This window comes from Chenopodium album, chromosome 17, assembly GCF_948465745.1.
Source record: "Chenopodium album chromosome 17, dcCheAlbu1.1, whole genome shotgun sequence".
Taxonomy (NCBI): Eukaryota; Viridiplantae; Streptophyta; class Magnoliopsida; order Caryophyllales; family Amaranthaceae; genus Chenopodium; species Chenopodium album.
Window position 1 is genome coordinate 30,518,238 of NC_137850.1, and position 72,089 is coordinate 30,590,326.

At 32.5% G+C, this 72,089-nt stretch overlaps 1 protein-coding gene and 1 long non-coding RNA gene across 2 annotated transcripts; one reads left to right on the forward strand and one right to left on the reverse strand.

Moving 5' to 3' along the window:
• Positions 1-21,407: 21,407 nt before the first annotated feature.
• Positions 21,408-24,007, forward strand: LOC145587770 (protein trichome birefringence-like 40). The gene is made up of 4 exons (XM_081644449.1): positions 21,408-21,784; positions 22,085-22,262; positions 22,426-22,610; positions 23,518-24,007. Exons 1-4 carry the CDS (start codon positions 21,408-21,410, stop codon positions 24,005-24,007), a joined length of 1,230 nt encoding a protein of 409 aa, XP_081500575.1.
• A 7,465-nt stretch (positions 24,008-31,472) lies between these two features.
• Positions 31,473-35,318, reverse strand: LOC145587771 (uncharacterized). Its single transcript, XR_014101428.1, has 2 exons — positions 35,192-35,318; positions 31,473-31,686 (listed from the first exon to the last, which is right to left on the reverse strand). It is a non-coding gene; the product is annotated as an uncharacterized LOC145587771 (long non-coding RNA).
• Positions 35,319-72,089: the final 36,771 nt, after the last annotated feature.

Sequence of the window (72,089 nt, forward strand, 5' to 3'; positions counted from 1 at the left end):
AAATTAAAGCGTTAACCATCGCGAGACGACATTTTCATCGCGTCGCGATGGAACTGTCACGCCGCGATGGACACTGTCGCACCGCGATGGAAGTAGTTTTACTCCGAATCAAATTCGATCTTCTTCTGGTCATTTCGGGATTATTTTGTCTACAAATAGGGTCGATATTCCCTGTTTTCAAATCATCAACAATCATCTATCTCTTCTCTCTCTTAAGCAGTAGCTTATTCTTTCTCCCACATGCTTTCTAGCCTAGCCTTTTACAAACACAATAACACATTCACAAGTTCTAGACATACCTAGCCAAGTTTGAAGTTGCCTTCGCCCTAGACGTGAAAGGTTGATAATTTATGAGGGTTTGGTCCCAAATCTTATTTCAATTCTTTGATTAGATTTGTTGTTTAATAATTTTATTGAAGTTACTAACGCGTGTATTGTTTTCCTAGAAAGAAATACGAGGCAACAAAGTGAGTAATTTTATTGCTATATTTTTATAGAAAGCATGTTTATATTATTTTAATTCCTAGTGTCATGTTAGGATGGTATTTATTTCTTTCTAGTATCATGTTTAGGTTGCTTCCTATTTCTTCTATCATGTTAGTATCATGTTAGGGTTAAAGTTTTGATCTTTAATGTTTAGCGACATGCTAGGATTTGTTATTAATCTTGTTAGTATCATGCCTAGGGTCTTGCTTATAATATTATGCTTTATTGAATATTATTATGATGATGATTGTTGTGTCTATAATTATTGTTATGTTGTTTGATATTATTGTTATTGCTTGATCACGCTCTCTCTTGCAGGATTAAAGAGAATTTATACTTTAAATCACGCTTAATAAGATAATTAATAAATTTATTTAGGCTAATATGATTTTAATCGCCAATAAAAGATTTTTTTTGTGCATTAATAAATCAACCAACATAGATTAAACAAGTTTAGGATTAATATGTTGATTGTATGTTAGTCAAAAAGCGCACATGAATATGAGAAGAATAAAGTAGAGGCCTATTTAGGGCACTCTCTTTTAGGTTGGATTTATACCTTCATCCTCGAATATCAAGTCATGGTTCAGGACCACTATGGAGTTAGCGATCTCATGGATCGTGAAGGGGTGTAACCTTCACCCAGTGAACGGTTTACAAGTTCCTAAAACTTGTTGGCGACTCTTTTGATCTAACTTCCTTCCCTTTGGACGCCACCATACTTAAGTGTATGATCATAGTGGGGGCTTGTAGACACCCAAATGTGTTTACCCAAAACCAAACCCAGTGATGAACACATTTCACGTCCTTTGATTATCGAACGAAGTGAAAGTGTGAAAAGTCTCGTGATAAGGATGTTTTTATTAAAATATTTCTCGCTCTGTTTTCAAAAATATTTCTTCTCTTACTCTATTTATGAAAAATAGTCAGTCCAATTTGGTTTGGTCCATGGTAAGGGTCCAATAATAGTGTAGTTGGATTGGGATCGAAAAGAGCTTTCCAATGATATATTATAAGCCCAATTCCGATGAATAATGAGGAAGTTATGGATTATATTAAATTGGGCTCGAAATGATTTTTATATGTGGCCCAATGATCTAGAGGAGGGCCTATTAATTATTATTCCTAAGGTTATTAGGATTGATTTAATCTTCTAGAATATCTAGAAGGATCTTTTTAATTCTAATGAGATTAGGATTGATAATTATATTTTAAAGAGTTTTATTTTGAATAAAATATGTGATTTGGCACAAATATGATTTTAATCTGCTTAACGCGGAATTAGCTGCTTAATCGTATTAAGAAGATGATTCCACGTACAAAGCGCGTTTTAACTTTGACTTAGCGCGAGACGACAAAGCTATCGCCTGGCGCTAACAGCTGTCGCCTGGCGCTGACAGCTGTCGCCTGGCGCTGCTCCTGTCATCTGGCGCTAACTCCTGTCGTTGGTGACATGAGGTATTTTATTTCGAATGGGACTTGATTTGATTCCGTGCTATTTTTCCTATAAATAGGGGTCGTATTTCCCTGTTTTGATGGATTCATCCATTATCAACAATTATTCATCAACAATCAATCATCTCTTTCTATTCTCTCTCTATTCTTTTTCTAAACCTTCCCCTCTCACAAAATTCCTCATACATTAGTTCAAGACACACCTAGCCAAGTTCGAAGTCGCCTTTGCCCTAGACGTGAAAGGTTATAATTTCTAAGGGTTTGGTCCCAAATCTCTATTTCAATTTAATTTAATTGTTTGATTTTATTATTTTCCTTGAAGTTGCTAACGTGTGTATTTTGTTATTAGAAAGAGATACGAGGTATCGAAGTAAGTGATTTAATTGTTTTATTGATCTTTTGATATAGAAATCATGCTTAGATTATTTTGTTTATTCCTAGTATCATGTTTAGGGTTAACTAAGATTTCTAATATCATGCATGTATGTTTATGATGCTTCCTATTTATTTCCTAATATCATGTTTGTATCATGTTAGGGCTAATTTATCTTTAATGTTTAGTGACATGTTAGGGTTTGTTATTAATCTTGTTAGTATCATGCCTAGGATCTTGCTAATGTTATTAAGCTTTGATTATGATGATGATTATTATTATTATGTTGCTTGATATTATATTTATTATTATTGTTATTGCTTGATCACGCCTTTTATGCATGTTTAAAGGGAATTGGTACTTGTAATCACGCTTAATAAAATAATTAATAATCTTGTTTAAGATAATATGATTATAATTCAAGTGATTGCCAATAATAGTTTTGTTTGTGCATTAATATTCAACCAACATAGATTAAACAGTTTTAGGGCTAACCTAATGATTGCATGTTAGTCAGAAAGCGCACATGAATACGAGAAGAATAAAGTAGAGGCCTAATTAGGGCAAGTTCAATCTCTTTTAGGTTGGATTTGTACCTTCATTCCCGAACTTCCAGTCATGGTTCCAGACCTATTGGAGTTAACGATCTCCTGGATCGTTAAGGGGTGTAACCTTCACCCTGTGAACGATTTACAAGTTCCTAAAACTTGTTGGCGACTCTTTTACTCTAGCTTTCTTCCCTTTGGACGCCACCATGCTTAAGTGTATGATCACAATGGGGCTCAAGTGTGGGAAGCTTGAAATATTTCTTACAGGGCTCAAGTGTGAGATGCTCGAAATATTCTCTACAAAGTCATAATGTGAGCTTCATCCCATTCATGCCCTCTTATTATTTTCATCCCAAGACCCATCAATGACCATGTTCTTCGGCTGCCCCCTAAAATTATTGTCCAAACAAGTAATTTCTTTTTTATGTGCTAGTTTTTTCCATTTAATGTTCGTAATAAACATCCGTTCTCTTTGTAGGAAAGTTCTTCTACCCAGTTTATATATATATATATATATATATATATATATATATATATATATATATATATATATATATATATATATATATATATACCCATGGGTTTAGCTTTATCCTATATGTTGAAAATTTGATTTGTTGATTCTTAAATATCTAATTTATACCTACAATCAATTGTATCAAACACTTTTTAAAAGTACAATAGAAAGACCTTCTTGTAGAAGGCTCGGCTCATAACCCAAAGTAGAAGACGTAGCATTAGTGAAATATGCTTGTTGAGGCCGAGAACTAAGAATGCCGGATTGTGAAGGATATTCGTGAGGCCTAGCTCCCTATTGGTTTGGGCGCGAACCTTGTGAGGGATATGGACAAGGTGGCGTAGCCTAAGGACCTTGGCCCCAATACTTCCAAGGTGGGAAATTCCACCCCGGCATAGGGCCATGGGCAGACTGCTGTTGCTTCCCAGTACGCTGCTGTTGCGGGGCCTGCTGCTAGGGCTGGCCGGACCGTTGCTGCTGCGGCGGCGGCTGGCTGTTCTGACCACCGTGGCCACCACCACGGTTTTTCCCTCCTTTTCCTTTGTTGTTCTTGTGACCACGAGACTGCTCCCCCCCCCCCTGATTTGCAAACCGATCAGCCAATTGAGGGTTATTCAAATAGGTGAGATGCGCCTCTTCATGAGAATTTGCAACCAATTTAGTGTTGCCTTGCTCCTCAAGCTCGAGCATAGAATGCAGAGTGTTAAAAGAGGGAAGAGGGTCAAGATGCCGAACAGAGGTACGAAAGGGCTTGTAATCCTCCGGTAGCCTTTTCAAGAGTTGAAGCGCCATTCTATTGTTAGAGACCTTGTCTCCCACTTTCCTCAAACTATCAGCTAGATTTTTAAGGAGAGTACAATAAGGTTTAACACCGTCAAACTGTTCAAGTTTGGTGTTGGTGAATTGCACATCAAGATTGAGTGCTCGGGCCAACTTGTTATTGAGAAAAAAATTCTTCAAACGTTTCCACGCATCAATAGCCGTGTCTAGGGGTGAACACGGTCTAGTTTGGTGTGGTTTGAGTCGAAACCAAACCAAGCCAACAAATACGGTTTGTTCAATTTTTCAAACCAAACAAAGCCATATTAGTATTGAAACCTGACCAAACCAAACCGTAATAATGCAGTTTGGTGCGGTTTGGTTTGCGGTTTATGATGAGACGCAATTTTTCCCAAACTCAACGTTGTTGCAGAGATTCTAAAATAAATAAAAAAAAATTAATAAAAATATTGAATCGATTAGAACATATATAGAACAATTCATTACTAATGTTAAATACAAAACAATTTAAATATTCATGTTAATATTAATTAAAAGTAGTAGAACAATGTAGAACTCTTCAGAGTAATATTAATTATAGAACAATTCATTAGTAATGTTTATTACTGAACAATTCATGGAGATGTAAATAATTAAACCAAAAAAAAAAAAAAACCGAAACCAAACCTGAAATCGTGAGAACAAGCAAAATAGAGGAAGTATGGGAGTGCCGATTAGTCTAGGGTTTTACTCGTATACGTGGTTGTATTTTGATTTTACAGTTTTTATTATTATTCATTTTTTTAATATATAGTAATTATTTTAATTCATTTCAAAATTATATAAAAATTAAAATGCGGTTTACGGTTTGGTTTGGTTTGGTTTATAATTTTTTAAAAACCAAACCAAACCGTAAACCGTATTTACAAAAAATTCGAAACCAAACCATATTTTTATAAATCATAAACCAAACCAAACCACTAAAATGCGGTGTGGTTCGGTTTGGGTACAGTTTAGACCAAACTATGTACAGCCCTAGCCTTTTCATCAGGATTGATAATGGAATTAAGAAGGTCAGTGGAAATAGTATTGTAAATCCATTGACGAACAATGTCATCAAGTCATTGCCATTAAGCTTGATCAGAAATTTCAGGAGCCTTTTTCTTCTCATTAACAACAGGAGGGATGATATGGTGAAGGACCAAGTTCGTGCGGCAATGGAGTTCGAATAAGGTCGACCAAATGTTGTATTGAGTGCCATCATAATCAAGAGTGATAGGAATGCAGGTCTTGATGTTAGTGACAAGGGTAGCAGGGTGAATTTTCTGATTTTCGTCCATGGAGGAAAAATCGAACAAGAAGAGAAGATGAGCGGAAGAGAAAAGAACTAGGGTTTTGGATCGTAAAACTTAAGCTTGTGATACCATGAGAGAATATGAGAATATTTGTCGTGCCCTTTTCATTAACGATTAACCCATCTATAAATATAACTAAAGTAACAACCACTGACATCATCCCCTATTTAAATTGTACAGATGTCAAGTTGTGGTAAAAAAATTTCCCGCCTAAATCAATTGCTGACATCATATTCTTATTTTTATTTTTACTTATTTTTTGAAACATTCTTATTTTTTACCTTAAATTATTAAATTATATATACGGAGTATATTTTTTTTGAAGACAATTATTATAATATGTTATTTCTATTTATTTTTTATTTTACATTATTATGGATTTATAAAAAACTATCTGGATTCCAAATATAATTACTCTCGGTTTAAGAGTACTCCGTATTGTATAATTTGGTTAAATTTTTACTATCTTTAAAATTATTTTAGATCTAAATACCATTTCAATTAATGGTTATGTTTCTATATTTTTTTTCTCATATGAGGAACATACATAAAATATATTTATTTCAAAGAAATTTATTATGTTGTGCATCGCACGGGGCTAATTTAGTTTATAACTATAGATCACCGTGCATTGCATGGATCTAACCTAGTATATATACATAAGAGTAACCTAGGTTAAACTAACTAGGAAACTATACAAAAGATTATTACCAAAGATAATTACAAAACAATAAATACATAAATAGATTATTTACATAATCTAATAGGCTATATCAAAGAATGATGTGGAAAAGTTATTCATTAATTGTGATTTTGCTTAACTAGAATTTGTTTGATTAAACTATTAATTTATTTCCTACTTCTAATTTCTCTTATAGATGTCTTAGAGGAACTCAAATGGTTTCATTATAAGGACTTGCTTTTAAAATAAATAAAATGTCTAACTACATGCTTACCATTGGAGAACAAAAAAATAAGCAACATGCAATCTATTATAGCCCAAACAACAAGATTGCTTGATTAGAAAAGAGACAGGTGAACTTTACTCATATCGTGAAACGTGTACGGGTGTGTTCTATTCACGTGATTTTTACTTATCTGAACTTATCATAACTTATCTGAACTTATTAACCCTTATTAGAACTTATTTTAGTTATAAATTAAACTTGACAGCCCTGATTAACCCTTATCACAACTTATCTGAACTTATTTTTTCTGAACTTATCTTATCTAAACTTATCTGAACTTATTAACCCTGAAATAAGTGGAAATAAACTGAACAGAATAGGACCTACAACTATTGGTTTTTTTTCATGTCTTATTTTTTGTAAGTTACAAGGCCTTCACCATTGGAACACTTTGAAGCCGAAATAGTGTTATAGCTTAGAAATTGATGTGGCAAAGCAAGCTACAAGGTCCTTGTAGCTTATTATTAGAGATGCTCTTACAAATTAATTTTTCTATTAATGAATTAATTTACTATAAAATAAAACAAAATAATAATATTAGTGTGTTGATTTTATGACATGCATGAAATATAATATAATCTTTGTTCTATTCATTATTTCTTCATAATTATCTTTGTTAAAATAAGACTAGATCAAACGTGAGAAGACTAGCTCTGTGTTTGGGTTGAAGGAAATGGAGGGAAGGGAAGGGAAATGAAGGGATGGATTATCTTTCATTTGGATAACTTATAAGAGAGGAAGGGAATTGGAGGGAGAGAAATGGAGAGATTAAATTGTAAGAAATTGATCTCTCCAACAATTGTGAGATTTTTTGGAAGGAAAACTCATCTTTCTTTCTCTCCCTTTCTCTTCCCTCCCCTTCACCTCCCTCCCTTTCTTTTCTTTCCCATTTCTTTATCCAAACAAACCATAGATCTTTTAACTTCCATATATATGTTTGTTATATACCTTTACACTATGTTTGGATAACAATATTGAAGGGAAAGGGAGGGAAGGGAAAAGGAGGGAAGAGAAAGGAATGTGGGGGGAGGGAGAAGGAGACTTTCCATTTTCCTTCCAAATTTCTCCAATAATGAAGGGATTTGATTTATTAAAAGTGAAGGAAAATGGATCCCTCCAATTCCCTCCCCTTCCCTTCTTACATTAGATATCCAAACAAGGAAGGATGTTTCCCTCCATTTCTCTTCTCTTCCTTTCTCTCCATTTCTCTCTATTCAAACATAGCGTTAATTTTTTTTTTTTAATTTTTTTTTGAAGGAATACGTATCTTTTATTATGTAAATGGAAAATTTAAACTATGAAATGAGATATTTGAAATGAATCTAACAAAGTATCACATGATAATATTTTTTCTTAACATACATTTGACATACAACAAAGATCAAATTTCATTCAAATTAGATGATTTAATCAATTAAACAAGACCTACATCTATAGAAAACATATCAGATCAGACAATAATACCAAAAATTCAGATTGAAGCACCTCATTTTAGGTGAAGTGAGCACCTTAATTTACACATTTCCACTCACCTTACTACGTAATACTATTTAATTGTATGTCATTTAAAGGAATTACATTCATTACTTTGAATTGTACTCAAAAATAAAATTTAAATTTTACTTAGGGGTTTTAATGCTATACATAAAAAAAAAAATACTTTGAGGGCACGCAAGTTGCATGTATTTTAATTTTGGAAAATTTGCATCAAAGGATCTTTTAAATGGACTTGTTTGCAAGGAAGGACCTTATAAATCGAAAGTGGCATAAAAGGACCTTTTAAATGTTTTATATTGTGGCGGGGGACCTTGACGTCGGAAAGTGGGAATTGTCCACAAAAGTCCGGCGTTGACCACCACGTGGGTGGCACGTGACTACCTAAAACTTCTTTTTTTTTTTTTTTTACCTTTTTTCCCACGTTTCCCTCCCTTTTCCCCCTAACCCTTTTATTTTCCCCTAAATTTTATTCTCTCTCCTCTTCTAAATCAAATTGAACCCAGAAATTAAATGCAATTGGAATCAATTACTCCACCCAACTTCCCCCCTGCTGCACATTGAATTCCACTCAGAGTATATGATGACGTTACTTGCTAAGATACACATATGCTTTTCTCTCTCCTCTGTCTTATTCTTTTCCTTTTTTGTGCATGCTCAAGCTTGTGAAGTTGCCCTGCCATGGTGAAAACAAAGAAAGGGAAAAAATGGAAAAGAATTATCAGGATTATCATGTGTCCATGAGGTTCTTTGAGCAACAGGAAGCCCGCAATTGCACTTTGCTATCTTTCTTCTATTTGAAAATATGCTGCAAGATGCAATTTCACCAGACGAAAATAATTACTTCCTTAATTTAGATACTTCACAAATAAACCCTAATTTTCAATACAACATTCGACAACAATGAATTTGGACAACATAAATGGAAAATTTGTCATTTACCTGGCTCGAAATGTGCTGAATTGATAAATTCGTGGCTCAATTATGTAGAAGAATCTCCAAGGGGTGGGAATTTGGGCTAAATTGCGAGAGAGATACAAGGAACAGAGGAGAGAGTAAAATTTGGGGGAAAATAAAATTTAGGGGAAAAAGGGAGGGAAATGTGGGAAAAAAGAAAAAAAAAAGTTTTAAGTTGTCACGTGCCACACACGTGGTGGTCAACGCTGGAATTTTGTGGTCAATTTTCACTTTCTGATGTCAAGGTCCCCCGCCGCAACCCAAAACGTTTAAAAGGTCCTTCTATACACTATTTTCGATTTATAAGATCCTTCTTTGCAAACAAGTCCATTTAAAAGATCCTTTGATGCAAATTACTTGCATGAACAGTTGTACTATAATAATTGAGATCCAAAATCCAAGATCAACAAGCCATTTTTGTTAATACAAGTAATAATTAATAAGTAAACGACATAACTGACGTACATCAAATCGAGTTTAAATAGTTGAAATTAATCTAATTACATGTGCGCAGTTATAGCTTGCTTGATCCTTTGGTGCCCTCCCCCGCCGGCTGCGGCCGATCCCTCATCCAAATCTACACCAACGCTCTTGAGATTATAACATTATTATAGAATTATTTTTTTCTTTTTTAGGATCCATTATAGTAAGCTAGTAGCACAAATACAAATAAAAAATAAAATTTCCAATCAAAAAAACGGTCAAAACTGATAAAATACAAATAAATAAATAAATTTCGAGAATTATTTGGAGACATGTACTCAGAACTCATGCCAATATGCCATTATAATATTTAATGTTCAAGCTTACTGGTTTAACATTTTAAGTAATAATTCTTCAAAAGGATAATTACCAAAAAGGCAAAGACATACTTATAAAAGAGTAACTCCAACATTTTCACTTGTAATACGTTACACATGGGGGTTTTTACTAAAATATATGGTTGTTTTCAAAAAATTATAGCAACTTTCTAATTCTACTGGTAATTCTCAATTTAACCAAAATACTTGAGTTTTGTTGAAGCCCTAAATGCGCATTTTTTAAAAAAGAAATAAAAAGTACTTGTACTTTTTTAAAACCAGTTTTCAATATTAACTTCATTGAGTTGTCAAATCATGCATTCAAATCGTAATATTAACCAGTTTTGTGTCCATTTGTAAAAAAAACAAGGTAACCTATATAACATTGATCGAGTAATCCCTGTAATACTAACTGAGTAACTCTTACCGTGTTATACTGAATGCGTAATCCAGATAACACTAATGAAATATTTTTTTTTGACGAGAGAAGAGAGCGGGACTGTGTGGCCTATCACATAAAAAAGTTGGTGAATTACTTTAGGGAAATTATTATTTTATTTTTTAATTTTTTTTTTCACCTTGATTTGTGTATTTTTCTTTTTATCTTTTTCCAATCTATCAGTCATTGCATGAGATAGAGAATATATATACTGAAACTAGTCTACGCAAGTTCGATAGTTGATTGAGAAGGTGGTAAATGCCTAAATGGTGAGGAATTTAAGACAATAATGGAAGAGAATGCATCAACCGACACAATTGATTAATTCTATGGATCATCTATCGTATGAAATTGAGTAGATCGTAATCTTTGGTCTTGGCATAATGAAATTAAACACTATCGTGCAGCAATATATGTCCTTCGTATATAGTAAACAAAGCCTGTACGTACTATGTAGCAGCTAGGAAAGTGGAAAAATTAGTAGATTAAGACGTCAAAATGGTGTTAATTAGTAATCTTATATGAATGTAACAGATCTTTGAAGAATAAAATTAATGGCAGCCCATTAGCTTGATTTAAATATTGGCTGTGTAGCCTGTGTTCCTTGTAATGTGAGGATCTAGCATCTAAGTATGTGTTACTTGTCATACAAGAAGTATGTCTAAGAGTCAACACCAGTTGTGGTTTTTATTATTTACTAGGTTAGATCCCGTGCCATGCACAGTGACTGTTATAGATTATTGACAGATTAATATTGTAATCATAAATTAGTCGAGGAATATAAAAGTATGTGATATGTTAAATTTTAATTGTAGCTTCTAATACACAATTAAAATAAAAGTAGGCAAAAGATCCGAGCAATATTTTTTTTTATTGTAAAACAGATCACAAAATATTCTTAAGAATATAATTTTTGGTTTATAGTTGTCCAATTTTTTGTTTTAGAAAGATTTGTGAAATCTTTTTATTTTAAATATACTACATTAATATGAAATGTGTACAAAAAATAATATTATATTTGAAATTGATTTATTTCCTTAATTAGTAGATTTTTTTATATAAAAAAATAATAACTAAGGACACACCAGGAGATGATACGTGTCACTGGTGGTGTGTCTTTTAGTATATATATAGTATTGATTTTAATATTTTTTTTTATTGTAAGAGTTACTCTATATTACGAAACAATTTATTTTTAGGTGTTTAGAGAGTCACAAATGCGGAGAGAATCAATCCCAAAATCTTCTAAAATCGGAAGGAAAGGTTTAACCACTTAAGATATCTCTCTCTCTCATTGCAGCTACGAAACAATTATAATGTCAATACGAGTTTGTTTAGGAGTGTTGAGCTTAATCAAGGAAAAGGAAGGTTTTTTTTTAAATTTTTTTTTTATTTTACAAGTGAATGGGCCAAGACTAGGCCGGGCGACTGGCAAATTCTTCTTGACCTTGCCCTAACTTAAATAAGCTAATCAGAAATCAAATTGTCAATTTTATGATATCTATACCTACTTACCTAGGCAACCTAGCTAGTATTTTGAAATACAAACTACAATTCACAATGTAATCATATATGGATTTCATATTAGTTCCTTCCCACTTAATTTCATTTATGATTATAGTCAATAGTGAATGACTCAATGCCTAATCATTCCTCTCGCTTTTAAATCTTCATTATTATAAAAATTAAAAGCTAACAATCACCTCCGAAGCATTTGATAGAAGAATTAAAAGTGGAAATATTAAGATAAAGTAAACATTAATTACACTGTTTGATGCGTGATTTTGACATATATTACTGTAGGGAACATTTCAATCATTATCCCAAACTTGAACCCCACTGTGATCATACACTTAAGCATGGTGACGTCCAAAGGGAAGGAAGCTAGAGCAAAAGAGTCGCCAACAAGTTTTAGGAACTTGTAAACCGTTCACAAGGTGAAGGTTACACCCCTTAACGATCCATGAGATCATCAACTCCAATAGGTCTGGAACCAAGACTGATGTTCGGGGATGAAGGTACAAATCCAACCTAAAAGAGATTGAACCTGCCCTAAATAGGCCTCTACTTTATTCTTCTCGTATTCATGTGCGCTTTCTGATTAACATGCAATCAATAAATTAACCCTAAACCTGTTTAATCTATGTTGGTTGAATATTAATGCACAAATAAAACTATTATTGGCGATCACTTGAATTATAATCATATTAACCCTAAACAAGATTATTAATTATCTTATTAAGCGTGATTACAAGTACAAATTCCCTTTAAACCTGCAAGAGAGGGCGTGATCAAGCAACAACAATAATCATCAAGCAACATAATAATAATAAAAGTAATAATCATCATAATAATCAAAATTATCATAATCATGTTAAAGCATAATAATAGCAAGATCCCAGGCATGATACTAACAAGATTAATAACAAACCCTAGCATGTCACTAAACAATAAAAATCAAAGCTTTAGCCCTAACATGATACTAACATGCTATTAGGAAAGAAAATAGGAAGCATCCTAGAAATCATAATTGATATAAGCAAATCACCCTAAATATCATATTAAGGAAAGCATCTTAACATGATACTAGGAACTAAAATAACAATCTTAACATGATTTCTATATCAAAATATCAATTAAACAATTTAAGCACTTACTTGGATGCCTCGTACCTCTTTCTAATAACAAAATACACACGTTAGTAACTTCAATGAAAATAATAAATCAAACAATTAAATTAAATAATTGAAAAAAAGAGATTTGGGACCAAACCCTCAGAAATTATCAAACCTTTCACGTCTAGGGCGAAGGCAACTTCGAACTTGGCTAGATGTGTCTAGTGCTAATGTATGAGGAATTGTGAGAGGGAAGGTTTAGAAAAAGAATAGAGAGAGAGAAAGCTTCTAGCTGTAGAGAGAGAAAGAGAGAGATGATTGTTGTTGAGAGTTGCTGATTTTTTTATCATTGAAAACGGAGGTCTAAGGAGCTATTTATAACGAAAATCAGCCGGAATATGATAAAAAAGAAATCGGAGTTCGAAAAGGAATAAAACACGACGCTGTAACCGCAATAGCCTCTATCGTCGCGCGACAAAGTGCAGCGCCGCGCGACAAGCCTGTCGTCTGGCGCTGCAAGACAGCTTTTGCGGATTTTTTTTTTATCATCTCTTTTGATCCAGAAGTCCAAATAAGGCATATAATATGTCGTTGAAAATCTCTTGAAGTCTACTTTGCAACCCAATTGAAATCAGATTAAAATCTTTTGTAGATAAAAAGATATGGCCGAAATAGTGGAAGGGTGTCAGTTTTTGGATAGAGTTTCGTATTCCATTCATATCTTTTTCGTTATAGCTCGGAATTAATATTATAATATATCATTGGAAAGATAATTTCAAGATCTATCCAACCATATAAGGTTTGGATAAATATTATGAGGCACAAATATAATATCTGACTGTCTTTGAACATCTTTAAATTCAAATAGAATTAGGACTTAAAAAAAGAAAGGTTTAAAAAAGGAAAGTTTTTATTCAATTGATTTTATCTTTTCAAAAAGGATAATTAAGATCTTTTAGAAACTCATAGAAGGTTTTAATTAAATCCTAATTAGTTTAGAAATGGGATTAAACCTTTGGATCCTCCACATGATCATTAGGTTGTAGGTAAAATCCGGTTTGGGCCCGATTTAGTATTTTGGCCATAACTTCCTCATTATTCATCGGAATTGAGCTTATAATATATCGTTGAAAAGGTCTTTTCAAGCCCCATCCAACTACACCATTATTGGACCCATATCATGGACCAAATTAAACTGGAATGCACATTTTCATAAAAGAGGGTGAGAAAAGAAATATATTCAAAAACAAAAAGGAGATATTTTAATAAAAACATCCTCAACACTAGACTTTTCACACTTTCACCTCGTTCAATAATCAAATGACGTGAAAGGTATTCATCACTGGGTTTGGTTTTGGGGAGACACATTTGGGTGTCTACAATTACAAAACCAATACTCACTATTCACTAGTAGAAAAAATGCTATTTGTAACTAACAAAAACGGGTTTTTTGTAACTAACATGGGGGTTACAACTGCCGGGGTTACAAATAGTCCAGTTATTTGTAACTGACATAGTTCGTTACAAATAGTTACCTATTTGTAACGGACATTTCAATTGTCCGTTACAAATAGGTGCCTATTTGTAACAGACAAATCGATATGTTGGTTACAAATATCTGCCTATTTGTAATGGACAAATTGATATGTCAGTTACAAATACTTATTTTTAAAATTAAAAAAAAAACCTAGCAAATAATGCTAGGTTGAAATGTTTCGCTAAACTTGAATCCGGGATGCACAATAAACCTGCGGCCTTGCATATAACCCAAACCCACCTCTACTGCCCAACCACTACCCACTATCCCACACAGCGAGACATTCTCACTACCACCATGATCCGCCATACCCTAACTCCTTTGCCCACTACAAGAAGATCGCGTTTTACCGATGGCCCCACTACCCACCCTAACCCGTACCCTGGCCTTCTCCCCCACCCACGACCGCCATAAACAACACCAATACACACCAAACACCACAAAAACAAATCATCACACAAATAAAAAAAAAACTAAATATTATAGCTACATATAATGAATTTAAAACACGATAATCTAAAAAATTAAATAACAGAAATTATATACACAAAACAGACCAAAAATTTGAAAGGAATAAATAATTATACAATCATGTAAAAACTATAAATTAAAATTACAATACATGAAAAAAATACAATTAGAAATTTACAGAAATCAAACCTAGATCTAATGTCTAATCTAAATTAAAATCAGATCTAAAATTTAAAAACCTTGGGTTAGAGGCTTGCTTTGACAGTGGATGTCGGTTATTAAGCGGTGTGTGCATTACAGTTGATGGTGGATATATTTTCGTTTGTTGATTGTGAAGCTCAATTGTTGAAAATGATGACGGCTCATGGGTGGCGATGTTGACGGTTCATGGGCGGCAGTGTGTGTTCGTGGATGCACGTTGAGTAAAGAATTGCTAAGAGATTAATGGAAAGAGGAGAAAGAAAGAAAGAAGGGTTGAGGACATAGAGGAGAGAGCAAGGAACGAAGGAATATGGAAGGAGGATAGAGAGAGGAGAGAGAAAGAAGAGAAGCGAGGAGGTGAGAGAACAAAGATGAGAGCGAAAGAAGTGGGCGGTTGTATGGTATTAGGGTTAGGGGCGTAATGGGCTTTGGGCGATTATCCTTCCTATTTGTAACCAACTATAAGTTGTCCGTTACAAATAGGATGTATTTGTAGCCAACATTATGTTGTCCGTTACAAATAAGATGTATTTGTAACCAACATTATGTTGTCCGTTACAAATACTATCCTATTTGTAACAGACATAGCTAATGTTGGTTACAAAGTATTTGTAACTAATAAAATAATGTTGGTTACAAATAAGACGTTACAAATAGCTTTTTTCTACTAGTGATTTTAGGTTAGGAAAACTTTGTCAATTACAACTGGTAGGATTACCTATTTTGCGGGTTACAACCATCAATTTTTATTTTTGCAAATTACAATCAAAAAAATCAATGAACATTTTAAATTACAACCAAAATCCAATTTTCAACCATTTTTATCGGAATATGACGTCATTATATCAATAAATAATCCCAAACTAATTGGCTCGGGGTAATCTTTTATATCAAAAAATGATTAATGACGTCACATTCCGGTGAAAGTGACCAAAAATCGGATTTTGGTTGTAATTTAAATGTTTGATGGCTTTTTTGGTTGTAATTTGCAAAAATAAAAAGTGATGGTTGTAACCCGTAAATGGATACTTTTGCCGGTTATAATTAGCAAATTTGTCTTTTAGGTCGTTATATATTAAATAGTTATCATAAATTCTTAAAAAATATGAATAGCATATAATACTATTAAAACACATTACGAAGTGTTAAGATATGGGGAAAATATTTTTCATTGTATTTCCCATTGCACAAAGTCTTATATGTGGCTAGTTACATAGTGTGATCACTTCACATAATCACATATAAAGCAATTAATTAAGTAATAGGGGGTTATGGCGATGAGCAAATGAGATTACCTTAACGTATGTAAGTTACTTAAATGAGAAAAAGGGATTACTTTCTTAAAAAAGTGGAATTATTTTTTCATTTTTTTAAACAAAAGAATAGAGTTACTCGAATAAACAAATGGGGTTACTTATTCTAAATTACTTGATTTCACTTGTATAATAAATTTAGTTAATTTTATGGACTACATGGGGTTACTCTTATGAAAAAATGAGGTTACTCATACATATAAATAAAAGATTACCCTTATGTGGCCACACCGTGTGGCTAGCCACATACAAGACTTACCCTTCTCATTGTTTCCATTTTATTTTCCTAATTATAATATTCGGCCAAATCACAATATATATTGACAATTGGAATATCTAACCCTAATATTCCTTATTATCTTAACTTCCTATAATATATCACATATATCTTTTCACAATAATGTCTCATATGATATTATTCTCATAATATCATATAACAATATACATTCCTATCTCAATACGAAGTGTATACGTTGCACAAACCAAGAAGTTATTCCCTTCGTCTCTTATTAATCTTTACGCTTTTGACCATTTTTTTCCCATGAAAAATTTCTAAATGTGAAGATTAAAAGAAACGAAGGGAGTATCAGATTATTAGTTTGTTAACCAACGCAATTCCTGATTTGAATTTAAATATTTTATAATCGATGGTATTATTGTGATGGATATTTTGTAATACTAGTTTTTGTAAACTAAATTGAATCCGTCCATTGGGGAATCGAATCCAAATAGATCTAGATCCGATTTTCATTCATGATTCGGATCCTAAAATATTCTTTGTTGATTTATTTTTCTAGGTTGTATTCCGTAAGATTTGTTTTTGTTTTATAGCTAATTTAATTGTAAATAGTACCTACAATAATAATATAATATAATAATGTATGCAACACATGCATTAATTTGAATAACAGTACTAATTAAAATTAGTCAATCTGAATTGATCAAATATTTAACGTGCACGACGCGTAGAGGATATTAAGAAGTAGTTTTCAACGTGAACATTGATCGGAATTTTTTGTGTCCTTTTATTAAATAATTTCATCAAAATTTAAAATTGTCAACATATAATTTATAAATGAAAACTAATCAAAATAATCAAAGGTGATGAAAGAAATGGGTCAAAAAAAAGGTGATGAATGAAATTCTATGTACACGATACAAGAAAAAACTATATTGTCTATAAATCGGTTATTGAATGGAATTATCAGGGTGAACAGCTGCTGGAAAATCAATAGCAAATGTTGTTGTATATTCTAAACCAAATGTTGTAGGAAAAATACATTTTAATAATTGTAACTAAAGTTTATTATCTAATAATCCCAATTATGCTGTCAGTTTGCCTCCGATAGACCTAATGACCGGTACCTTACTGAGAGAATAATTTTTTTTTTTTTTAGAAGCAAAGTGTTAGCATGTGATTGCTCCAACTCCACAATTTAAAAAAGAAAAAGAAAAATCAGAAAACCTATTCCCAGCCACTCCCTATCCCTTCCCTCAGCCACTCCCCCACCATGAAAATGGCCGATCAGTCACCTCCCCTAACCCTTGTAAAATGGCCGGCCGGTTTCCGTTCATTGACGCTCGTGTTCATTTTCCTCCGATCAGCAACAGTCTTCTGTATTAAAATCTACGGCTCAAAAATCCATCTCAATTCTCTGGTGTTCATCACTCTCCATCGCGTTCTCAACTCTTACCAGATTTTGCGCTCATTTTTGAGGTTCACCTCACCAAAAACCCCCTCAATCACGAAAGTATAATTTTTGACAATACGATGACGATGATTTCAAAACTGAGTGAAAGTTTCGGAGGAGAAGAGAGAATTTGGTGTGAGAGAAGCGGAGGTTTTCATGGTGGCTGGCTAGGGTGGTTTTGGGGAGTGGGAGGGGCAGGCTGACCGTTTTTGCAAGATAGAGGCGGCTGACTGTTTTTCTGTAGGCTGGGGGTTGGGATCTAGGTGTCACGGTGGGGGAAAGAGAGGTGGGTGGTGTTTTGGGTAAAAATACCCTTGCTACGTGGCCCGAGAAGAGCGGGACACGTGTCAGCTCAAGATAGGTCCAACGTAAGCCACTCACATAGCATCCTGACACGTGGCATCCCAAACCAGCAAAGGAACCCCGAGAAAGTCGCAAAACGGCGCAGTCCATCAGGTCATAATGACCTAAGAGGCGCATAATGACTCGGTTGATCATAAAGGCGTCACCGTATAATTTTCGGAATCCGATTCACATATAAAATGTTCATTTATATATATATAAATGTTTAATTTTGTATCATTAAATGTTCAATTTTGTAACATTAAATGTTTAATCTTATTAATACGACATTCTATATTCAAATTAGTATATTTTTTTTTCATTTTTATTTTTAGATTGTTTTTCTTATTAATTTGTCTTATTATTTAGTTAAATGAATAGGCTTTGTTTGAAAAAAAATATCTTTCAGTGTAGAATAAAACTAATTAATTTCAATCATAAAATCATTTTAAATCAATATATACTAGCTCATTGTTTTTTAAGCATAAAAAGGAACTCTTTTTACTTTTCAAATTTACACATGCTTAAGTTTAAAACAATAAAAAACAATGTGAAAATCTTAAACTTAAAAAATATACATATCATATTTATGTGCGTTACAAAATGATTATTGTCTTTCCATCTATACATTTGGTATAAATAAAAAGTATATAGAATCATCGTTTTTGTCGTACGGTTATATCCTTTTTACTCTTATGATGCTTGTGCGTTTTCCTTTAAATTATACATATCTTTTCCTCAATATATACATAATCGTCTTCAACTTTTTATTTTTTTTAATTTTTTTTTATTTCATTATCCTGTGTAATGAGATTAAAATATTGTAAAGATAAATGTTAGTAACAATCAAAATATACTCTAAATAAAATAGTATAATTAAATAAATATTTACAAAACCAAAGATGAACACATAGCCAGAAAATGAACATAGTTCAATATGATAATGAACAAGTATTACAATCTATATGAACATCTTTAAACATAAAAATGAACATCTACCAAAAGTCTAATGAACATCTTCAATACAAGAATGAACAATTATATAATAACAAACAAGTATTAAAAATCGAAACAAATATATCTCTTTTAATATGAGAATGAACAAGTATAAACTAAATGAATATGTTTAGATATAAAAATTAATATTGTATTAAATTGCAAATGAACATCTTTTAATATGAGAATGAACATGTAATGCAACAAAAATGAACATGTTTATGAACATATATTAATATGAAAATGATCATAAATGAACATGAATTCCATCTAAAATGATCTTTTTTACATCTAAAACGAACATTTACGGTAGATAGATTAAAATTTACTAGCCAAAATTCGTCATATAACAGTTTTTAGTGACAAAATAGGTAATAATAAATGATAATTGTTGGTTCAATTTCATAAATCAAATTGATAACTTGTCTTTATTTTTAGTTATTATGATTTGAACATTTTTTGGCAATTATAATTTGAATATTAATCCTTCTACCAATGAACATAAAATCCATCTAAAATGAACGTTTAGAATAGATAAAATGTACTAGCCTAAACTCACCGAATAACAATTTTAATTAAATTATGTTATAATTATGGGAAATTCTTATAACATTATTTAATAGTTATTTTAAGAATCACTTGCATTAAAACTATTAGAAATCACAAACTCTAGTTGAAATTTCTCATTAAATCTGTGAAGAATTCTAATGATAATCTATAAAAATGTGAATGAAATATACTAATATATAAATGAACATTTATCAAAATAAAAATGAACATTCATAAGAAAAAATTCACTACAAACTAAATTTACATTTATATGATCCTACAAAATAGCTCAAATTGTCCATTATATTAGGGCAATTGAACTGTATTTTTATTTTTTTTTTGTCCATTAATTTTACAAGTTAATAACACACACCACAAGTTCAATCAATTTAAAATAAATAATACCAAACATCATTCTATTATAAGCATAACAAATCATTATTATGATAAAAATTATAAGAATCATGAACTACTACTACTGAAATTTAATTTATGTAGAGAAAATAACTAAAAAAAAAAGCAAAAAGTTAGGGTTTGCAAATTTTGAGGCAGAAAATGTGGTAGTAGACTAGTAGGTACAATTTTGAGGAGAGAGAAAATGTGGTAGTTAACTAGTTACATGAAAAGGGAGGGAGAGGGGGGGGGGGGGTATAGGTAGTACTACCTATAGTGAGGTGTGGGTAATAACAATTAGTCTAAAACTAATTCATACGGGCTAGGTCCATATCTAACAGTGTCATACTAATGTGAAATAGTGTGTGCGCACGGCCCAATAGGGTGAGTGACTAACTCATTTCTTGAAAGTATCATTTTTATGGAAACATGCTTTTTTATAATACGGTGCATTAAGTTGTCAATTTAGTGATGTGCACATTGTATAATTTGTGGATCTAATACATCCAAAATCGATCGAGATATGTTGGCTTGTAATCTTGAAAAGTTAGATGATAATCGTAAATTTAACTGGATTGGATTGCATCTTATAATTAAACTAGGCTAAATTGAGACGTACTTCACTAAACTATAATCATTTGTCCAAATAAATTAATTACACTAATAATTTAATTAAATCAGAATTAGTTGACCCAAATATATGGCAATACTTTTGTCCTACACTCTTTAATTAGCCACATACTATTAATGTATTATAATTATTCCTAACTTAAGACACTTATGTAATAATACTATTCTATGTTAGTTTAATCAATAACAACTTGTGTATCTTAATTCTTGTTTTTCTGAGATTGGAGGGATAAATAGTTTGTCGACAGACTTTTTATATTTAACTAGGTAATTATAATAGAATAGCATGAAATAATTAAATTTTATTGTGTGTATTCTTTAATTGTGAAGATAAGTGATTAGACATAGTTTTAATGATTTTGAAATTGATATAATAATATATTTCGTACCCCGTAATTTCGTGGATAGCGACAAAGTTGACCTATTATGATTATTCTAACAATAAAATTACATATAAACATAGTATACTAAATCAATTTTAAGCATAAAGTAAATCGATCAATTTTTTTCTAAGTCATATGGAGATGAAGTCTTCCATCACCGATACATGGAGGCTCTTCGGGCTTGGAAGCTTAGTTGGATGGCTTATTCTTCTTCTTTTTATGCAACAAAACAATTATAGTATGAATCTTTTAGCTATTAGAAATATTATAGGGCCTTTTAATACAAGTATTAGTTCAGTAGACGTACCAAATTTTAGGGGAAAACAATTACACATTGAGAAGAAATGCAATATATTTGATGGGAGATGGGTGTATAAGCCCGAAGAAAGTACGACCTATGATCCGCTCAAATGTCCATTTGTTGAGGAGAAGATGAGTTGCAAGAAGAATGGAAGGCCAGATCTTGCTTACGAGCATTGGCAATGGGAGGCTAGAGATTGTTCGATACCATTGTAAGTATGTATAGATAATTAATCTTATTCTTATATATATTATTGCATGAGGAACTATATTAGCAACAAAGAATTGCTAGTAAGGGAACTGTTTTACCTAAAGTGATTTCGAGTTTGTTCGAGCCCTAGGAATGTATCATCATTTGTTGGGGTAATTTGACTTGACTTAAATTAAGATTAGTCGAAGTCTAATACGCTATTATCAATAAATGGGTGAAACACTGTATAATACAGAGATTGTATGTATTAACAAATAACAAGATAACATTAACATGATTATGTGCTCTTTGATTTCTTTAGGCTCAACGGAACGGATATGGTGGAAAGGCTGAGGAACAAGAGGGTGATCTTTGTAGGAGATTCACTAAATAGAAATATGTGGGAGTCTCTTGCTTGCACCCTCTACTCCTCAATTCCTTTGACTCGAGCTGTTGTGAAAGACAAAAGCAGCATTCCAGTGATCACCTTGACTGCAAAGGTACATATGCATCTATTTATTTTCAACAAGATTATCACATTACTAGTTCAAATTATACATGAGTATTTTCTAATAGAGGGAGAATAATACTAATAAGACATAAAACCATTAATTATTTATTATCACCACAAGATGATTAATCATATTACGGTATTCCATGCAGGATTACAACTTCACAGTGGAGTTTTATTGGAGCCCATTTCTAGTTGAGTTCAACCTAAACCATAAAAGCGGGAAAAAGGTTCTAGTCCTCGATAAACTTTCACCCAACTCAAAACATTGGCCAGGGGCTGATATCATGGTATTCAACTCAGGCCATTGGTGGGCTCAAACTGGAACTTACAAAAGGTATGTATTAATTTCTTGTTCGTTTTTACCACATCGTATTAATGACCCACTAGATACCTACATTACGTAAAAATGTAAGATATATTTAATATTAATACAGTAAATTTTTAAGCTTTTCAATTTAGTACCCTGTCTTACCAAAAAAAAAAAAGGAAAAAAAAAAAAAAACATATCTCTCGAACACATATTTTTCAAATAGTACTAGAGTTCAGACAGATGCCTTAGATGGTGGACATTGTTTATAATATTTCTTATGAGGTAAGAGATAGTTGAGACCATATACGAAGTATATATTTACATAGAGTGAAAAAAATTTAAAAAAAAAAAATCCATAAAGAAAAAGAATTTAAAATATTATTACTCCCTCCATTCCTAAATATTCACAACACTTGCTTTTTTCAAAGTCATTTCTAGATAATTGAAAGTTTGCAGAATTTATTATTTTAGTATATATATGGACTTACTAATATTTTATTAATTCTTTCATTCACTTTAATTAATTGAAATGTTATTTTATCCCTCTCCTACAAATAAAAATAAATAATTAAATTACCCTCATCATTAACCTCTTGTACATTAAAAAAAAAAAATCAATTTTCATGTACTATTGCTTGTCCACTCAAAAATACAAGTGTTGCAAGTATTTGAAAATTGAGGATGGATATATGTTAAGGTGAATCCTATTCAAGGAAGATTTGGGACAACTTGGTTGGACAAGCTAAGATTTAAAGAGAAATAACAAGATTTTTCTATTTAGAAAGGATGTAATTATATCTATATTGAGTATATTGCTTTAGAACAACTTAACATAAAAGTGTGGTATCTTATTTAGTGACAAACAAACAAGTAGATAACATTTAATTTTATGTACAAGAGAAGTAAACAAACAATGGGTACACCTTTTCAGGTATGATTTGCTTGAATACGATGGAAAATTAATCGAAGACATGGAACTAGAGTTAGCTTATGAAAGAGGCATGAGAACATGGCAAACATGGGTTGAAGAAAATGTGGATCCAAAGAAAACAACTGTGTTTTTCAGGAGTATTTCAACCGAACATAAATCGTCGAAATCAGATCAATGGTGTTACAAGAAAACTCAACCTATAAAGGATGAATCATATATATCATACTACCCTAATTCTTTGGTGGAAATTATAGAGAAGGTTATAAAAGAGAAGAGAAAAACACAAGTGAAATATTTGAACATTACAAAATTATCCGAGTATAGAATAGATGCACATCCATCAATGTATAGGTATAAAGATTGGAAGAATCTTACAAAAGTATATAAGTATGTTCTTCCAGCTCATGCTGATTGTAGTCATTGGTGCCTTCCTGGAGTTCCGGATACATGGAATAGGTTATTGTATGCTTCTCTTTTCTATGATCTATGATATAGTATTTTTATAGATATATGCTTAGCTATTAATCCTTGATCTTGGTTTTTCTGGTTAACATTTAATTATCTATTTATTTTGTCTTTTCTCCTTTGACTAGGTTATTTAATAAGATTATATCATGAAATAAATTTAACTAAATTGATAATCCAGGAGACATATTGGTTATTAATTTAATTGATGATTAGTTAGACCCAAAACTCATTGACCAATTTGACCCAATTAATGACTCGTGGTGACCCAGCCCACAACTTGATTTCATCCCAAACATTTTTGTCCAACTTGAAAATTATGTGAATCCAAATCGATGTCAACTTGACCTTTTTTCCCCCACCTATAACAAGTGAAATATTTTTACAAAATTAATCTCGGGTTTAATCTAACTACAATGGTAAACCATGAAAAAATTAGATTAATATTATTATTAGTACTAATGTGCTCATTTTATTCCATGACTAAATGAAATCCTGGCAATGCGGTTTTTATATAATACTACATGAAATTTGTGCCAGTGCAATGCACTGATTTTATAAAATATTTTGTATAATTTTTGTCATTTTTATTATACATTAATTTTTTAATTAAATTCTTATTGGAAAAAATTGTTTTTTGTTATGTAAGTTATTAAAAAAAAAATTTAACCTTTTCAAATTCATCAGATAAAACTGTTTTTATCAAAAGATATTTTCTTATTTTAAAATATTACCTATATCATAATTGAATTTTAATTCTCAAATCTAATTCCTTAATTGTGTGGCGATTATGGAATTTTTTAATTCTAAAATGAAATGTAAATCTCTTTTTTAATTAGTTGAAATACAGCTTAACTTTTCTTATGTGGCACTATAAATATTGTTGAAAAATGCCTCTTTTATATATATTCTAAGAAGCTCGTGGGATACAAGAATTTTTTTTATAGAGTATCATATCATATAACTAATATATAAAGCGAAAACTTTAAATTAGGCCACGAAACAGCGACACTTGACATTACAATTTTTAGCCAAGTGTCGCGCCACATAGGCAATAATTAATTATTCATATGACATGTAGGATTTTTGTGAATATATTTTTTTGTAGAATAAGATAAAAAAAAAGTTGGATAGATTAAATAGGATAAAAACGTTATTTTAGAGTTTTATTTTCAATAAAATTTGGATAGGTTTATTACGATAAAGAAGTTAGTTTAGAGTTTTGTATTCAATAAAAGTTTTGGTTTAGAATTTTATTTTCAATAAAATGTCAATATTTCTATACAAATGACAGATCTAGTGACGTACAAAAAGAAAAAATAAGAAAAAAAATCAAATAGACCTGTGATTATATATAACCATTCTCTGAAGTCTTCACATACAACTAGCCTTACCCAAGATATTTAGAGAAACTAAAAAGTGAACACAACTTTAGACGACCGTTCTTTTTGTAGTACATTATCAATACCAATAACATGCAAGTATGATTGTCAAGTGATTATTAATCTAGGATTAGAAAATTCAAATAACATATATATTTTAGATTAAAAGTTTTAAAAAAAAATTCAATAAAAAACTCGGACATCGCACGGGGCACAAAACTAGTAACTAATATATAAAACAAAACTTTAAGCCAGGCCACGAGACAACGACACTTGGCGTTCCAACTTTTTTTCAAGTGTCGCACCACGTTAGATAGATTTATATAGACTTCAATTCATAGGATAAAAGTTAGTTTAAAATTCTACTTTCAATAAAATTTTGATGGAATTTTAGGATTAAGCTGTTAGTTTTAAAGGATTTATGTATTTGTCATGTGCAATTACTAGATATTTAAATGGATCAAATTATGGAGATAATTAAGTTCGTTCATTTGGGTTGTTGTTATATCATAGCTAGAGGTATGTATTAATTTAATGATCTTTGGGCTAGTAAAATAGGCCAAAGCCCAATTGGACGGATCCTATAAGGTTACACAAAGGGCCTAGATCGAGCACGAGAGGACGAGGCCGACGATGGGCCTCATCCCCTAGTATGGCCGGTTATATGGAGGAATAATAAGGGTTTTGGGCTTCGTGACTTAGTCTTATTATAATAGAATTATAAATAGACTAAGTGCCTAGGGTTTTCAGTAATGCAATTCAGTGATCAGTTTGATCAAACCCTAACCCCTCATACTCCTCTATCTCACGGCTCTCTCTTCCTCCCTCGGCGTCGGTTGTGGTGGTTCGTGGTGGTCTGTTAGTCCATTAAAGGTGGTGATCGTGGTTTTCCCCTTCACTGGACTAATCTGGTATTGGTGGACGGCTCGTTCGAATCCCGTGGTTTAAATAGAGGAGCAACGCTTAGAGCTCTATTCTCTCCTTAATTTGCCAGTCGAATTACGTCGTGCAATTCACGCTTCAAAGTTATGATTATGTGTCTTGTGTGTTATGCTTGCGATCTTGGGATTAGGTGCTTTTATGAATATGATTCATGTTTTTCCGCATTATAGTACCTATAAACTCCTATAGTGGTATCAGTTAGCCTCTTGCATGAACACACTTGATGATAATAATACGATTATTTGAAGTCCATGTTCTTATTTATAATCAATTAAGAGAGAGAAATTAATTTAATTATGGTTCAATTATTACATTTAATATAATTAAACTTTTGGAATTGATTAAATGCGATTTAATTATGCTCAAATAGCCATAGAGAGGACCGAATTTTCGACCTAGAATTTTCGAAAATTTCGAACCCAAACCTTAATTTATTCGAAAAATTCAAACCATATAAGCCTTAAAAATCTGATTTTTGATGCTTGTTTTGGTTGATTTCGTTTTACATATGTTTCATAATTTTAATTGGATTGATTTATGCATAAAAGAGTTTTGTATATGATCATCGATTTAATTTTAAGAGTTAGAATTAAATTTGGATTAATTTTATGATGAACCCTAATGTTAAAATTGAATGGGATTTAATTTTAATTTTTTAGACTGATTTAATTTAACTTTGATAATTGTTATTTTAATTAAATTAAAAACCAAAACCGAAAAAAAAATATTTAAGATGGTCTGCAGCCACGGCTGGGTGGCGAAGCCATAGAGGCTGCCGACCAGGTGGTCAGTCCAGAGGGAGGGCAGGAGGTTCAGGGTGGCTGTGGGCAGCAGCGTGCAAGAGTTGCACGGCTGCTGCCAAGGTTCCCAGTGTTGTTGTTGCTACTGCTTCTACAGCAATGGCTACCTTAAGGTAGCCAACCACTGTGGCTAGCCCAGGCTGGCCACGCAAAGTAGCCTGCAGCCACGATAGTGCTACTGCCACACTGCTGCCCTTGCGGCAGTGGCTGCTGTCATGGCAGCCAGCCACTATGGCTAGCTTCGGCTAGCCAACCACGGTGGCTGGTGTGGTGGTGCACGGTTTTCAAATAAAAAATATATTTTTGTTTAAAATTATTTCAAGATAATTACAAATTATTTTGGGATAAAATTGTTTGATTTGAATTAAAATCTTTTATTTGGGATAAAATCAAATCTTTCAAAATTTGTTATATTTGATATATCCATATTTAATTTGTTAATTTTGGTGATTATCCATAATTAAAGTGTTTAATTTTGGATAAGGTTTGTTTGGATATTCTAAGCATATTCCAAAAGGATAATAATTGATTTAAATAATGTGATTATCTCATAATTAGATTAGGATATAAATGATTCTAAAATTATTTGATTGGCTAGTAATTAGGATAGAATCTCCTAAAGTTGATAGGATAATCATGGAAGATTAAATATGATTTATCTTTCTAGATTAAAATATGATTTGATTCTATCTCATGCCTAATTTAAAATATATGATATTTTATAATTGGTCATGAATAATATACGATATTATCTAATTATGATTTAAAATATGAGATATTTTAGGAAATGCGTTGCCTTAATTATGAACATTCGATGTTGTAGTTTAGACAAGCATGTTAAGTGATTTATTATATGGCACTTTTATAATATATGATATTTTGTTGCTATATATAGACTAGTATGGCTCATAGATTCTAAATACGATCTGTGCATCGTGATGTATTTTTGTAATCTAAATACGGTATGCGAATCGTTAAGTATTTTTGTAACTTTTATTTAAAGTAAATAGATTAGTTATTAAAATAGTCTAGTCCAAAGAAGCCCATGAAGTGAAGGCCCAAAGGAGCAAGGTGGATGGAGATCCATGATAATTCAAGTGGGAGCATTTCATTTCTAGTTTTCTTAGGACTAAGGGGCCATACTATGTCATGCTTTATTTATGCATTAGTAGATTATGCATGTTAGATTTTATTTATGTTGATTGATGATGCTCTAGAGTTCACTAAATAATCACAACATAATAAATCTAGGTCCCAGTAAGATTGAGATTGCTTTTCCAATTAAAAACCCAATAAATCTTTGATATTTATGATAGGTCATGCCAAAGCTGGGTGTCATTTTATATCTTAGGAGAGTTGGGGTAAATCAAGTTTTACAATTTTAATTGGTTGTGCTCAACAAGGTTACCTAAAGCATTTAGAACCTTGAAGCAAAGGGTAATAATTAAACAAGTGATGGTTAATTATTTAACCAAGAGTTACAAGAGTTGTAATCAGTAAAGAGTTTACTCACCTTGAAAATGTAATGGTTGATGGTAGGGCCAAAGTCCAGTCAATTATTGCAGGAGTAAAGGATCTTGGAATCACTTAAAATTCAATTGGGATCATTTAATATTGAATAAAGTGCTTTTAAAGTTACCAATTTAATTCGTTTATGGTATTTTAATTATTAAATTAAACATAATTATTAAACTTTGCCTTATTTTGACATAGATGGGTAGCCGTAACAATGAGAACAACATTTACAATCTACGACTATTCCTTGAGAAGGATAGGTTGACAGGAGAAAACTTTTCCACTTGGGAAAGGATGCTAAGGCTTGTTATGAAATCTGAAGGTTGAAAGGATGTCATTGACACCTCATTGACAGGGCCTTTGGCAAAAGATGCTACTGTAACACCCCGACCCCAAATAAATTAGGGAGGGGCCTATTGTCACGAAATGCGCATCGAGGGCCAACAACTATCCCCACAGACCAACACAAGTCCTTTCGGCGCATTTTGTCCTCACTCATGCGCACCCCGGGAAAACTTCCTAGGAGGTCACCCATCCCAAGACTACTCCCAGCCAAGCACGCTTAACTATGGAGTATTCTTAGAATATGAGATTCCTAAAAGGAAGATGCATCTTGTTGATATGAGTAGTATATCAAACTCCTTTAAAGCAATCATGAGGGGTATTACATACACCCCCACTTGAGAACGGCAACGCCCTCGTTGCGCCTGGAAAGCTAGGGAGTCCAGTATTACGCCTAATGGCAACTGGGTAGCCAAAGTGTTACATCCAGTCTGGCTATGGCCATATGGCCCCAAAATTCTCCCCCGCTAGACGACTGACATAGGATCAATTATCCACGGTCAGCACGCGGTCGCAAGGTTGCTCTGATACCATTTGTAACACCCCGACCCCAAACAAATTAGGGAGGGGCCTATTGTCACGAAATGCGCATCGAGGGCCAACAACTGTCCCCACAGACCAACACAAGTCCTTTCGGCGCATTTTGTCCTCACTCATGCGCACCCCGGGAAAACTTCCCAGGAGGCCACCCATCCCAAGACTACTCCTAGCCAAGCACATAAATATTATAGAAATTTGATTGGAAATAAGTTTAGGGTTGTTTCTAAAAAAACCACACAAAGGTGGGATTAGTGTTTTTCATTTTTCCAATTATGAAAAAATAAGAAACTTAGTGAAGGAATCACCCGAATAAACGTCATTCTAGGGAAAAAAGCAACTTTTGTTCTTTAGAATTCTATGAAAACCTGACATTATTATCATAAACATGAAAGTAACTTTCATGAATGAATCACCATAAAACCTTAAACAAGCTATTCTACATTTTACCCGTTTTTGTGATTTATGATAAAGTATAGTCATGTGCGTTTTATTTGAATCGTTTCGATATATATTTTATTAATATTTACTTTTTATTATTTTACAAAGTACTTGTATAAGATATAGATTTTTGAAGTTATCATTTTGAATTAAAACCTTCATTTTATGGAATAATCAACTTTCATTTTTTCAAATTTCAAAAAGACCAGTCTATAGGTTGCAAAGTTTAGATTTCAATTAAGGACCTCGACTTTAAGGGAAAAATGAAATTTCATGTTTTAGAATTATAAGATGACATGACTATATATCATGAAAATACAAAAAACTTTTGTGAAAGAACACCATAAAATATTTTACGAGTTTAGAATTATAGGGTCGCAAATTCTAGATTCGATTCAAGACCTCAATTTTAAGGGGAAAAATGACCTTTTTTTTTTTTTTTGGGTATTCTAAGAAGATGGGGCTTCATATCGTTTAACTATACTATCGTAAAATATCAATCTTTTACGAGCTTAAAAATATATGGATCACAAAGTTCAGATTTCGAATTAAGGCCTCAATTTTAAGGGGATGATGATCTTTTGTTGCTTTAAATATTGATAAAACGTGACTTTACATGGGATAATTCTACGGCTAAGATTAGAATAATTAAGTTTAGAGATTAGATGTGCAAAATATTAAAAAATAAATAAACAAACAAAATTTGAACTAAACATAGCCACAGCCCAAAGGCAAAGGACATTTTTCCAAAACAAAGAATATTAAATACTACAAACTTCATATTATTTGCAACTTTTGTCAAAAATGAACGTTACACCTTATACGACAACACAAATTCTCCAAAATGACGGTGTACGTTAATTTATTGTAAGACGAGTTAAAGTTATCTTAAAAGTATTTAAGGTTACCCTTTATACTATAAAAATTATTATTTTTCTAATAATAAATTTCATCTTACAAAAAACTTATAATGTGGTAGCTAATCATATTAATGTATCTATAGGAAATTACACATTAACAATAAATTAAAAATTACCCTTTAAGGAGTTACAGTTACGATAATAATAGTTAAAGTTACTCTTTAAATTAACTGCTTTACAATAAAATTAATGTACACCCACGTGACTAATTGATGTAACCAATATTTTCTTTCTTTATTAGGTTGTCATTTCCCTCCCTCTCTCTCTCCCCATTACATGCATCACTAATTGAGCGTGAGGGATAGCTCAAGTAGTTAGAGCTTCTCTCCCGATTCAAGAAAGTCTCGGGATCGACTCTCATCACCCGTCTTTATGGCTCTCTAAAGACCGAAAAAAACATGCATCCCTATTTTTCTCTCTACTTTACACTTACAACATATTATACTTAGGATTCCGTGCACCCTCCAAAATTGCAAACAATATGAAACGGAGTTAGTACGTACACATTTAATGACATCCGAAAACAGGACATTACATTTTTATTATAAGATTGTATCGTAACCTTGTCAACAAGACCAATGTAAATTTTTCAGGCAAATAAATGCAAGAAATACATGACAAAATAACTTTGTACAATCTATTCACATGCAGAAAATAACTTTATATAAAAGAATATTGTTATTGTTTTTAAATTATTTATCAATTCTAAGGTGATCACATAGATAGCCCAGTTCAGGCCGAGAATCCATCCAACTTGAGAATGTAGTCTCAGCTCCATCAACACAATAAAGGTACGACCTCAATGTTATCAGAAAAAAATACCTCCTGCAAATTGAATTAGGAAAATTGAAGTTAAAGAGAAAGATCTTGTACTGTAGCAGCAGCAACAACAACAAAACAATACAGTCTTAGTCCCAAAATGATTTGAGATTGGCTAAAATGAATCGTCATAAGAAACCGTCTGAAAAAATAAAAGATAGCAAATAGTTGATTGAATAAAATAAAAGTGGAAAACAGTGTAGAGTGAAAAACAGTTTCAGTTTTACAAGAGTTTAAAAAGAGTGGTAAGGAGAAAAAAATAAATAAACAAATAAATAAACATAAAAAAATTGAGAAACCATTAACAAAGGAAATAAATAAAGCTTGAAAAACACAAATTATTTAAGTAAATTAATATAAAATAAACAAAAAGTAAACCAAAAAAAAATGGAAAAATATGTAGGAAAAAAATAAAAGCGTCCTTGACATGATCACTGAAAGAAATAATAGGAATATATATATATATATATATATATATATATATATATATATAAAAGCATAATAGAAACGGATCAAAGGAAACAATAGAAGAAATTATAAAAGCATGATCCAATGGAGGAACCCAAATTTACAAAGATAAATAGCAGAAAAACAATTAAACTTATACCAAGGGAAACGAGTCACATTATAGCAGACATGGCTGGTATACGGAACATGAAGAGCATTATATCTCGGATTCTTGATACAACCTATATGCTAATATTGGAGCAAGTACAACTGTACAAGACAACTAAATGTCCATATTTGTGCCCCATCTTACTGCAAATTTCTCCCTTTCGTGAGCCACATACGTCTCAAATTTTTATCATTATAAATTCATCAATGACGCAATCCCAACTACCACCATCTCATTAAATAAACCTTTAATCATCTTTGCTTTCTAGGACAAATGGACAACATCCCAAACTATGCTTAACCTCCTTCAAATAGCCCTAGCTTTTAACTAATAGGAATAATCCCAAGTGCCCCAAATTCAGGGGTGCCTTCCTCTAATAAGATCAAAATACGTGGCATCATGTAATCGGCCTTGGCTCCCTTTTATATTTTTTTCATAATTAATTCCTCTATTACCTCCTTTTTCTTCATAGACCACAAGCTCACAGCATTAACACCATCCTCTACCTCATCCCACTCTCTTCTCCCCCTTACCCCTCCGTAAGCATATACACTACCCTAAACAAATTCCCATCTTCAGCCACTTGCACATAAATACGCCTCCTACACTTTATGCTTTTTTTAAAAATAACAAGTCTTGATTTTGAGAGGCATATGAGATAGTATTATGAAGTGGAATCAATTTTTGATGCAACGGTGGATTAATATTGATCCAATGCACATCATGGTATCCCTTCATATAAAACTTAAAAAACCACACACAAGATTTTAGAGACTTTGGTTGCTAGTTGATGTCTTAGATAGCCGAATTTGATGTTTCCACTGCTATTGCCTATAATGCCAATATTGGCTTATAATTGACATCTATTTATTTTTATCAAAGTTTTTTTTTTTTTTTTTTTTTTTTTTTTTTTTTTTTTTTTTTTTTAAGCAAGGTGGTGAGTGAGTCGCTTCTGCTTGTAAGACTAGATATGTATCACCATTGAAAAAAATCCTCTGCTCTGGGCAGATTATTGAGGGTTTTTTTTTTTTTTTTTTTTTTTGGTGTCTGGTGTTGACGGTAATGGTTATGGGAACTCCAAGAAGACTGCAGGTAGAAAGAAAGGGGTGCAGGAAAGTCGGGCAAAGGGATTGGGGTTTCACCGTCAATTGGTGGTCATAATAGTGGTGAGGAAGGAAGAGGGGGCCTGAAGACAGGCCAGGCGAGGGGTGATTCACCAGAGTGAGAAGGGAAAGAAATATGGAGTACTTTTGAAATTTTTAAGAAAAGAGGAGAGGACTAATGAGGATGTGCCACATGGCACTTTAAGTTGCTTAACAAAATGTAGGCAATGAGAGCATTTTGGAAAAACATTCAAAAAGTTGAGCTTGAGACAAATGATCCGAATATTCGATAGAAAGATGGGTATAGTTTGGATAATAATGTTAGACTATTTGTATAGCTAGTGTGTGGTTCCGGACGTTGTCTTGGGTGTCACTTGTTTTTTATTACCTCAAATGATCTTGTGAAAAATAAATAAATTATATAACCTCTAAGAATAGATAATGTTATGTGAATGAGATTTAAAACATTAATAGGAGTTAGTTGAGATGGTAAATGTATTACCTTTATGTGTTAGAGGTTACAGACTTACAGGTTCGAATATTGTCACATGACGCATATATATACTTTGAAAAGTGCCATGTGGGACCTTTTCTTTGAAAGGAACGCCTTCTAAGATATAGTATAGATTTAGACCAAAAAAGAGGATATAGATAGCACAAGGAAATATCAAAATTATAGAAGAAAAATGGGAGCAAGATTATGGAAGAGTGCTTAGTTTGTTCTTAAAGCAAAACTGTTTAAATTGCAATTTTCTTAACACTTTCTGAAAAGAAAAATCAGTTGTGCATGAGCACAAAGTAGATATTGGATGAAAAAACAAAGTCATTAATTGTATATCTGTAAGATGAACAACTAGTTAAGGGGGCAATCTTTCAAATGGGGAGAAGAAACTGGCAGAATCTGTAATTTATATTGCTGATGGATGAAAAAACAAAGTCATTAAATAAACAATAGAGATTGTATATCTGTAAGATGAACAACTAGTTAAGGGAGCAATCTTTCAAATGGGGAGAACAAACTGGCAGAATCTGTAATTTATATTGCTGATTCAAAAGGACAGATTGTCCGCTTTGTACTCGATTTCCAGCAGTTAATATACAAAGTATTATATTTCTAATAAAAAAAATCGTGCGAAGTTAATACCAACAATGTCTAGTCAGAGAATGGTGTTTATCGTTGAAGTAGAGCTAAACTAGATAATGTATTAATTTGTTTCTCAATGGATCAATAAATAACACACTAAAACCCAATTTTTGATACTGACTCTGTTAAAATTATTGACACAGTAGATCGGGCACAATTGCCAGCACAAAAGTTTGACCATCAATATCTCTAAATATACAAAGGAATAAGTAAAAGAGAAATCGATAGCTTAAAATATACATTGACTAACTTAACAACATTTATATGATAATTTTTGTTTTATCATATATTACTATATTAGTAACAAAATATGCTTAAAGTAAGAATGCCAATAGTGCAAAGAGTCAAATTGTGTTAATTATTCAGAAACAGACGTAGCATATTATTAGGTTACTACTTTACTCCTATAGTTTTACCTCATATTATTAGTTCACTCCTATAGTTTTACCTTCACATTGCTCTTCTTCCACCAAGAGTATAACATTAGTATAACACCTAGCAGGTTAAGGGACAAGGCTTATTGATTCAATTTCACTTGCAGTCTTGTAGACAACCTAATAAAGGTATTTTTTTTTTTTTAAACACGAGCGCGCGCGCGCGCACACACATACACACAAAACTGAAGTGTAATAAAGCGATTTGACAAACCTTAACGCCTTTACACCCATGTCAATTAGGTAAGCCTGATGCTCCTCATTGCCATCACAGACTTGCTTCAGTTCCTTAGTGTAGTAAACAATATCATCACGTATATGTCCTGCCCCGGCACATCTTTAAAGATAGAGCAAACAAAAATTTTAACATGACAAATCAAGTAAAAACAATGGCATTTCAATAAATTAATGGCTTAATAAGTTTCTTACAGTGCACATGATAACCAGAATTCCAAGGGCATGGAGGGGAGAGGGAGATTGGAGCAAAAAAGTAATAAAGCCGAGACAACAAATATATCTTTGAAAAATGGCTAACCCATAAGTTGGGTATCAAACACCTCAAATGGCAATAATGCAATCGGTCTACCCTCAACAACTAAACAAATAAATTATTAAGTAAAATTCAATTTTAATCAGTAAAAATCAATACTTCCTCTGTTCCACAAATAATGCAACAAGGATGAAATTACGCATCCCAAACCACATTTTATATGCTAAATATCTATAATTATATAAGAGTAAAGATTATAAAAAGTTGATATTGTGAAAGTATTTTACGAGACAACTATAACAAGACCTCACATGACTATATTTTACTTTATGTATAAGTCATAACACGTGGTCAAACAAGTATGAGGAATAGAGTAAAAGTCCGGTTGTTGCAATAATACTAGAACGGAGGAAGTAAATAAGCGAGAGTTTATTTTATTAAGTAATTCGATTAAGTTAAATCAGCAAAAATAATTTAAATCAATAAAAGTAAATTAATTTTTTATCAGTAAATGTAGATTTAGGCAAAGAGAGCAAGACCTTAGTATGAAATGTCATCGAACATTGTAATTATCATATTGTCCTCTAAAAAAGCCCAAACTTATTTCCAATCAAATTTCCAAGGCCACCCATTCTTAGCATATGAGCTTCCTAAAAGGAAGATGCATCTTGTTGATATGAGTAGTATATCAAACTCCTTTAAAGCAATCATGAGGGGTATTACAGCTACTGTGGCAGAGGTCCGTAAGCACAAGGAAGCACTAGACAAGAAGGTTGTGCCTATCACTTGCTTGATGATTGCTACTATGGAGCCTAGTCTTCAAAAGCATTTTGAGGACCAGGATGCATATACTATCATGCAAGAACTCAAAGATTTGTTTAAGAAACAAGCTAGAGTTAAGAGGTACGAGCTCCACAGAGAAATTTTGGATTGTAAGATGGAGAAAGGTACCACAGTTCCTGATCATGTTTTCAAAATGATCGGCCTTATTCAAAATATGGAAAAGTTGGGGCACCTATACAATGATGAGATGACAACAAACATCATTCTCTACTCACTTCCAGAAACTTTCAACCAATTTATCATGAACTTTAACATGTCTAATGCTACAAAGACTATGAATGAGTTGCATGCTATGTTGGTTAGTGCTGAGAAGCAAATCCCTAAGGAACCTAAGAAAGAGGTTCTTATGGTTCAGAAGGGAAAGGGTTTCAAGAAGAAGGGGCAAAAGGCTAAGGGCAAGGGCAAGAAAGTTGCCAAGGGTCTTGAAAAGCCTAAGGCGACTCCAAAGGCCAAGGTTGCAGATGAAAGTGAATGTTTTTATTGCAAGAAGAAGGGGCATTGGAAGCGCAATTGCCACAAATTAAATATCTTGAGTTCCTCAAGAAAAATAGAGCATCCACCTCATGTATTATGTTATAAATATTTTAACTTTCACTTAGGTATGTGATACTAAGTTGCAGTGCTTAACATTACTAATGTTGTGCAGAAGATGCAAAGAAGTGAGGCTAGCATGGAAGTGAAGCTTGAAGGTGCACTAGAAGTGTTCGAGTGGCCAGAGAAAGCTTCATAGTTTTAATTTTTGATTAGTTTTGATGATTTTAGACTATTTTCGGTTTTGATAAAACAATATTTCGGTTTTCTTGTTGAGATACTAATTGTTTTTACTTGGCTTGGACAAGTGTTGATCCACGACCAAGGTAATAAATTGTTTTCATTTTGCTAGATATATACGAGTAAGGTTAGGTAATATAAACCATTTGCACGTCCAAACATTACAATTGGATGGACTCTTACTCTTATTTGATTATGAATCATTTGAGAATTAAAAGTCAAGCTTGATAAAGGTAAGATGACCAAGTCACCTTTTAGTTGAAAGGGTGAAGGAGCTAATGACCTTATGGAACTCTTACATATGATGTGTGTGGACCAATAAGTTCAAAAATTAGCAAGAGATTTAATTATTTCATTGCTTTTACTAATTATTTAAGTAAATATATCAATAATTACTTAATGAAGTAAAGCTTGGTATCATTGAAAAGTTCAAAGTTCCAAAATAAAATGTAAAATCAGTTTGAGATGAATAATTAACACCACAATAAGATTTTTGTGATAAATATTAAACTCAAAGTTAATGATCATCTAAAGGGAATTGTTCAATTAATTCACAATCCAGAAACACTACAATTAAAATGTATGTCGAAAGCAGGAATCAAACTTTGCTCGCCATGGTTCGATCCAAGATTAACTTGAATGATTTACAAATATCGTTTTGAGGATATGCATTAGAACAACAATTGCGAATATACTAAACAGAAACTCCATCAAAGCAGTTCACAAGACGTTATAAGAGTTATGAATTGGAAATGTTCCAAAAGTTGTCTTTTTTTAAAAAAAAAAAAAAAGGATTAAGGGTTATGGAATCATTGTAAAATGTTTACCTAGATGACATAATAAACCTTAAATCAAGTAAATAGTTCTTCATGGGTTTTCCCATGGAAACTAAGAGGTATTATTCCTACAATCGCGTAGATAACAAAGTGTTTGTTGCTCGCGACAGTGTCTTTATAGAAAGAAGTCTCTTCCTACAAAGCCAAGTAGGAGTAAAGTTAGATCTCGAAGAGATTCGAGACAGAGCAACAAATGGATGTGAATAATACCACATCAGAGACGAGGGCGTATGAAATAAGCTAATTTGATAAATCATATGTCGAAACAAGCTAATTCAACTAGCAAGACTTCTATCATCCCACTTGAATGAAAGGCTTCAAAGAGTGAAAGAGAATAATTCTGTTGTTTCTTATACCTATCATAGGTTACTTAGGATCAAAACAAACAGTTTGTTGAAATTCTGAGAAAAGGTGGATTCTAAAATTTTCCTATTGGAATGGTTAGAACCCATACCCTACAAGCAAGCTTTGGGTAAGTACCAACTTAGGAAATGCCTTAAAGCCATGAAATCCAGAATGGACTTCATGTCTTTAAAGATGTGTTAGTCCATGATAGTCTTACAAATGGGGTCAAACCTATTAGATGCGTAAGCCTATTCGGGTTCTTCTAGTGATTGCTGATTTTGATTACGAATTTTTTAGCATTAGATATCAAAATCACCTTCATGAAATGTTCTTGATGGAGGATATGTATATGATACAACCTAAGGGTTTTGAAATCCAGAAATCCTAGAAAGTTTTGCAAACTTCAGAAATTCATTTATGGATTGAAGTAACCATCAGGGAGTTGGAACATTCGTTTTGATTAGGCAATCAAACAGTTTGATTTCCTTGCAGATCGAAAAACGATTCTTGTAGAGACAAGAAGTTTAGTGGGAGCAATTGGTCTTCTTAGTCTTGTATATAGATGACATACAGTTCATATGAAATGACATATCAATGCTTGAATCAATCAAGTAATGGTTAAGGAGTTGTTTCTATATGAAATACTTAGGAGATGTTGAGCACATATTGGGAATCAAGATCCACAAAATAAATCTTAAAGAAAGATTGGACTTAATCAAGAAACTTATGTTGATAGGATTCTTGACAAGTTCAAGATGCAAGACTCTAAAAGAGGATATCTTCCCATGTCTCAGGGTATTAAGCTCAATAAAACTCAGTGCCTTCAAAAGCTAGTAGAGTTGAGTTGTATGGATAGTGTGCCTTATGCTTCTACAAAAGGGTCTACAATATGTGCCATGATATGTAGAAAGCAAGATGTTACATATGAATTGTGCATGTTTAGCAGGTTACAAGTAAATTCAGAATAAGCATACTGAAAGCTACTAAGAACAAATCCTTGCGTACTTGAGAAGCACTAAAGGAATGTTTCTAGTTTATGGTGGAAAAAGTGAAAAAGTTGTCAAAAGGTTATATGGATGCAAGTTTTCCAAACAGGCAAGACGACTTTAGATGTTGATTTGGATACATTTTGTGTCTGAATGGAGAAGTACAGCGAGCTTGAAGAGTTCAAAGCAGAATGATGTCGCATACTCAATGTTAGAATATGTGTATTTAGCTATAGTAAGAGTAGTTAAAGAGGAAGTTTGGATCAAATTGTATTTTGATTAAAAGGATGTCTTTGCCAAAGCACAAAGCCAGGGTCACATCACAAATCCAAGCAATTAGATATGAGATATCACCTCGTTTATGAGATTAGTGACCAGCGAGATGTCATGATCTGCAAAGTTTTATTATGAGTGAGAATGTCACTTATTAAACCCCTTCCACAAACTAAGGTATGAGAGTCATATTAAAGTCTTGGATTGTAGAAAATTATGTAATTTAAGTTGTGTGTGTTTTGAGAAATCATATTACATAAGGAATGCATATATTTGCAGAATTATGTTTATAAACATAATTTTATTTTTGTTATTTAATTATGGTTTTGGAAATTAAATAAAATGTCATAAATAATTATGAATTGATGGGCTCATTAGGTTGATGACCTGGTGAATGAAACCCCACAGGTGAACAAAATTCATATATTATTTAAGTTCCTAGTTCGAAATCATTTAAGTGGACATAATGATTTCAATGAACGGATTAGCATGTAAGATTGATTGGATAGTGTAGTTTCATGGGCTATAGGGGCATAGTGATGCTCGGTCAATCACTTAGATATGCATGAATGATGCATGATCGAACTACGACCTACTTTGAAGTTCAAGTATAGAGCTTCCAGATATATTAGTGGATTCCTTTGACATGATGATTCTATTCAATGATTGATTTAACTGTGGTACATTCAAATGTCTACCCGTAACTGGAGATTATAAAGGATGTTTCCTATTTACTTCAAAAGTTGAGTGGGAGCTTTGTTTCTATAAGATTGGATTGAGTCTACCTATTAAATTAGGAAATGTGTCATGGTCGCTTGAAGAGGGAGAATTTAGAAAATACGTGGCCACGTTCAAATGCGTTACTCAGTAATCATTTGGTTTTGTAATTCAAACTCAGATTTCAAGAAACGATTTGTAAATTAACATGATCTCGACATGGGATACAATCATATTATCAAATCGACACACATTGACTTAAGGAATTTGAATATTTCACACTTGTCTCAGACAAGTGGGAGATTGAAGGATTTATGTCTTCGTCATGTGCAATTACTAGATATATAAATGGATCAAATTATGGAGATAATTAAGTTCGTTCATTTGGGTATTCGTTATATCATAGCTAGATGTACTAACGATCTTTGGGCTAGTAAAATAGGCTAAAGCCCAATTGAACAGATCCTATAAGGTCACACAAAGGGGTTAGATCGAGCACGAGAGGACGAGACCCATGATGGGCCTCATCCGCTAGTATGGTCGGCCATATGGAGGAATAAGGAGGGTTTTGGGCTTCGTGACTTAGTCTAATTATAATAGGATTATAAATAGACTAAGTGCCTAGGGTTTACAGTAATGGAATTCAGTGATCAGTTTGATCAAACCCTAATTAGAAAACACGAAACCTAATCCCCTCATACTCCTCTATCTCACAGCTCTCTCCTCCTCCCTCGGCGCCGGTTGTGGTGGTGTTTCATAGTGGTCGGTTAGTCTATTAAAGGTGGTTATCGTGGTTTTCCCCTTCACTCGACCAATCTATTATTGGTGGACGGCTCGTTCGAATGCCGTGGACTAAGTAGAGGAGCAACGCCCGGGGCTCTATTGTCTCTTTGATTTGCAAGTCGAATTGCTTCGTGGAATTCACGCTTCAAAGGTATGATTATGTGTCCTGTGTGTTATGCATGTGGTCTTGGGATTAGGTGCTTTATGAATATGATTCATGTTTTTCCACATTATAGTACCTATAAACTCCTACAAGTTTAGAGTTTTATTTTCGATAAAGTACCAATATTTCATATGTACAAAATGAATTTTCCACATTATAGTACCTATAAACTCCTACAAGTTTAGAGTTTTATTTTCGATAAAGTACCAATATTTCATATGCACAAATTGAATTATAATTTTATTCAAAAAATAATTATATTATAACTCTAAATAATTATCATATAAATTGATTTTTTGTATTATAATATTTTTTGGAGCGAAAGAAGTAGTTCAAAACGTACCACATCCATTTATTATCTATTTTAATCAATTAAAATGTAATATAATTTTATTACTGCCTTAAAAAAATATAATTTTATTACTGTGTGTAGACTTGTCAATCGGGTCGGGTCAGGAGTCATTTCGAACAAGGTCATTTCAAGTTACGAGTCAAGAAATGTTCAACCTTAGTCAAAACTTTTGGGTTTGGGTCGACCCAATAGGCTTAGAACAATTTTTTATTTAATTTATTAACATTTCATGCTTATTTTGCTCTTTTTTGAAATACATTTAATCAAACATTTTCACCAATATTATTATCAGTCATTACATGCCTACTACATAGTTTTAATAATCGCAAAAACACATCAATTCCTAACTAATTTTGCATCAGTGATACATTTTAAAATTTGACATATAGATTAAAAATTTATCTTAAAATTTAAGAAACAGCCCGGAAATCACATGGGGCACAAAACTAGTATTGTATATTCTTGTCATCTCTGATTTATAAAGCTTAGTGCTTTAATTTTTCAATAAATTCCTATCAGAAAAAAACAAATTTCAGGTAGGTTATTATAAAATAGATTTTTTCCCCATTCTTCAGAGATTTAGATAAAGTTCATTATATCAAAATATTATTTTTTAAAAAAATAGATTTTAGTATTAAATTAGTGTTTTTTTTATATAAATTTAATTTAAAACTACTCGTTAATTTTGCTTATGTGATCTATATATCAATCACTATATACTAAAAGACACACCAGTAATGACACATGTCATCTTTTGGTGTGTCCTTAATATTTTTTCCAAAAATTTAGGAAAAGAATCATAAAATAACCTATTTACCAACTTAGATTTCTCACCATATTTTTATATTAATTCCGTTATAAGCAATTACTTTTTAATGTATAATGATTGTTAATAGCAAAAAATCATGAATGTGTATCTCCTTTTTTTAACACATGAATATATATCTTTCAAAATAATATAATTAGGGAATGAAAAATTATCAAATACTTATAAAATATAAAACAATATTCCATCATGGATCAAAATAGAAGAAAGCTTGAACAAAAGATACAATATGTAGTGTTAATTTAAGTTGTTTGATTTGAGATAAAATAAGAAATAGATTTTGGACCAAATTATATATTATATTTAAATATAATTTTAAATTAATACTCCATAATAAAGAGTGAAAATCCGTGCATAACACGGGATCTAACCTAGTATTATACTAAAGTAATCCCCAGAAATATTCTCAGATTGCACATGTCAATACCACATAAAAATTTTTCCCGCCAAAAACATTGTTTTTTTTTTGTCATTAAAAAATAAATAATTTCAAGTTAGTTATAAAGCTTGAAATTTAAAAGTAATCAATAACTAAACATTAATTTTATCTGAGTAAAAGATAAGCTAGAAAATTTCAATTTGAACATACATTATCCTATGTTCAATTTGACCGAATAAAAAAAAAACTAAGTAAATCAACATACAAAATGTATTTACCATATTATACATAAAAATAATCCAACTATGTATTTTGATAAATCCGAGCATGGGTCGGGAATTAACTAGTATTTGAATATTTTAATTCCAAAATAAAAATCGAATTTCTTCTTTCATGGTTTGAAATAATATTATTTTCTTATGTGGCTCGCTAAATGCACGGTAATTCATAATATTAAATTGTGTATATCTTATTTATAGAAGAATAAACATTATTTGTTATAGAAATAATATCGTTTGTAAATTTATTTACAATCTATTTCCATAATATAACGAGAAATACAAAGTAAGTGATCAAGAAAATGTTTTTATATATATATATTTTTTTAATTCTTTATTTATCATAAAACTATGAGATATATTTTAAAGAATATTTCAAACTTTAAATCATACCAAAACTCTTAGCAAAAAATACTATTTAAATTTTTAACTTCACCTTTTGTACCGGATTATTAATTTATGCCGGATTATTAGTATCAATTAATTACATATTTGATTTTGTAATGCACGTAATTATACTCTTTTTTATATGGTTTATAATAATTCTTATATATATTTTATGTAAATTGTTATTTCTTAAATATTTTCATGTAAACATTTGTCAAATAAATATGAAATGAGTAAATTACATTTTTCATTACACGTATCTATAAGGATGTTGGGTCAATTTAAATTTGGCCTTAAACACTAGGTAAAATATGTTTTTTTTTAATAAAAACCTTATAGCGATACAATATTCAAAATTTATTACATTTTTTCAAAGTTTTTAATTCAGAAAATCGAACAATTACTGCAAAATAAACAAATAATACATTTAAATTAGGTTTAAATCATATTTTAATTTTCATATACACTAGTAATACTTATATAAAAAGTTAAAATTCATTGTTAAAATTTAAATTGAACTCAAAACAATAATTTATTGTATACAACATCATTGCATGTTCTGATGATATTCAGACTAATAGGAAGAATTAGAGCAAAAAGATTGATTCTTTGATTGCTTGAAAATGAGCAAAAGATTCGACAACCCTTTTCATAGATTTTCATTAATAATGTTTTGTTAATAAATAATTTGATAATAATGGATGTAAAAACCAAAAATAGCAGAGCTTATAAAAAATTCAATCCAAATTACCTATCTACAAATTAATTGATACAAGCAAAATTAAGAAAAATAATGAATAAAAGAGCATACCTTACCGAACTTTCCACCACGGCCATAGGGACGGGAGCCAGAGGGACGAGAACCAAAGATTACTTGTGCAAGTTCAATGAAGTTTTAGATAAATTGAATTCAACCCATTACAAATATAAATCAATACTCATGTTAATAAATAGTATTGATCTATTCATTTGATAATGCTAATGATCAAGATGTTCCTAATACTAATTTTAATATATTGCTAATATTTCTATCTTTCACTTTCCTTGAGAGGAGGAAATTTGGAGTGTGACTTCAATGATGGGCTCCTAACGAGTAACACCCCTTTATTAATCTGATCTCATTTCTTTCATTTAAAACATTTTCAGAGACAGGAATTATTTCCTAGTGACATAAATAATACTTTGATTGTCATTATTCCTAAGAAAAGTTAATGTTCGCGCATCTCTCAATTTCGACGTATTAGTCTTTGTAATACGGTCAATAAAATTTTGTATAAATTGATTCCGAATAGACTTAGGGCTATTCTTCCCTTAAAAATCTCCTCTAATTGTCATCATTGCAAATGAAATTCTACACATAAATTTAGGAAAGGTAAGATGGAGTGGTTTATGCTTAAACTGGACATAGAAAAAGTGTATGATAAGTTAGAGTGGAGTTTCATTCATGTCTCCTTGCGTCAATTTTGCCTTGATTCTCCCTTTATAACCCTTATATTGAATTGCGTGCATTCATGCAGTCTCATCTTCTGTCCTAGCTAGCTAGTTAATGTCATTTTGACTAATAGTTTTACCACCTCGAGAGGTATTAGACAAAGGGACCCTTTGTCTCTGTACCTATTTATCATTGCTATGGAAGTTCTTTCTACTTTGATTCATAAATCTGCTGATAAAAATTTGTAGACTTCTTTTTGTATGACTAGAAGCACCAGTAGTCATATTTCTCATCTTTTGTTTGCAAATGATATCCTACTATTTCGTGAAACATCCATTGAGAATACACTTGCCATGAAAGAAGTTTTTGACCATTTTTCTAGCTTGTTTGGTCATTCCATTAGCAATGGCAAGAGTAAGGTGCTTTTCTCAAAAAACATATCTTTGGAGGATAGAAAAATATTTTGTGATGCCTGTTTATGCCAAATTTTGCCTAAGGGCAACCTAAGATTGAGACGTTCGATGGCTTGAGATTTAACTATGGAAAACAAATAAACTTAAAGTAAAAACGATAAGTAAAAGATGTTTTGATGACGCGGAAAACCCAAATGCGGGAAAAACTGTGGGTAAACCACCGTTTCAGTATGAATATCTTTGAATACACTGAGTACAAGAACTATTAGATGAGAGTAGAGAGTGTAGGAATGATGTATCTACTGATTACAAGTGTGATGCTATTTATAATGTAAGCTAAGATGTCTAACCCTAGCTAATAATGCCGTTAGAGGCAGCTAACAACCTCCCTAAAATATAGGACGGCCGTTGCTAGACTAAGTCTTGAGCTTATTTCCTCGTTGAAGACTTTGCTGGATAGAATTTGAATTAAATAGGTTAATTACGTTGCTGAGGAATAGCGGCAATACTATCGTGGGCCTTGGTCAATCCGCTTCTTTCACTGATGAATCAGTTGTAAGCTCGTTCGTCGTCCTTTATAGTCATGCGTCAGGTCGTGCGTCAGGACGTGTTAGAAAATTGACCATAACAATGCCTCAAAAATCAGAGAAAATGAAGATCTCAGCCCTTACCTTGGCTTACCTACCACCAAAGCTAAGGTCAACTTCATCTCTCAAAAGATTCTGGCCAAGTTAACTTCCTAGAAATCTGTGTATTTATCAAAAGCAGAAAAGCTCTACTTGATCAATTCAATCATAAACTCTCTCCCTAACTATTATATGCAGTGTATGCTAAACAAATCAGCAATTTTGTTTGTGGGGAAAAGGTGATGATTCTGCTAAGGGTATGCACTTAGTGGGTTGAGATAAGATTGCTAGGCCTAAGGAGGAGGGGGGCTGGGAATTCGATGTGATAGCTTGTTAATTAGGGCTCACTTAATTAAAGTTCGGTATAAATCGCTTAACTATGAAAACAACCTTCTTGTTAGAATGCTTAAAGACAAATACACTAAGCAACAATCATTTTAATTTTTTAAATTCTTCTGTAGTGGTTCTCACCTTTAGAAGGGTTTTTTTTTTTTTAATTTTTTTTTTATAAATAGTGTGATAAACTAGGTTAGCCTATTTGATTGGGGATACCTAAAGCATCCTTTTGGATGATAAGGGAGAGGGAAGGCGCAAAATTAATAAAGGACCAAATTAAATTTTCATGGTGATGCCCCTTCTTTGCCATGTAGTACGCAGCCATATTCGTCTCCTTGCAATAATGGTGAATGGAGTGAGAATCAAGTGTGTTCAAAGTTACCTCCATGTCATAAATGATGTTGTAGATCTCCCATGGAATTTGCCATGTCCTCTTGATGGCGTTTATGACTGCCAGATTATCGCCTTCTATAATTAGATTACGAATGTCTAGGAGTTTAGCTCCCTCTAAGCCTTCTCTTAGGTCCATTGCTTCTTCTTGGAGAATTGAAGTGTCGGGGTGGAGAGCCTTTACCCCTGCAAGAATATTATGATCTCTGATTACAAAGTCAAAAGTAGAGCTATTTTCTCCTATTTTTGAACCATCAAAATTTAACTTGTGGGAATTTCTTGGAGGAGGGAACCAAGCTCTTTGAGTTGTATATTGGCAATTTTTATTTGGTCGGGACTTAGAAGATCTATGGGGGTCATCTTCATCGCATATTTTAATATTTTGACTATTGAACCAATCATTAGTGAAGTTCTTGATTAGAATGCAGGATTGTACTACATTGAATGACTCATTTCTAAAAATTATTGAGTTCCTAATGTACCAAATAAACCACCATGCTATAAAGATATTTTGTGTCGTCTCTAAAGGGTTTGCTGCTCTAATATTTTGAATAGAATTGATAAATGATGTCCCCATAAATTTAGACGGGTTAGTCCATTTGCCTATCTTGGTAAGGTATCTGAAGATGTCTTCTGAAAATGGGCATTTAATGAAAAGATGGACTATATTTTCTATGTGATGATTACATAATTGACAATGAAGAGGAAGTGTGACATTGCTTCTAATAATCTTTCATTCTCTTGTAGGAAGTCCATCATTACAAATTTTCCAAATGAAGTTTTTAATCTTTGGAGGGAGATTAGTTTTCCATATCCATTCGAATGAAACTTTTACATTTAATGATGGGTTATAATTAAGGCTAAATAAGCTGTAGATTTGGTCGAAAAATTTTCACTAGAAGTGTATCCCCAGAATACTTTATCTTCTAGATTGTTAGAAGGGACATAGGTGTTACAAATGACTTTGACAGTATTTTGGGGGAGGATTTGGTTTAATTTAGTAGTATTCCATTGCTTGTGTATGGGGAAAGCGTAGAACATTTTATGTGATAATATCCTTTGGGAGTGGTTAGGGCATATAAATCATATGTATCTGTTAGGAAAGTAGGTCATATGTCAATTAGGAGTCTTATTAAGGGATCGCTCAACGTAGGGAGGAAGAAACCATGCTTGATTTGTAGTAGAAAGTAAATGATTAAGAATACATTTTTTTTTTCATATATTATTAGTTCTTTATTATTTATCTTAAACCATTTGATGGATATTAAAGAATGGTTGAAACTTTAAATCATACCAAAAATCATAGGAAAAAAAAACTACAACATATTTTCTATTACATCTACGTATACAATTAAATGATATAATTTTACAATCAAGCCAATTATTTATAATCATCTCAATTATTCAATTTAAAGTGACACGTGATCATGTGTAAATATTTGATAACTTGACTAAATAAGAAAAATAAAGTAACACATGGCAATAAGATACTCCTTACCTTTGAGTTTTAATAATAATAACTAGCCTTCTAGTCCGCGCGATGCACGGGTTATTCATATAAAATTGTATTGATAGATAAGTGAGGGTATAATATGTAATCGGAAACATGATTAAAGAAATTAAAATTTTGGAACTTTAATCGAAAAAAAGGCTTAAATAGAAGGTGGAAGGGCTAAAATTAAAGAGAGAATAGGAAAAGGTTGAATTAAAGGGGAGAGATGAAGATGAAGAGATGAAGTGTGTATGAAAGATGAATTATAAGTTTAATGAAAGAATTAAAAAAAAATGGTGTAATAAAAAATTAATAGTGTAAGATGACATGTGGCACTCTGGTCAGAGAGTGTAATAGAATGGATGGGGACATGTGTCTTTCTTAGTTTTTGGTTATAGTTTTTAAATACTAAGTATAGATAGATTAGTGTTTAGCCCGGGCGATGCTCCGGATTAATACTTTAAATATTATTGTATTATAGTTTTCATGTACTACCTCCGTTTCATATTATTTGCAATGATTTGACATAGAGTAGAGAGGAAAATGCCTAATCGTTGCAAATAATATGAAACGGAGGTAGTATTATATTTTATGTAGATGAATTTGATTTTGATTTTAATTTTATTTTCTGATGTACATAATAACCTTAAGTACATATTTTTAGTTTAGATTTAGGCCCCGTTCTTCACCTTATTTTTGCTGAACTGAAATTATTTTTACTGAAACAAAATTATATTTGCTTAACTTAAATTATTTTTATTGAACTTAAATTAATTTTACTGAACTGAAATTACTTTTTCTGAACTGAAATTATTTTTACTGATTTTCTATTATAATTCTTTTTTTAGGAAAACTGAATTTTATAGAACCGAACTTATTTTTACTGAACTGAAATTAATTTTATTGAACTGAAATTATTTTTACTTAATATTATTTTTTTTAAGGTGAAGAGAACAGGGCCTTCATCTAAGAAAATATTTAGTGTTCTAGTTAATATATAGTACGGAGTACTCCGTAATACTTAACAAATATATAGCAACTGTAAAATTACAAATAAATACACTCTCATGGTCTTTATTAATTATATTTAAGAAGAATAAATAAATAATAGTATGAGATAGCAAAGATGGTATGACTTCTTTTTTATTTCCAATTGACCCAAGTTCAACTCTTGCCATAAACATTTTTTAATTGACGTGTACCATTTATATTTATAACCGGGTGACGTGGCATATTATTGGTTTTTAATTGGATGATGTGGCATCTTGTTGGTGTAATAGAGGGTGACACGTGACATGTATTCTTAATTAGAAACGCCTTTTAATATATATAGTATAGATATTGATTAATATACCAATACTTTAAATTCTAAGTTTCACCCCTGCAGGATTATTAGACCATCTCCAATGGTGAGACTCAAGTTTTAGTATTGAAATACAAAATGAGTTGTTTTTTTTACCTCTAATGGTGATACCATACCGACTTCTCAATTTAGCAACTCATGTGAATTCTAATTTCCCAATGGTGAGACTCTCTAAAATTATACAAATGCCACTTTTAATTTATGGCTCACCAAATTCATTTCTTTTTTGACACAAAATATTATAAGATTAAATTTTTTTTTTTAAAAAGATAAAACTTAAATAAATTACAAAATATATTAGAATATTGACAAGGGATGTACACTTTTTGTCAAATGAGACTAAAAGTTGAGTATCTAAACTTAGCAACTTTCTTTTGGAGTTGCTAAGTTTAGATACCAACTTATTGGTAACACTACAAAAAATACTCTCTCTCCTAAAAATATTCACTTGAGTCTCATCATCAGAGTGGGTCTTAGTATTAATTAATTTTGTAATCCACGTAACTTTACTCTGTTTTATATAGTTTGTTAGTTCTTATATGATTTTATATTTTTCATGTAATAATTTGTCAAATATAATATATGAAATGAGCATATTACACTTCTCCTTACCTGTATCAATAAGGATGTTGGGGCCATGTGAATTCGGCCTAAAACACTTGACAGTTTATTTTTTTATTTTTTTTTGATGAAAATCTTCAACTAAAACCTTACTGCGATATAGTAAACTTGCCGTGGAAATTGTAACCATTGCGAGTATAATTTATGTTCTTCCTTTACGCTTTATCTAAAATTTGGAGGATTTTTCAAATTGATAAAATATTCTAAATTAAGCATTAATTATATTGATTAATTCTACATTTTTTATGTTAAGGGTACACATCATATTAGTAGTAGGTGCAGTTTCTAGATAACAGCATTAGCACAAATGTACAATCAAGTCTTAAAGGATTACATAGCAGATTATCTAAACATATCATAGTAGAGCTCGACCAATCTGAAAAGGCAGCCCCCCTGTTATTAGCATAGCTCGACCAAGCCATAACCTCTGTTGAACTAATAAATATGTTCAATTTAGGATTATAAATCATAATTTAGAGAACGATAACTTTAAGAAAACCACCAAATTAAATGAACCCTAATTCTTCATTACAATAATTAAACATATTTTTTAAACAATAATATCAATTTTGGTATTAATTAAAATCATACTCACGATTCCTGATCTTATTGTATGCTGGAGTAAACATAATGTGAAAAGACGTCAGACTTGTGTAGCTTTGTTCTGGCACATTTGGCATAGAAGGAATGAAAAGGTTTTTAATAACAAGATCATACCTCGCGATATTCTTCTTACGAGAGTATATAGGCTGGTGGAGGACTATGATAAGTATGCAGCTCGAATCTATGGGACCAAGCCGAGAGTTCAGCGACAATCTTTAAAGAAGTGGAAGGCACCTACAGGTAATTTGATTAAAATCAACTGTGATGCAGCCATTCTTGAAGGAAAGGGGATGTTGTGTTCGCAGGATGTAGACGAGTTCGTGGCAATTGGACCTCTAAGATTGCAGAATGTATGGCCATCCGCAGATCCGCTTCGGTATTATGCTTGGGAAAAGATACGGGCTAAGGAATGTGGTGACTGAGTCGGATTGCAGGATGTTTCTACTATGGTCATCCTTAAAATGACCTTCATTATACTTAAATGTGATTGGCCAATTTTTCCTATTTTTTTTAAATGTTGGTCAAACTTCTTTTTTATCTTTTCTATTTTCCGAAAATTACTTTTTCATTTTCTGAAATTCTTTTTTTATTTTCGAAATTATTTTTATTAAAATCGGTTTTTAATAAAATCCAAAAAATAAGATTAAATTTAAAAAATGAAAATGAAAAATCGTTCTTCAATGTTCTTGGTTGTTCTTCAAGCTTCTTCAATGTTCTTCATCTATGGATGAATTTTACCACCAATTAATGACTTGTATCCATTAAAGTTACTTATGCATCAATAGACATTAAAAATTTGGCCAGATCTAAAGAGCATATTCGAAATTTAAGATATTTGAATTCCTAATTCTAGCGAATTTGGGTTGGTTTTTTTAATCCTTGAATAATTGTTTTTTACTGTACAATATCCATCAATGAATGCGAAATTGGCAATTTTATGTTATCGAAATTAAAAATTCTAAGTTTTTCAAGATTTGGGTTCGTCAAGCAATTTTGAGAAGAAATCGTTACATATTTCCATCGAAACCCTGTTTGATTTAAAAACACGTTGATGGAATTTTAATTCTTGTTTTTGAATAAGGAGTTAACCTAAATACCGATAGGACATTACATGTTTAAAACATCTTTATCAATATTTATAACCTACGATCATGCGTTATTTTGGACATTACCAATTATTAGAATAGAATGTATTTTGATTGCAATTTATTTTACGCTGAACCTGGACAAAGATTTAAATGAATCTTACATAATTATTTGAAAAAAAAATTGTGGACTCAATATCTTTTAACTTTAGAAATTTTATTTAAATTTTAGGAATTTTTTAAATCACCTATTATAATTAGAATCTTTTCCTAATTTATTATCTTTTAAATTTTGAAAAAATTATTTTTAAATTTTAATAATCTTTTGAAACATCAGCTTATATATACTTATTTAAACCGAAGCTATTTCACAATTTGCACAATTAATTTTGGAACTCAAAATCTCAAATCATGGTTAAAAACGCAATTATACATACTGTTAAAATATATTGTAATTATATTGTCTTTATTGTATATATCCTTAGTTTGTTAAGTGTATATTCGGAACCTATCTTTAGCTAGTTAGTTACCATAATTATAGCCTAGTTATTCTATTGTAGTAGTTGTATATATACTCTGTTATGTTCAATGAAAAAGGCACGGATTAATCTTCTTCACGTACTATGCATAAGGGTAATAAGACTAATAACTAATAAGACTAATAACCAAAACAAGTTTATGTCAACACCCTTCTTCTTACTTGTTTAATTACATTTATTCTCCCCACATTTAAAATTTCGACCAAACCAAAAGTCCACAAAAATTTATCAATACAGTTAATCAGTTATAGTGCATAAATTAAGTAAATACTATCCAAAATTTATTCCGTTGTATGATGATAGCGATTTATAATCCGGTGACAACTTTTGTAAATGTGTAAACATAATCATATCAGCTATTCAAAAATAATTTATAAGTTAATAACGACATGTCTTAAATTTAAGATCAATTGACAAAAAATATTGCCTGTATGATAATAATTAGCTGTTGATTGCTTATTTTTAGGAAAAAATAGTTACAAATTCTTAAATGGACCTGGTTCACACAAATTTATTGTGGACTACCAACATTAGAGACAATATGATTGTTTTATTAATAAATAAAAGGTCACTATATTAAAATAAAGATTATTATATTGAAATAAAAGTTAGTGTGATATTAAAAGTTATAAGAGGTTAATTTTTTTAATGAAAATTTTAATATAATGGTCAATATGAATAATAAAGACCACTATGTTAAAATTAGGTCACTACTCAACATAATATCGTATTTTATGTTCAAATAACATTAAAGGTCACACAAGTTTTAAAAAAAGAATACTATATTAAAAATAAGGTTACTAACTTAAAATTAAGGATCCCTATGTTGAATATAATGTTAGTTACGTGTGTATAAACCTTAGATCCACAATAATATTATTGTACACCAGGTCCACACAAGATTTTCCGAAAGATAGTATATATTATGTATAGTCACACCTTTTTTGTAAACAAAATACTTCATAAGTTCATATATATCTGTAAAAAAAAAAAAAAAAAAAAAAAAAAGCATTAAAAAATAGTTGCGCCTAAAAAAGGTAATAATTGAAAATCAATAAACGATTTGATAAGATTTGTAACGATCATAAAGTAATCTCATATAATTAGGTTACTTACAAAAAATCTATTACAATATTCCATTATTAATTCTAACGTTTTTTTTGGATATAAATCTTCTTAATTGGTTGCATTGGTTTAGGCATAAAAAATTATATTTGTATTTGGGTAAATTCCTTATACAGGCAATATCCTATTCGTAATTGGGTAAATTCTTTATACACAAACAAGATTTAAAATTACATATTCGCTTTTTCGGATCAAACAGGTTTTCGAAGAAAATTTGTAACGGTTTCTTCTTAAATTTGTATGACGATTCCAGATAAGCGAAAAAACCAATTTTATTTTATTTTATTTTATTTTTTTAATTTTTGATTACATAAAATCGCAGATTTTGCATCTGTTGATTGATATTGTAAATTAAAATCTTACACAATGATATGATTAAAAACCAACTCATATTCGATAGAAGTTCAAAATTCGGATATCTTAAAATTTCGCACACAATGTTTAGATCGAGCCATATTTTAATCTTTGTCGATACGTGAGTGAATTTAAGAGAGAAAGATGATGAAATGGTGGTTAATTTCATCCATGGATGAAGAAACTTGAAGAACATTGAAGAGGTTGAAGAACACTGAAGAACGATTCTTGATTTTTATTATTTTAATTTAATCTTATTTTTGGATTATATTAGTAACTAATCTTAATAAAATAATTTTGAAAATACAGAAAGATTTTCTAATAATCAAAAATTAATTTCCGAATAAAAGAGTTTTTTTTAAAAAAAAAAATTCCGAATAAAAGAAAAAGAACTAAAAATAGAAAAAAAAAAAAGGGTTTGACCAAGATTTTTTTAAAAAGTTAAAATCGGCCAATCACATTGAAGTATAGTGATGGTCATAATAAGGAGAACCATTGTAGAATTTTTACGGATTGCAAGGTAGTCATGGATCGCCTTGAAAGAGCTACAACTTTCTTCACAGATTTAGATAGCATTTTGGACGATGTTTTAGATTTGAGCTCTCATTTCGAATTTATTTCCTGGTCTCATGTAAAACGGGAGGGTAATTTGGTAGCACACCATCTTGCTAGGATTATTCCGTTTGGGGTAGAACAAATTTGGGAGTACCATTGTCCTAGTGACATATCTCTGTATGTACTTTCCAACTTTTTGGCTTCTAATTAATGAATCTCTGCTTCTTCTCATAAAAAAAAAATAAATAAAAAACATGAAATGAATGCAAGTTAGTCCCAATTTTGTAAAATAATCACTAAATAACAAAGCCCCAATTTCATTAAAAAACCCTAAATGAAGAACACTATCATATAATTAGCTCCAATTTAATAAACTAATTTTGTGTTTTATTTGTATAATTTGGATTTGCGATTATAAAAAAAAATCGAAAAAATAGGGTAAATAATCGAAAAATTCGAAAAAATTCCATTGACGGTTTTGGGTAACCTAAATGGTTGTATGATTGATCTTCTTGTTGTGTTGCGTCCTGGGGGCTCTGACGAGGTCGAAGTGAGTCGTGGGACTGGCTCACTTGTGGAAGTGACCGCCTCATCTTCTTCTCTAATGGCCAATCTAATAAAAGGAAATGAGCGTTTGTTTCTGATTCTCTATTTTCTTTTATATCCACTTGTTTCTAAATACATATGGCGTCGTTTTCGATGCATGCGGTACATCTATATTTTATAGTACATCTTCCATTTTGATCAATGCGTCTAGCACATCAATTTTATTGTGAGGGGATTAAAGTCAAGGTACATGGAGATTTGTATGAAATATTCCAAGAGACATCTCACACGATCATGTGGTTCAAGTGCGTACATGAGCGTGTAGATGGTGCGGGGACTTTGGCCGCGGTTTGCTGTTTGGGCTTTTGCTCAATTCGGTTTCTACCCTATACTCCTTAGGATTATTCCTAGCCATATGGTAGAGTGTCATTCAGAAATCTAAGACTCTTATGTGTATATCTCATTTGTGAGTTCTGAGAGAGATAACATTAGAAATCTAAGAGACAACCAATCAATTTTTTGTGATTGGTCTTAATCTGTTCTAAATATGTATTTTGTTTATCCTGATGTCAACAAAACTATTATTGTCACCTTACTGTATATGGACGTAGTAAACACGTTGTTGGTGAACCACGTAAATCTTTGTGTGTTTTTGTTGTTAATTTTACATTCACAATTTGTTCTTTTTTGCATCATTATAACATGTTTCTTTCAAAATATTTTTTTTTGTTTTGAAAAAAAACAAAAACTAATAATCCCACTTTTAGTGGGTCTTCCAAAAATAATTTCACCTTTTGAAATTCCGGAAACAATCTGACCTTACTCCTGTCTTCTATTAAAGATCCATTTTACAGCAGGTTACCTCTTAAACCGGTTAACCTCATCTGTTTCCTTCCCAAAAGTGTTTCTTCTGTAACGAAATAATTTCCCTGAAAACAAAGACGCCATTTTTCCCAAACGAAGCAGCCATCCCCCCCAAAAAAATAATCTCATCTTTCGCTCTGATTACTAATTGTTGAAGGTCGTAAATGTTTCTTTGAAGGTTGGCGATTTCTTTGACAGAGGAATTCAAAATGGGATTATTAGAGGTAATTCGAGAAACTCTAATTTTCTAAACTTTATGAATTTAAGTAATTCGACGAATTGAAGTTGGATTAACATAATTAACAACAACTTAATTAATAATTGCTTGTTTTTGCATGTTATTATGGGTTCTTTATGGTTGAAAATCTTTCATGGGGGGAAGTTTAAAATGGACAAAAATGGTTTTTGGGTTTATTTGGGAAGGCAGTACAGAACATTTGATATTGATCCTAATGAGTTGTGTTGGTTTTTCATGATGTAATTAGTTGCTAAATGTGGTGATTATTCTAAAATTTACAAACTTTATTATATGATTCTTGGACTTAAGTATGGGTATGGGTTGAGGGGTACTTATACTGATGATGAGTTCATAGAATTTGGTAGACTAATGGTGAAGAGCAAAACAGTAGACTTGTATGTTGTTCATGATGGTGTTGAGCCTGAATTTGTTGCCCCTGTTGAATAATCCCACACTAGATCAAATACAACAGCCCAACCCACTATTGCCATTGTTGGTAGAGTACAGGAGCTCAATAGGCCCAAAAAATTAACTCCCAAGAGACCTAGTAGATTAAGCTAGGAATCAAATGCAATACTAGATAAGATGCCTTTGTTTGACAAAAATAAAGGCAAAGCAATAGCTGCACCGGTCCCCACTCCAACTACAAATTTAACAAACAACTAAAACTACATAACTTAGCTCTTAGATCTAGTACGTACTTTTATCCTAGATAAACCCTTTTCTACAACAGATGACCCTAGTTAAATAAAATACCCCCAATTCAAACTGCAAACACATCTGAAACTCATTCTACTTTCATTAGATCTAAAGTTCCTGATGATTATGATTGGGAGGAATAGGGACCCTATAGTCCCATTCCTATAGATACCTTGATGTATGATGTAGGTAGTGATGAACGTGATGATAAAGATGAGGATTATGTGTTGGAAGATGATTTGTAGTGTGATTCTGAATTAAATGAGTATTTGTTTTCAATAGAGGATGAAAAAAATCAGAGAGCTGAGTATAATGATGAGGACTGGCTTGGTGATTATGAAATATCAGGCTAACTTTGAGCTTGATGGGGAAAAGGGTGATATTAATGAAATTGAACTATTAAAAGATCCTAAGGTGTTTGATATTGATACCAGTAATGATGAGCAAAGGGTAGCAAGGGAAAGAGTTAAAGGCTTCAATTGTAGTATAGTAGAATTGGCACGGAAACTTCAAGTAGAGGTTGGTAAGGGTAACTTATCTAGACAGCAAGAGGGGAACACAGCTGGTGAGAGTAGTACTAAACAAGGAGGTTATTATTTTGAATATGAGGGCTGCTGGTAGGGCCTCAGACAGACTTCATGGTTTTTTAGTGGATGGTGGGTCACAGATTTGCAACGAGAGATGACTTCAAGAAGGCTATTGCTAAGTTTGCAATTAAGGAAGAAATCAAACTATTGTATCAACAAATAGAAGTAGGCAGCAAAGAATAAGTGTGAATTGCAGTGCAAGGTGTCCTTTTAGACTATATGCATCTTGGGATTCTAGAAGAGCTTCTTTTGTAGTTAAAATAGTAATGGGACACCATACTTGTATCAGAAATATGGAGAAATACAAGCAGTAGAAAGGCTCATGGTTGGCTTAGCAATTACTATATGTGTTCAAGGCTAGGCCTCACTGGCCAGCTAAAGAGATTAATGAAATTATTAAGAGAGCTTACAAGGTGATATTAAAAAAAGATTTTTCTTACAAGGTGAAGTGGTATGCCCACAAGAACTTGCATGGATCTGTGAGAGAGCATTATGGAAAGGTACGTGGGTAGGTATTTGAAACTCTAAAAGCTTTGAAATGGTCAAGTCCAAACACATACTTGGACTTAGTCACATATATGGAGAAGATCGAATAAAGCACCTCAAATTTACAGAGGTTATATGTTTGTTTTGAGGGAGTGCAAAATGGTTGGAAGGAAGGGTGTAGAAAAATAATTTGTATAGATGATTTCTTCTTAAGAACATTCTTAGGGAGACAGTTGATGTCTGCTGTTGGGAGAGATGGGAATGGTTAAATGTACCCAATTGCTTGGGCTGTGGTTGAAGGTGAGAACAACAGCTCTTGGGAATGGTTTTTAAATAACCTCAACAGAAGCCTTGAGCTTGGTAATGGGTTTAAGACTGTCATTGTCTCTGGTGAGCACTAGGTAAGAACTTGTGTTTATGTCTATACATATACTTGTTGTTGTTGCATTGGTTCTATATTGAAATTATTTGTTGTTTATTTAACTAGGACATTTTAAGAGGGGTTAGTGTGACAATCCCTCAAGTTGAGCATAGACGTTATGCTAGGCATAATTTTGCAAACTGGCACAAGAATTTCAGAGGTACGGTGATGAGATGAAACTGATCGAAGTATTTGAATTGTGCAAAGGCATATAGTGAAGCATACTTTAATGATGCAACAAAAGTGTTGATAACAACAAATGTTGCAACTGCTGAAGACTTCAGAATTTACAACCCGCTATCTTCTATAGAGCATTTTTGAAAACTGCTGTGAAGGTAGATGTCATCACATCTATCATGGCTGAGACATTTAATGGGTATATAATACAAGCTAGGGCTAAGCATTTGATATACATGTTTGAGGATATTAGGGCAGCTTTAATGAGAAGACTAAGGACATGGAGAAATGGACAACTATGTTATGTCCAAAGATTCAAAATAAGCTAGTAAAAGAGAAAGAGGGAGCTGCTAATTCTGAGGTTATACCTTCTATATAAACATTGTTTCAAGTTAGTTATTACTTGGACACTATGTTTGTTGACTAAAATAAGAGAACTTGCACATGCAAAAATTGGGATATGTACGTGTAGGATCCCATGTTGTCATGCAATAGCTGTTATATTCTTTTGCCACAAGAATGTTGAAGAGTATGTAGATGACTGCTATAAGAAGGAGATGTACTTGAAGGCATATGAGAAATCAATCCCACCCATTGAAGGTAAAAGGCATTGGCCAAGATCAGACTTGGTTTTGGATCCACCACCCGTCAAAGTGGGCCCAGGTTAACGAAGTAAGAACTGAAGGAATGATCCCCTTGAAGACCCAAGAAGCCAGGAAAGCTTCGCAAACATAGCATGCAAATGACATGTAGTTTGTGTCAGCTTAAGGGGTATAACAAGAGAAGGTGCCCCAACAAAGGAACTACTCTAACCTAAGCCCAGGAAGAGCCTCCTGCAAATAAACCTAGGTTAGTACAAGGAAAGAAGTTGCACAATCACAACCAGTACAACAACCTTTTTTTACCCATCTAACAACAACAACTAAGCCTTCAAGAATAGGGAGAGGGGTAGAGTGGTTAGTAGGGGAGGAAATATGGAGGGGCCACAAGGGTTAACTTAGAAGGAATTACAAAGGGTGTAGGAACTAAAAAGGGGAGAAGCTTCAACCAACAAGGGTAGGATAACTAGAAGGGGTGGGGAAGCCTCTAGCAACGGGGGAAGGGGTAATAACAGGGGAAGGGGTGGTAGCAGGAGTGGCAGAGGCAAAAATTAAGTCTTAAAGGGTTTTGGTACACTTGTTGCACCAAATGGGTTTACTGTCACTGAGGTAAGGACACTAACTTTCTTATTAGAAAATTATAAAGTGTAAAACTTGTTTCAATCACTATTTTAATCTCACACTAACTTGTTAAATGTATCTATACAGGCACCAGAAAGTTCACACCACTACATTCTCCTACAACTGCAGTATAAGTTCCTCATGTTAGAATAAGTTGTAATGGTTTCATAAGATCAACTTTACTCCTAAGTTTATGTATTTCAGGTTATTTTAGAACAACTTTGTGTGTGTATTTCAGTTTGCTTAATTAGAATAACTTTGTGTTTGTAATTTGAAGAACCACTTCATGATGCATGTTTTATGGAAGATCAGACTTCTATTTAGGTGTTTATTCTCTTAGTTTTGCTTTGTTATACCAATTTTTTTTTTTTTTTTTTTTTTTTTATTTTTTTTTTTTTTTTTTATGTGTCAAACATACCATATAGTTGTATTAGTCAAGTTCCCACAAACATACACTTTGAGGAACAACAATTAAAATGACCAAAATAATTCATATGTTCATTCAAAGTGCCATGTTTACAAGAGATCAGTGATTAGCAGCACTTAAACTTAACTAAGGACCCTACATACTTACTGCATTAAGTCAATACTATAGCCGCCAATTTAATACTACACCGCCCCTACCAAACAGACATCATCCTTGCACGCCAAATTAGGAAAAAAAACAAATATTTCTACATATGAAACATACCCAAAAATGCAGATGTACCCACCAACCCCCTAACACTTATAATACAACATAACATCAACCCCAAAAACTAACTCGTCAACATCATCAACACAAAACTACTTCATCATCAGCACACTTGTGAAAAAAGCCCAAGAAAAAATCAAAGTGAGCCTCAGCCTCTTATTAGTATTGCTTTCCTTCAATTCATACATGGTTTCAATTGTAGCAATGCCCATCTCTTCCACCTCTTTAACGAGCTTCTCCTTCTTTATCTTCAACCTCTTCAATTTCTCCTTCATCATGTCCAATTCATACTCAAGCACACAAATTCTTGTCTCCTTCTCTCGAACAATGTGCTAGAGGTCACGGACATCATCAACCCAATCAGCCTATTTGAAAAAGCTACAAGCCCTTTGCTCCTACAAATTAACCAAATAAGCCAACTATAATAGCAAAAAATTATTTAAAAAAAATCAATTGGCTGATCAATTACTTACAAGCCAGTATGAATACCCAAAGAAGCTCTTCCCTTTTATTGGACCATCGTAGCGCACTGTCCTTAGTGGTGCAATATCGTTGTGGTAGCACACCACCTAAGACTGAGATGAAGTTGTTTTCGACCTCGGCCTTGAAGAAGAATCAATTTGTTGATGACTTACCATTGAAAGAAATTAGGTAAAAAAAAAAACTAGCAAGGTAAGAGAAGAGAGGAATTAAAAGATGAAAGATGAAAATTTTAATTAAGGGAGGGTGGGTTTTATAACAAATGCAGAGAAGAGAAACAAAGGAGAAGGCATTAATGGCGTCTCTTTTCAAGGTTTGGAATTAAATTTAGAAGAAACCGTAAAAGTTAAGAAACAAGTGAGTTTAATGGTTTCAGCAGGTGAGGGGTCGTTAATATATGGAAAATAGGGGTAAAAGGTGAAATTATTTCGGGAATTTCAAAAGGTGGGATAGTTTATACAAGACCCATTAAAGGTAAGGTTATTAGTTTTCTTTTTTTCTTTTTATTATTAAGAAAGAAATGAAATCAAAGAAAACCAATAATCTTTAAAATTTTAATGATAAGTATTATCTTGTAAAATTAGCTAACTAAACTATTATATTAAACAGTTATGAAATTTTATTTTACTAAGAAAAAGTATAACGTCCTGAATGTCAATAAGTAGTTTAGTTTGTTAATTAAAGGCTTATGGGTGATACTCGAATCTAGGAATCAAATTCCATCCATAATAATATATATCTTTTATGGTTCTCTCTACACCAAACAAAAATAAATATAAGTACATGTGACACTTATTTGTTTATTTTGGTATGTAATAAGATTTATTTAATCAGATAATTAAAGCCTCATAGAATTCAAGGTTTGGATTAAAATGTTAGAGCCTTTAAAAAATAGGGTGGGGGAGGAAGGGAAGGATAAAGGAAAAAACTTGTATGGACCTGAAGCACAATAATATTATTTTGGACCTAAAATTTATACGCACGTAATTGACATTATATTGAATATAGTAATCCTAAAATTTAACATGGTAATCTTATTTTTAGCATAGTTGTAGACACCCAAATATGTCTCCCTAAAACCAAACCCAGTGGTGAATACCTTTCACGTCATTTGATTGTCAAATGAGGTGAAAGTGTGAAAAGTCTAGTGATGTGGATGTTTTTATCAAAATATCTCTCTTTCTGTTTTTGAAAATATTTCTTCTTACTCTATTTATGAAAATAGCCAGTCCAATCTAGTTTGGTCCATGATGAGGGTCCAATAATAGTGTAGTTGGGTTGGGCTTGAAAAGAACTTTCCAACGATATATTATAAGCCCAATTCCGATGAATAATGAGGAAGTTATGGATTAAATTAAATTGGGCACGAAATAACTTTTACATGTGGCCCAATGATCTAGAGGAGGGTCTATTAATTATTATTCCTAAAGTTATTAGGATTGATTTTAATCTTCTAGAATACTTAGAAAGTTCCTTTTAATTCTAATGGGATTAGGATTGATAATTATATTTTAAAGAGTTTTAGTTTGAATAAAATAGGTGTTTTATGACAAACCTGATTTTAATTTGATAAACACGGAATTTGCTGCTTAATCATATTAAGAAGAGGATTCCGTACAAAAGCGTGTTTTATCTTTTAATTTGCGCCAAACGACAAAGTCAGTCGCCAGGCGCTAACATCTGTCGCCTGGCTCTGGTCTTGTCGCCTGGCGCTGATGTCTATTGTCTGGCGACAGATTCCAGTTTTATTCCGTATAGAACTTGAGGTATTTTCTACCATTTTTGGACTATTTTCTTATAAATAGGGGTCGTATCTCCTCCGTTTTCCATCATCAATTATCAATCATCATCAACAACCAACAATCACTAATCATCTCTTTCTTTCTCTCTAGAGCTAGAAGCTTTCCTTCTCTCTCTATTCTTTTTCTAAACCTTTCCTTCTTACAAAATTCCACATACATTAGTTCTAGACACACCTAGCCAAATTTGAGGTTGCCTTCACCCTAGACGTGAAAGGTTGATAATTTCTGAGGGTTTGGTCCCAAACCTTATTACAATTCTTTGATTAGATTTACTGTTTTAATATTTTTCCTTGAAGTTACTAACATGTGTATTTTGTTATTAGAAAGAGGTACGAGGCATCGGAGTAAGTAGTTTAATTATTGATCTTTTGATATAGAAATCATGCTTAGATTATTTTATTGATTCCTAGTATCATGTTAGGATGTTTTATTGCTTCCTAGTATCATGTTTAGGGTTAACTAAAATTTCTAATATCATGTATGTTTATTATGATGCTTCCTATTTCCTTCCTAATATCATATCAGTGTCATGTTAGGGCTTTGATCTTTAATGTTTAGTGACATGCTAGGATTTGTTATTAATCATGTTAGTATCATGCCTAGGATCTTGCTAATATTATCATATTATTTTGATGATGATTTGTTGTTATTATTATTATGCTGCTTGATATATATTATTGTTATTGCTTGATCATGCCTTTTATGCATGTTTAAAGGGAATTTGCACTTGTAATCACGCTTAATAAGATAATTAATAATCTTGTTTAGGCTAATATGATTATAATTCAAGTGATCGCCAATAATAGTTTTGTTTGTGCATTAATATTCAACCAACATAGATTAAACAGGTTTAGGGTTAACCTATTGATTGTATGTTAGTCAGAAAGCGCACATGAATATGAGAAGAATAAAGTAGAGACCTAATTTTAGGGCAGGTTCAATCTCTTTTAGGTTGGATTTGTACCTTCATTCCCGAATATCCAGTCATGATTTCAGACCACTATGGATTTAGCGATCTCATGGATCGTGAAGGGGTGTAACCTTCACCCTACGGTTTACAAGTTCCTAAAACTTGTTGGCGACTCTTTTAATCTAGCTTCCTTCCCTTTGGACGCCACCATGCTTAAGTGTATGATTACAGTAGGGCTCAAGTGTAGGATGTTTGAAATATTCCCTATAGTTTTTTGGCGACTCCATTGGGGAGGATTTCTATTTTAATTCCTAAAATTTATTTTGGCAATAATTTAGAATGAGTGGACGAGACTCAAAAATTTCTAAGTATTTCATGTGCGTAATTTTGATTAACATTATTGGCATAAGAATAAAAAGGTTTGCATTGGAAAGACCATCCGTAATGCGTCAAAAACATAGGATTTTTACACGTAGGAAATTAGGGAAATATCTTTCACAACTAAAGTCGAAATAACGCTACGAAAAAACTGGAAAATTCAAGAATAGAAAGCTGCCGAGGCATGTAGGAATTAGCGCTGAGAAAACAGAGTCAGCGCCGAGCGATGGCTTTGTCGCCTGGCGACAGACGCTATTTTCTCGCGCTAAATTCTTCCAATACCGAGCTAGAAATCTACCTTCTTGTTTCGACTATTTTCTAGTACTGTTTGCTCGATTTTACTTCCTGATTGAGCTTTTCCCTTTTTTCTGAAACCCATATGTGTTCTACATATGGCCATAACCCTCAGGGAATTCACGCTCCATCTACCCAATCGAACGCTCCTGGCAACGAAGGGTACATCCGAGTTTGTTGAATTCACCAAACCGTGGAAGCGAGTTTAACTCGTGGGGTCTCATCCATTCGCGCCAACCCTTCCAAAGTTAAGGCTTCTGCGCGGTGCATCCGTACTCATAACCATGGACCCTCTTTGACTAACCCATATCCTGAACTTTAGAGAACTAGAGCCATGGTTAGGTTGCAAACTCATTGCATCATATTGTGACTATTTGACTACTTGTGCATCATTTGCTTCTGCATAACCTATATGTGTTTACACTAACCGTTTGTTTGACTTGTGAATGAGACTAAATGAACTAATTAATGACTAAAGGACTTTGCTAAATTAATTAATTAATTAACAAATGATTAAAGTCTAAATAAATTGATCAAACTTGACTTAGTACAACTTTTAGGCTTGTCCCTTCAGAGTAAAATACTAGAAACAGTCCTAGATCAATGTTCCAGCAATGGCGCAGAGGTCTGGACTGTAGTGCCACGCGCTAGTGATTAGTGCCAGGCGACAATGTTGTCGTCTGGCGCTGACCCTTAGCCTCTGGCAACAGTCCTGTCGTCTGACGACAGTCCATATTTTTGCTCGAGTCTTCACGACGAGTCTAATTAATCAGTTTGCTTAAACGGTTTAATTGGTTTATTAATGACAGTAATCATGTTCAATCCTTAATTGAGTCTAGGCACATAGTCTCATGGACTCACACAAGAGTCAAAGTATGTCACTCACATTCACTATTAAAGCACACACATAATATGTCACATTTTGACCATGTCTAGAGAGTCTTGTATGTGAGTATTTTCATTCATTTGAGTGGGGGTACATTATATTCCTAATTCTTTCATACCTCTCCATCTACATTGTCTTTCTATTCTCCACATGTTTTCTCTATATCACAACCTTCATTCTTCCTACCTCCTTCCATCTATTCCATGTTGAATAGAGTTTGAGTCAAATAATTAACAAAAAGTATCCATAACTTCCCTTTCCATAGCACTTGGTGAAGGAGAGAAGGGCGATTAATTAAGGACAACACCTTTGTTCAAGTACTACTTTTTGACAAACCAATCAGTCGAAAAAGAAAAGCTAAGAAGGTAATGGCATCTCAGGAAGAAGTTAACAAACTTAGGAAAGAAGTCGCCAACTTAACTGAATTAATGAAGGCTATGGCTCTTCGAATCAATGACCCTGTGAAGCAACATCAAATGAAGCTCATGCAAGAAAGCTTGAGCAAACTCTCCCATGATTATAAGTTCCAGGGCATTAGCTCACAAGGGGTCCTAGTGGACAAGGAACTTCTTCCGTAGAAGTTCAATGCCAATGACATCCCTAAGTTTAAACCAACTGACAATCCTTATTTCCATCTAAGGGCCTTTGAAACCATAATGAACATTAAGGGGATTGATAGGAAGGTTTTTCATTCCTTGTTCTCACTATCTCTTGAAACCGTTTGTAAACATTGGTTCTTTTCTCTTGATAAAGAGAAGGCGTCTTCTTGGGATTCCATAGTAAACGGTTTCATAGATAGATACAAGTGCAACATCCAAGTCGACACAGACCTTTGACAACTTGAGATGTTAAAACAAAAAGAAAACGAAGGGTTCACCTCTTTCTTCAACAAGTGGAAGGAAACTTCCGCTAATATGGTTGAAGTTCCTATTGAAAAGGAGTCCGTAAGGATGTTCATCAAGAACCTTCAAGACAAGTATTCGAAGCATTTGAAATATCAACATAATTTGAATACTTTCAAGGCCGTCTACGAAATAGGTATTGAAATAGAATATGACCTTGCGAAATAGAAAGCTACTAACAGTAGTAACAACAGTGGCTGGAAAGGAAAGAAGAACGACAATCCTTCTTCTTCCAAAAACACCTACTCTAGTAACAATGTTAGTACCTTTGACCATAATGGTATCTTAGCCATGGATAATCAAGGATCTAAAAGGAAACCCAAAAGAGAGTTCACACCCATTGGAATGACCTATGATGTTGCTTTCGATCGTCTCCATGATCGAGGATTAATCAAACCTATTGGCCCCACTAAAGATCCAACGCCAGAAAGGCGATCTTCAAGATGGAATCCCAACTCTTATTGCAAGTACCATCAAGGAAATGGTCATACCACAGATGAATGTTACAGATTTCAAAATCTCATTCAAGACCTCATAGAAGCAAATAAGATCCCATTGCCTCTAGCTAGTAAGAAGACCGGGTGACGATCAAGCAAAAGACACAAGGTGAGCTTCAACGACAAGATCTCGTGACCTCTTTTTCTATCTTTTTTGTTCCTCCTTTCCCCATTAAGTCTAGCATAGACACCTTTTATTTTCCATTAGATTTATTTTGTAGGATCTTTCTTTTCCTTTTAATAAAATGAGCATTTATTTCCTTGCATATAATCATTGGATTTCATTAAAAAAAAAAAAATCCATGTCGAACTAAGCACAAGGTATACTTATGATTAGAGGCACCTCTTGTAGCCCATCACATCATCTTCACCCTTTCAAATATAAATAATCCTTTCTTGATAAACCACTTTGAGCTTCATCTAACGACAAACCTTTCTTTCTTCAACACACATCTACCTAACCTTGGGATGGGATGGTGTGCAATTTATGCAATTTTCAAAGAACAAAAGCTTGAGTGATTTTACATAGAACTCAAAAATTCAAAAATAAAATAGCAATAAAAGTGTACAAAAGGGCAAGTGTTCCAATGTCATTGACATGAATATGTCTTTGATAAGAACACGTCTCAGATTGCGTCTCTTATCGAGTGCTAGGTACCGTACCTGAGAAACATGAATGCCAAGTGAGTGATAGACCGCATGATCGGGATTGCCCTCACTTAATATATAAAAAAAAAATTGGAAAAGCAAATAAAAAAAAAGAGAGAACAAAAAAAAAAGTACTCAAAGATGAGAAACCTCAAGCATAAAAATACAAAGATTCAAAAGCAAGATTTCACACCTTAAGGGCTTATCTAGGGTCTTGAGCCCTTATCCCCTTCTTCTTCAACCTTTAGCCTAACCACGTTATAACCCTTAGAAGACCTCTTTGAGGTATACACACACTTGTGCGAGGTTCTACTAAAGCTACGTTCGGCCTGATTTCTAATGGAAACGTAGGTAACCTCACATTGAGGTTGGACCGTAATAAAACGCATTCATTCATATATACATTCATGCATAATCATATCAAGGGATCTCCTATGCTCATCCGTATATACTTAGAGCTAGACTTGGGGGCTTGATCCCTACATCATTAGCTTACCTAGCCTAAGAGTCACCATTATTTGACTCTTCTTGAAATAATATTTTCCATACCATTAGCCTTTGCAACCTAGCTTTAGTGTCAATTTCACACACATCACAGATACATAGACAAATAATCCTCCCCATAGGAACCCTTTGTCATGAAATCTTAACACAGCAATGAAGCACGCCTTGTCATATCAAGATCATTCATTATCATAAATCTTGTTGCATCTCAAAGTATGAAGTACTTAGCCTCCGTGCCTAAGTTACCCAAATACTTTCATCATCGAGTCAATAATTGAGATAGCCTAGGATAAACTAATCTTTGCACAATGAGATACAACGTCGACGCATGCATTTGACTAAACTCATTCAACATGCATCATCAAACACAACACTTCGATTCCTTTTTGTGTCTTTCTTTTTCGAAAGAAAGTCGGTACCCTCCACAAAAATGACGAAATTTTTTGCTTTTCTGCATTTTGAGTCAAACACATCACAACACAATGCACACACAAGTCATGTACACATTGAGTCATGTCGTGTTATCACATTGAGTTAAGTCTACGCACACGAGTCAATTTGAGTACATCGAGTTACACGTCGAGTCAGGCAATAGCATTAAGTCACACAAAGTCAACCTTAAAGACATGAGCAAATTCCTATAGTCCAAAATATAAATGCAGGCACACTAAGCCCAGACGGACAGGTGATCTTTACAAAAATTTTGAAGCAAAAGGACACAAACAACTTAGCAAATCAACTAGAGTCAAATGGTCATTTTAATTAATTGGGTTTCTTGGTAAGCTAGCTAGCCCCTATAAACAAATTGACATGATTAGTAGTCGGCTCGATTACAATCGCAGTAAGTGATCGACCTGACAAATGATCGTCTCACTTAGCTTAAAGAGCCTAAGTATTGGCTCATCGCAAGCACCGAAGTAATGGTTCACAAAGAGCACATCATTCTTCTTCGACAATTTTTCCAAGACTGGATTGTCATCTCAAACTGGCAATGTTTCCAAGCATGGATTGTCGTGCTCCTTCTCTATTTGGCAAGTTTTTTGCAAGTTCGGATTGTCATACATTCATCAAATCTTCGACAATTTTTCCAAGATTGGATTGTCATTTCAAACTGGCAATGTTTCCAAGCATGGATTGTCGTGCTCCTTCTTTATGTGGCAAGTTTTTCCAAGTTTGGATTGTCATACATTCATCAAATCCTTGGCAATATTTCTGATATTGGATTGTCATGCATCAAGTCCCCTATGGCAAAATTTCCCAAAAGATTGTCGTAGGTCTCTATTCATCTTAACGTTTCGGCAAAGGTTCCCCAACGTGGATTGTCATTCATTTCAGTAGTGGCAAATTTTCCAAAAGGGATTGCCGATCGACTCTTTTTTTTTGCAAATGTCCTAAGATGCGGATTGTCAATTGTGGAAATATTTTCCCAAAAGGATTGTTGCATAATATTGGCAAATTTCCAAGGTGGATTGCTTTCAAGAGTTATGTTCCAAGACGTTGATTGTCGACCATAGCAAGGTCCTTATGACAGATTGTTACGAAGCATTGGCAACTTTTCCTTTTGGCAAAATTTCCGAGATACGAATTGTCGCTTCATCATGGCAACATTTCCTAAGATGGATTGTTACGTGGCATTGACAAATTTCCCTAAATCAGATTGTTGTAAATCATTCAAGAGTTGTGTTGGCAACTATTCCTAAAGAAGAGAGGATTGTCATCACCCCCAAGGCATCAACAGCAGCGAACAGCGAAGCGCAACCACAACATCATTAACAGCGAAACTGAAGATGACTACAAGCGGAGTTATCTTAGATTATGTTCCATAGGATGTGGAAGATGGTAAAAAAACAGCAGAAATTGAAGGCAGCTACAAGCGGAGCAGTCTTCAGGCGATGTCCCCTAGCTTGAGGAAGATTGTCAAACAAAATTGGTTACTCCAGAGACGTGTACTCGACGGTGCAAGATACACATTTCTTAACTCTTTTATCTGTTTTAAATAATGCTAGTTTGTAGGTATCGGCGTTATAAGAATGATTTAGGATCGCAGAACGTTCTGAATCATTCTCCGTCCTTATCGCTACTTTGACTTTCGTTTTCGAAACATGCGTTTCTCTAAACTCAGTCAACATGGGGGCTTCTGTAGACACCCAAATATGTCTCCCAAAACCAAACCCAGTGATGAATACCTTTCACGTCATTTGATTGTCGAACGAGGTGAAAGTATGAACAGTGTAGTGATGTGGATGTTTTTATAAAAATATCTCTCTTTTTGTTTTTGAAAATATTTCTTCTTACTCTATTTATGAAAAAAGCCAGTCCAATTTAGTTTGGTCCATGATCAGGGTCCAATAATAGTGTAGTTGGGTTGGGTTTGAAAAGAGCTTTCCAACGATATATTATAAGCCCAATTCCGATGAATAATGAGGAAGTTATGGATTAAATTAAATTGGGCCCAAAATGACTTTTACATGTGGCCCAATGATCTAGAGGAGGGTCTATTAATTATTATTCCTAAAGTTATTAGGATTGATTTTAATCTTCTAGAATACTTAGAAAGTTCCTTTTAATTCTAATGGGATTAGGATTGATAATTATATTTTAAAGAGTTTTAGTTTGAATAAAATAGGTGTTTTATGATAAACCTGATTTTAATTTGATAAACACGGAATTTGCTGCTTAATCATATTAAGAAGAGGATTCCGTACAAAAGCGCGTTTTATCTTTTAATTAGCGCCAAATGACAAAGTTTGTCGCCTGGCGCTAACATCTGTCGCCTAGCGCTGGTCTTGTCGCCTGGAGCTAATGTCTGTCGTCTGGCAACAGATTCCAGTTTTTTTCTGTATAGAACTTGAGGTATTTTCTATCATTTCCGAACTGTTTTCTTATAAATAGGGGTCGTATCTCCTTCGTTTTTCATCATCAATTATCAATCATCATCAACAACCAACAATCACTAATCATCTCTTTCTTTCTCTCTAAAGCTAGAAGCTTTCCTTCTCTCTCTATTCTTATTCTAAACCTTTCCGTCTTATAAAATTCCACATACATTAGTCCTAGACACACCTAGCCAAGTTCGAGGTTGCCTTCGCCCTAGACGTGAAAGGTTGATAATTTTTGAGGGTTTGATCCCAAACCTTATTACAATTCTTTGATTAGATTTACTATTTTAATATTTTTCCTTGAAGTTACTAAAGTGTGTATTTTGTTATTAGAAAGAGGTACGAGGCATCGAAGTAAGTAGTTTAATTATTGATCTTTAGATATAGAAATCATGCTTAGATTATTTTGTTGATTCCTAGTATCATGTTAGGATGTTTTATTGCTTCCTAGTATCATGTTTAGGGTTAACTAAATTTTCTAATATCATGTATGTTTATTATGATGCTTTCTATTTCCTTCCTAATATCATGTTAGTGTCATGTTAGGGTTTTGATCTTTAATGTTTAGTGACATGCTAGGATTTGTTATTAATCATGTTAGTATCATGCCTAGGATCTTGCTAATATTATCATATTATTTTGATGATGATTTGTTGTTATTATTATTATGCTGCTTGATATATATTATTGTTATTGCTTGATCATGCCTTTTATGCATGTTTAAAGGGAATTTGTACTTGTAATCACGCTTAATAAGATAATTAATAATCTTGTTTGGGCTAATATGATTATAATTCAAGTGATCGCCAATAATAGTTTTGTTTGTGCATTAATATTCAACCAGCATAGATTAAACAGGTTTAGGGTTAACCTATTGATTGTATGTTAGTCAGAAAGCGCACATGAATATGAGAAGAATAAAGTAGAGGCCTATTTTTTGGGCAGGTTTAATCTCTTTTAGGTTGGATTTGTACCTTCATCCCCGAATATCCAGTCATGGTTCCAGACCACTATGGAGTTAGCGATCTCATGGATCGTGAATGGGTGTAACCTTCACCCTGTGAACGTTTTACAAGTTCCTAAAAGTTGTTGGCGACTCTTTTAATCTACCTTTCACCGCCATGCTTAAGTGAGGGATGCTTGAAATATTCCCTACAATAGTAAACTTGATTAAAATTTTTGTCACCTTTAATATTATTGTAAATCTGCAGTATGACATTATGTTGAACATATATTAAACTAAATTTTAATATAATTCCCTTTATTATTCATATTGATTGATATATCAAAAAAAATTCTTAAAAAGAATAAATAATCTCCTATAGCCTTTATAATACCAAAATGACTTTTAAATCAACATAATCACTTTTATTTTAATATAGTGAGCTTTTTTTTATTAATAAAACAACCATAGTGTCTATAATGCTATTGGTCCATAATAAATTATTAGTGTGAAATAGTTGTATTTAAGAGTATGTAAAGGATTGGACGGAGATCAAATTTTTCCAAAGCAAACTTATGGTTGGGAAATACAATTTTTACGATCTGATCAAACTTAACTTAATTGGTATGTTTAATAAAGTTAACTTTGTCAAAAGTTAACACAGCATAGGTGATCCTAATCTAATACGAAGTAT

Excerpts from the sequence above, each read along its gene's own strand:
- LOC145587770 (XM_081644449.1), top strand. The coding sequence starts at position 21,408 with ATGGAGATGAAGTCTTCCATCACCGATACATGGAGGCTCTTCGGGCTT. Across the intron at positions 21,785-22,084 it reads AGAGATTGTTCGATACCATT|GCTCAACGGAACGGATATGG; the intron begins GTAAGTATGTAT and ends TGATTTCTTTAG. Across the intron at positions 22,611-23,517 it reads CAAACTGGAACTTACAAAAG|GTATGATTTGCTTGAATACG; the intron begins GTATGTATTAAT and ends ACACCTTTTCAG.